The following is a 70850-nucleotide window of genomic DNA, read 5'->3' on the forward strand; positions in this document are numbered from 1 at the left end:
CCCCCATCCTCCTTTAGGCAGGAGGGGGAAGGGAGACACAAGTGTTCTCAGAAACGCCTTGCTAAGGACGGAGGACTGAGTCCAAAGGCAGCACACAGGTCATGTGCTCCTGGCCCTCCTCTGGGCCCGCCTCCTCTAGCCCGCGCACCAGGTCCCTCAGGTTTCCGCGGGGCCCACCACTACCTGCCCTTGACGGAAGCTGGGGCTCGTGCAATGGGCGGAGAGTGAGTGGTCCCTCAAAGGCCGAGAGGCATCTTCAAGGACAGGAAACTGCAGACCTGAATCTTTCAGTCCCATTTTCCTGCAACCTGATTTCCCTGGGAATTAGTCTGTTTCCTTCTTCTGTCTTTACAGTGGGCAGTGGCGGGCTTCCCACTGCAGGCGCCCCCCACCCCCACCCCTGGGACTTCTTCTGGAACGTCGGAGGAAAGTTGGCAGCCAAGTAAAGGCCACATTGAACCCTAAAACCATGAGCCCTGAATCGGGCCCCGCTCACAAACCTTTCCTTCCTGAGCCCCTTCTCTTGCCTTGGATAACCCTGTGGAAAATGGTTTCACATGTTCCAGCGTCAGGAGTCTGTGCTTTGACATTTAAGGAACAGGAAAGAAGCCATCACGGTGGGATTTCAGGCATCAGCTTCATTAGTTATAGGAGTGTATGTAAGTAAAGCTCCCCAAAGGCCCTGAAATCCTACCCCACGGTGGGGGAGGGGGGCTGACGCCGGGGAGAGGCAAGGGTCGGGGGTAGACTGAAGAATTACTTCCCCTCTTCTCCATGCCCACTCCTGGCACACAAGCCCCCTGCTTGCAAATGTTTACCAATAACCACCCTCCTCCTGCCCTCCGTTGCCTACGGTTTGACTGACAAGAGAGCAGAGGCGGCTATCAGATGGTAACTGAGGGCCTGTGGTCTCCCCCAATCAGTGGCAGCATTAAGATTCAGAAACCAGGGACTTCCCTGGCGGTCCAGTGGTTAATACTCTGCGCTTCCACTGCAGGGGACCTGGGTTCGATCCCTGGTCTGGGGAACTAAGATCCTGCATGCCAGGTGGCACGGCCTAAATAAATAAACAAATAAAATAACCGAATTACATATTAAAAAAAAAAGATTCAGAAACCAGACCACAGGTTAGAAAGATCAGGTCTTTACTGCAAAATCATTCAAAAATCACACGCAGCAGTTCCTTCGGTACATTGCAAAGCACTTCTCAGGGCCAGGGCCCCTCACTAGAAACAGTTTATTGCATAAAATGAAATTTTAAAAATAGTGTGGGCACTACCGAGGTTCACATCAGCTTCCCATTGGAGGTGAGGGTGTTAAAAGTCAACTCATCTGAAAGCATCAGCAGCTTTTTGGTATGGGGGAGGGTCAGCTCTAATGCTACTGATCTCAGGGAGGGCGGGGAGCGGGGCGTGCCAGGCCTCGCCAGACCAAAGTGAGCGCCTCCAGGGCCTCCTGCTGCCTCCTAGGGACCTTCTGGAATACCGAATATACTCACAGGCCCGAGGAAACAGGGCTGGGCTCAGGCGGCGCTGCCCACCCCAGGCCCACTCAGCGATCTGGACCAATTACGGCTCTGATCAGGCTGTGTCTGTGGTGGAGCATTAATGCTGGCTATGGGGGGTGGGGATGGGGGTAAGGATCCACCTTCTTTGGTGCACTGGGCACAGGTGTGCACCATCTTCCGTGATGGGGACAGAGCAGCTGTGTGACAGCCCCCTCCCCCATCCGCCTGCCACCTCCTCGATTCTATTGCACAATTTATCCAGCTCCACAGGGCCGGGCAGGTGACTCAGCAGTCAGATCAGCCCAAGGGAGAGGTGGGAGTAGGTTCGTATCTTGACAGTGAAGGCGGATCTCCACCTGAGGCCCCCAATCCAAGCTGAGTGCAGATAGGATGGCCAGAAGACCCCAGGGCTGAGGATCCAGGAGAGGTGGGGGGGAAGCAACAGAGAAATCATGCCCAGATTTCACCCCCCAACCCCAACGGTCTAAATATCACTTTGAAAACAATTCCAGGCTCCACCCCAAGACCCCTTCAAAAGGCAGTCATGCTCCAGTGAAATTTTCCAGTCTCTCGGCAGCGCCCCTCCTGGGCCAGTCCAGCAAAGCTCTGTGAACTCCCATGGCTTTGTAAACTGAGGCTGAGCATCCTTCCACGGGGGTGGCCTCTCCTGCGTGTCCCTGCGCATCTCAGTAGCAGGGCTGACACTCTTCGTGGAAGGACGAGGGTTCTGAGGGTTCCACAGTGGGGACCCAGCCTACCTCGGTCCTGGTGGGGGTCAGTCAGGCGGGGATGCATTCCTGCATCTGCAGCAGTCCCCCGCCCGTCTGGCTGCTTGTCGGTGGTAGGAGTGAGGAGGGTAGGGGGCTGAGGGATAGGCTAGATGACGACCCTTCCCTGGACCAAGGAAGGCTCAAAGTGCTGACAGTGCTGGTTCCGAGTCACTCCCCTCCTCCTGCGGGACCAAGACCCCAGGCTATTGGAGAGCCAGGGGCTCCGACACGGAGGAAGTGAAGGGCTTTTCAGGTGAGGAGGGGGCGGGGAGCGGAGAGGAGAGGGAGAGGAAACACATGGTCCTCAGGACTGAGCCTGCCTGGCCCCCCGGGGGTTTGGCACGTTGTACAGGAGCTGTCGGCAGCGAGCGCTCGGTAAGGAGGAAGGAAAGGAGCCCGCCAGCTGGCAGGCTCTGTCCTAGGGGGCCTGTCCACCCAGCCACCACCCGCCTACAGGCCTGGCCTGAGCGGTTCCTGCACATTTGCTCAGGGTGAGAGTGGCTGGATTTCTTGGGTGACTTGTGGAGGGTCAAGAATAAAAAAATATTTTCTGTTGAAATATGAAGGGAAAAAACCCACCTTAAAAAAACTAGGCCTTTTAATCAGGAATGTGGAATTGAAAATGCTTCCCAAGTCTTATTTCCACAGTGTTTGAACAGCCCTAATGGAGATGGTGCGTCAGTGAGGCGATCCAGGCCAATTAGTGCAAAGCCCCCTCTCCTCCCGCATCCTCGGACAGGGGCATTTGCTGGTGTCCTGGCTTCCAGATGGGTGGGGGGCAGGAGGTGTCATCAAGAGCTCCCAAGGCTCCCTCTCATAGGCTCATGCTCTGGTCACATCTGAGAGTCTTCCTGACAAGGGAGACATCTGTGACACCTTGAAAGTGTGACCCAGGCTGATGGCCAAACCAGCTGGGATGGCTGAGCCCCGGGTCCCGGGTGGGGACAGGAAATGGGGTTAGGTGAGCGTGCTCTGTTGCTGGTACTTGAGCCGGCGGGCACAGCGGGGGCAGCCCTTCTTCATCACGGCCTGACAACTCTGGTGGAAGACGGTCTTGCATTCGCTACACCTGGGAGAAAGCAGCAAGCACTGCTGGGACCGACGGGCCTCCCGGGGCTCGAGGCTGGTCAGTGTTCCTGACGGGGGCCTGCCACCCACGGCACACGGCGCTGCCCCTCCGTTCCGGGACAAAAGGTTCTTGCCACAGTGCTTACTAAGCCCTGCAATGCACACTGATACTCTCTATTCTATTTCCCTTTTATAAATACTGCTGAGACTCACAAAACGATTTCTTGCCTATGTTTCAAACACTCTGCAGTTTAAAAAACTCAGCCCCACGTCTGTTCAGAGGTCAAATGCGGGTCCGGGGACACCTACTGAAAATGAATGAATGCTCCCACCAGTTCCGTTTTCCACTCCCACATGGATTGGAATGGAGGTTTGGTGGATGAATTTTTCCATTTAGAGGCTTCTGATAATGAGCAATAACTGGGGACAAGAACAATTATTACGGGGGCAGAGGCAGTGGCAGGTACCACCCACCAGGTGCCCGCTTTATGCCCGGCCTGTGCCAACACTCCAGGCCAGAAACTCATCCAGTTCCTCCTCCACCTGCTCATAGAGGACGAAACTGAGGTCCTCCCACCGCAACTCAAAGAGGCAGCAGCCACCTCTTCTCCAGAAACATGGATGGCTCGGTGGAGGCAGGGAGTCCTGTGAGGGCTTGTCTTGTCGCCCTCTCTGGGTACCGGGCCTGCCGCCCGGGGACTCCGTGGGGCCGGGTGGGAATGGGGGTGGGGCGGGGTGGCTGGCTGAGGGTCCGCATACCTGACTGTGGTGTCAAACTCAAAGGGGAAGATGATGTCGTGGTGGTGGCAGATCTGGCAGATGAAGCCGCGCTGGGTGCACAGGTCGCAGTGGTACACGTGCTGGGAGGCAAACTCTATCAGGGACTTGAGGAATCCTTCATACAGCCCGTCCGCGATCTGTGGAGGGCAAGCGTGGGCCACCAGGCCTTTTAAGCAGCTGTGCTGAGCCTGAGGCTGCCTGCAAGACGTGATCTGCTGCTGCTCCCGGCACCCTGCCTGAAGAACTCCTACCCCAAGAGGAGTTTCCTTCCACTTGGGCAAGAAAACCTCCTGGAATCAGGCCGAGCACGTGCAGCCCTTGCGCAAGGAGGAATCCACTGTACCCTCCCTTGAGGAAAGGCACGTCCCAAACCCTCACCCCTCCCTCTGCCCTCCCTGCCGGGGAGGAGTCCAGACGCAGGGAAGGGGCCGAGCCCTGTGAGCCTGGGCTTTGCTGCAGTGCCTGCTTGTCCCAGGGGCGCTGGGGGCTCAGCCACTGCCCAGGAAGCGTGGATGGCAGGACACCCGTTCCGAGCTACCAAAGAGCTGAAGACGGCTGTCTTGCCTCAGTAAACTGCAGGCACTCTCCCCGCACCCCATCATCTCCCTTTCTGATTTCTCCAGGAATAAGGTCCCTCTAGAGAGGTCTGGGGGGTGGCATTCTCACCTGCTGGAGGTCCGCGACACTGTACTTGTGAGGAGACTCCAAGAGATAATTCCTGTGGTTGAGTCTTCAAAGAAAACACAAGAGATTCCTTAGAAGGAACCCGGGCAACCTGGGTTTGGTTTCATTCCCTCAGCGCTGCTGACCAGGCATAAACAGCTCCCGCCTGGGCAGAGCAGTCAGCCGCCTGGGCTTGGGACCTGGGCTTCCAGGTGAAAAGCTGTTGGGACCTTGGGTAAGTTACTTAACCTCTCTGAACCTTAGGTTTCCTCACCTGAGAAAGAGCGCTGTTCTGAGGATGAAATAATTTATTTAAAGCATCCGGTACAGTGCCTCGTACATAGTAAACAAGGAATAATTGTTAACTGCAGTTGATAACACTGCACTGCATAATTGAAATTTGCTAAGAGTAGAACTCAAATGTTCTCTGTCTCTGTCTCTCTCTCTCAGACACACACACACACACACACACAAACACCATGTATATATATATATAAAAATATATAAAATATGTGAGGATGATGGATATGCTAATTAACCAGATGGGAGGAATCCTTTCACAATGTAATCATATGTCAAATCATCACAACATACACTTTAAATGTCTTACAATTTTGTCAAGTATACTCAATAAAGCTGCAAAAATTTTAATTTGAAGATATAAAAAAATAAACATCTATTTAAAAACTAATAATGATGAGGATGATGAGGAAAGCTAACGCTTGGTACCGGGAACGGGACTAAGCTTTATATATATTAACTCACTTAATTTTCACAAGACTCCTGTGAGGTTGACACTATTATAACCCCCATTTTGCAAGAGGAAATGGAGGCCCAGAGAGGTTAAATAACTTGCCTGTGGTCACACAGCTAGTAAGTGGCGGAGCTGGAGTCTGAACAAATGCAGGAGTCTGGCTCCAGAGCCTGCATCCTTTCCACTCAGTGAATGCCTGTAGGTGTTAACTGTTGTCATTACTGCCACTATTACATACCAGGGACAGGGCTGGGGACAGAAATGCACAGGACGTGGCCTCTGCCTTCCTGTAGCCCCTGGTCTAGTGGAGGGACAGACATTTAAGCATCTGGTTTCAGTGCCATGGGAGAGGAGCTGAGACACGTCCTGAGTGCAGCAGATCCCATTTCAGAGGGTGGGGGAGGCAGAGGACGAGAGCTCAGCTGCCAGCCCAGCTCTAGTTTCCACCTCACCAATGGCACAGATCCCAAGGGTCACATCCTGAGAGATGGAGAGGAAACACCTGCAGAAATTCCCCTGGTACAAAAACTTGTCTAGCCTTGCTGTGTGTCTGTGTTGGTACTGGGGTTGGGGGGAGAATTCTCCCAGTCTGAGGAAGCGTGGGAACCTGCCCCAGGATGCTCTGGACACCTGGAGGCGGGAAGGTGCCAGGCCCTGCGGCATCTGGAGTGGGTGCTTGCCTTTGCCCACCCCGTGGCCTCAGCTGTGGTCCAGGGGGGACCCCACCCGGGGCCGAGATGGCAAGTTCCACCAGGCAGGCAGGCAGGCCAGGCTGTGCTGCGTGGGGTGAGGATGCGGCCACTCAGCTCAACGTGCTGGTCTCCCCAGTAAACTTCCAGCTTTCTGGGAACAGGACGCTGCCGTTTATCACCAGGAAAATGCAGGCGGTGCGGGGTGCACAGGCTGCTGCTGCGCCGGCAGGAAGGGTGGGGCTGATTTGGATGGAGAGTCCCCTGCCCACAGTCGTGGAAGCCCAGGGGGCCAGCCAGGCCCAGGGCCTTCCCTACGAGCCACCTATCCTGGGTCTGTCATACCCTCAAGTGAGGCCGTACAACTGTTGGGGGAGATGAGGTCAGGGAGGAGACCCTTTGCCAGGGCAGGCCCCTGAGAGAAAGGGGATCCCACATCCAAAACCTGCCTGTTTCTCCTCAGCCCTTCCCGTCCTCTCACCCTTCACTCTGGCTGACTCAGTCCAGGCCTCCTCACCTCCTGGGCCAATTCCTACACCAGCACCCACGCTCCACTGCTGCTAAACTGGTCTTTCCTAAACTCCTGACTGAACGTGACCATCCCTTGCTCAAAACCCCTCAACAGCTCCCCAATGCCAGCAGCATAAAATCCAGACGCCTTTGCTGTGGCACAGGGGACCTTCGAGGTCTGGCCCCTGACCCACCACCTGGCTGCCCTGAGTCCCCCGAAGGCCCTGGCGAGCCGTGCTCCTGTCCCGCCTCCATGCCGTGGGTTCCCTTAGCCAGGAAAGCGGGCCCTCCCTTCTGCTTTCTTCTCTGCTTCTTTTGCTGAACCCCAGTTCACTACACACATGATGCCGTTTGTGTGGTGGCAACTCTGTTCTCCTGTGTGAGGACCAAGAGGGGTCTGGAGCATCTAACAGAACTGATGGTGGCCAGACTAGAGAAGGGGGATCCCAACTTTCTGCTTGACTCTCTTTCATACTATTTGAATACTATCTTTGTAAAGAAGAAAAAGAAAAGCACTTTTTCTTTTTAAAAGAACAAAAGAAATGAACTTCACAAACCCTCAACTGATGCCACCTCCTCCGGGAGGTCCCCTGGCCCTTCCTTCCTTCTTCATGGCACACGCCGCCCTGACCCAGGGCCATTTGTCCACCTGTCCCTGTCCCACCCCAGACACTGATCCCCTCATGTGGCCCTCACCACAACTCTGGGAAGCCACGTCAACACAGGGATCACTGGCCCATTTTACAGACAAGAAAGCTGGAGCTCAGAGAAGTGAAGCAACTTCCCTGAGTCACACAGTGGATCTGGGGCCAGGCGGAGGCTGCGCCTGGACTCTTTCCCCCGCCCCACGCTGCTTCTGAAATGGGACTTCCACAGGCCTGGCCCTGAGCACCGTGTGCAGCGCTGCCGCCCAAGGATGGGAACAGCAGGGCCACAGAGAAAGAGGCAGGACTGTCCCCAGTGCCCAGGCAGGGCAGCCCGGACAGGCCAGTAAGGCTGCTGACCAAACAATCTCAGCACGGCAGGGATGGGTGAATGAGGCCGGCACCCAGGACCCACCCTACGGGCACCTGGTCTTCTCAGTCTGCAGAGAACCCTGGACCGGGGAGGGTGACAGGGTCCCACTTGACCTGGACAGAGGGGCAGGAGGGCAGACTCTGGAGCCCTGGGTCCTGGAATCTCAGGAAGGATGGGAGTGAGTAGGGACCCAGGCACTCAGCTGATTATGGAGACAGAAAGAGCCTTCCCAGAAGCAGCCTTTCAGGTCCCTCACGGTGGCCCCCAAAGGGCTTTCTGTCCTTCTGGGCCCTGTGGAGGAGACCAGGGCTCAGCCGGCTGCTCTGGGAGCCTGGGAGGGGCCAGCCTCTGCTCTCTGCCTAGGAGAGGGGCTCCCCGCAGCAGTCTCTCCCTGCGCCGCCCCGACGGGCACCAGGACTGAGCAGGGAGCCCGTCAGACAGGCGGTCTCTGGGCCAGCGCTGTCGGGAGGGGTGGCTGCAGGGGGAAAGTGGAGGGACTTGTGAGCCGCTCCAAGACCTCAGAAACCCAGCAGCGAAGCCCAACTGGGCAGCCGGCAGCAGCTCATCGCCTGAGCTCTGCCCTCCTAGGGCCCCACAGAAGGTGTCACCCCTCAGCCCCGACTGAGCACTGAAGGTCCCCTTCAGGCCCTGGGTACCAAGAAGCTTCTTGAAGGGCATCTTAAGGGTCCCACACAACCCTGTCCTCTTGCGAGGATTTGGGGACGGATGCTGCCACAGCAGCAAAGCCAAGCCGCATGGGGTGAACGGCTGGCGGCAACCAGAGGAGCCAGGGCGACACAGCCCTTCTCACCTCTCCAGCCTCCTCTCACCACATCCCTACTTCCCTCCTCACCCCCCGAAAGTTCTGCCTTCCACGCATGGGGCCTTCATTCACAGCCTGAGCACACCACTCCTTCTATCTGGAACAGTCTTTCCTGCATCTCCTCGCTTTCCCACTCGTTTGGCAGGTCTCACCTTGGATGTCAGTTCCTCCAGGGAGCCTTCCCCACTCCGCCCTCCTCCAGTCTGGGTTAGATCCCCCGCCCCTCCAGTAGGACTTCCAGGGCGTCCGACTCCCTCCTCCAGCCCTCACTCAGCAGTAAGGTGCTGCCTTACTCACCTGCCATGCAGGACCCAGGTCCACCTTGCTCAGCACTGGGGCCCATGCCCCAAGCCCAGTGATGGACCCTGAGCACGTTCTCAGTAAATATTTGTCAAACGAATGAATAAACAAATACAAGCACAAATAAAAGCCACTCCTAAATGGAAAGGGAAAGCGTTCTCCACCCAGCCCCGGCATTTCTTCCGAGAAGCTGCTTTTGCACTGACCCCGTGTGTATGTGTATTTGTGTGTGTGTGTGTGTGCGTGCGTGCGTGCGTGTGTATTTGTGTGTGTGTGTGCGTGCGTGTGTATGTGCATTTGTGTGTGTGCATGTGTGCGTGCGTATTTGTGTGCGTGCATATGTGCATTTGTGCGTGTGCGTGTGTATGTGCATGTGTGTGCGCGCGTATTTGTGTGTGCGCGTGTGTGCGTGCGTGTGCGCATCCATGCACGCCCAGGGTGCTCACCTCTTGCTCAACTCCTTCAGGGCTCCGCTTCGGCACAGGCCCAGGTAATCCCCCAGGAGCTTCAGCTGCTCCCGGCTCCTACCGATGAGGTGCATCCGCTCCACGTGCTCGTACAGAGACGCGTTCACCAGCTGCAGGTTGATGAGGGGCTGGGCCCGGATCCGCGTCAGGAACTTCAGGGCCTGCCTGCAGACCTGGGGACACCACCAGGCAGCGAGGGTGAGATAGGAGGGCCATCTGGTGAGCACCTGAGGGCCAGGCACTGTGTTACCTACTCACTCGGTCATGCCTCCCAACACCTGCCGAGGGAAGTGGTACCATCTTCATTTTACGGATGAGGAAACTGAGGTTCAGAGAGAGGAAGTGACTTGGCCAAGGTCCACAGCTCGCACAAGTCATGATGTGAACCCAGTTTATCTAACTTCCAAACCCACTCTTCCCCCTTGACACCAGCTGCTGCCCCTCCTGACGGTCCTGGGACGGAGGAGGGGCTGCTCCGGTCAACACGCCTCTCCTCCTGGGCCTCACAGATCCTTCCCACTATTTCCTGTCGTCCCTGCCCCCACCTTCCTGCCGAAAGGAAACAGGCACTACCCCGGGCCGACTCAGGAACCAGGTGACGGGTGTGAGTCAGGCTCCAACCACAGTAAGCTACGGATCAGACACAGCTTAACTAGAGGTTTCCTGAGCTCCCTCCACCCCTGCCAGCAGCACCAACCAGGGCCCCCCAAGGCTCCATGTGGATTTGAGTGATCAATCTGGGCCTCTCCCACGTGATAGGACTTTGAAGGTTCTACCCTCAGCCCTGACCCTGATGCCAAAGCCAACTACTGAGCACCTACTATCTGCCAGACGCTGGGCTAAGGACCTCGACCACATCCTCACAACAACCCAGAAGGGAAGGTGTCATCATCCCCATTTTACACATGAGGAAACTGAGACTCAGAGAAGCTAGAGTGGCTTACCCAAGCCACCGGAAGAAAGCAGAGCCCGCGTCTAAACCGAGGTGTTGTCTCTGCATACTTGGCTGCCTCACGTGCTGAAGAGGAGCCCCTCTCCCCTGCAGTCTCCTCCTTGCCGTGATAAGGATGGAGGAGCTGAGATGTTCTCCACCGTCAACCACCCTGCAGTGCTCAGGAGTCGGGCTTTGGCTCCTGGTTCGCCCCTTCCCAGCTGTATGACCTTATGAAACTTACCTAACCTCTCTGTGACTCAGTTTCCTCATCTGTAAAATGGGGAAAATAAAAGCACCTAGCTCATGGGATAATTTTGAGCTTAGATGAAAAGAAAATCCATGTAAGCGTATCCTCTGTAAAGGGGAGCTGCCATCAGACTCTGTGAGCGCCTGTGGGTCCCGGTGTCTGTCCCCTGGCTCAGGGGGACGTAACAGGGCCCTCAGGAGACCGTTAGGCTGGGGGCTGCCCCACCAGCTTCACCAGCATCTCTCGCCTCCCGCAGCAGCTGACAACTCCATCTTTTCCCATTTCCCAGAGCCCTGAGGAACCAGCCCCCAGCCAATAGGCAGCCCACTGGCAAAAGCCTGGTGAGTCCGTGACTCGGGTCAAACTGCTGCTCCCCAGCCCTTCCCACGACTCAGCCCCAGGCTTCTGGCGAGGCTCAGATGAAATACCACGCAGGAATGTGCACTGAAAACTGCCAAGTTCTGCCGACAGGCATGGGCTTCGAGCTCCCCAGGGACTGTCCCTCCCCCGTGGGTGTGGAGGAGACAGACAAAGAGAGAAGCCCCAGGCCTGGGCTGACATCCTGCCAAGTAGTGCCAGCCGGACCTTGCACAAGTGGGTCAGCCAGAGTGGTAACAGTGGACAAAGGGCCCTTAACCCGCCGATCAGCCACTTTCTAGTGTGAATTTTCATGTCCTTCCCAGGCCCGGGATCTTTGAGAGAGCTGGATTCAGGCATGCCAAGGGAAGTGTTAGAATTCTCCAGTTGGAAAAAGGAAGTGGTACCAAAATTACAGCAGTGAAAAGAAGGTGGCTCAACAGAGGCACCTGGGTGTTGTAAGCAGGGAGGGTGTTTTATGGGCAGAGGGTTCTTCGCATCTGCGGTGATCTTGAGGCTTAGTTTTCTCCATGTAGTTAGTTAAATACTTAACATTGAGGGCAGGGGTGGGGATGAGGTAACCAATAAAAAAGCCAAAGTGAAGCTAATGTCTTTGGAAGGTTCTCACCCCCAGAGGGGTGGGGGTCAGGGTGGTACGGGCTCTGAGAACCATGTTCCCTGGACTCTGATGGGGACATGTGAAGACACCTCCACATAATGAGACAGCACGGCCGGCAGGCCTGGGTCTTGAGAGAAGCACCCAACCTCTTCCCGGTGTTTCTGTGTCTTGTCTTAGCAGAAATCTGTGCCTTTGGAAGAAAGCCAAGTTTGCGCCCCTTGAGGCAGACCCTCAAGCAAATTAGGGGCAGAAGGTGAGGCCTCAGGGCACTAATGTAAGGCACCAGCTAAGTGACTGGTGGGTACTGTCTCTTTTGGTCCTCACACAGCCTGGGGACAGACGCTGTTATTAATCCCCCTTTACAGACGAGGGAAGTGAAGTTAAATAGTCTGCTCATGGTAACACAGCTACGTAAGTGGGTAAGCTCAGCTGAAGAGGAAAATCTGAAAGATCAGAGAATACATCTTATGCGGAAGCATTTGGTGAACATAAAAAAGTACCCAAGATGTAATACTAACTAAACAAAGCACGTTATAAAGCAGTATGAGTCCAGCATAATCCCAAACTTTACAAAAAGTAGATGCAGGAGCTTGTAATCTTGGGGGTGGGGAAGAAAGGCTAAACAACCGAATAAAGATGATTTTGAATGGTGAAAAAAAAAGTAGATGTAAATGTAAAAAACAAAAATGCATGGAAAAATGCTCCCAGGGAAAGTGCAGCCAGCTGGCTAGCCCACCCATCCATCCACCCACCCACCCACCCATCCACCCACCCATCCACCCACCCATCCATCCACCCATCCACCCACCCATCCATCCACCCACTCATCCTTCCATCCACTCATCCACATCTACCCACCGATCTACCCATCCATCCATGCACGCATCTACCCACCTAACCCATCCACCCAACCATCTATATCTAATCTATCCTATCTGTCATTTCCATCTATGTATCTAGTTGTTGGCGCTTTAAACAGTTTTATCTGTAACCATGGGGAGCTGCAGCAAACCATCCTCAGATTCCCACCTGAGGACCAAGGTAGGCACTGACAGAGCTGTGTCCAGGGGCTGGAGACCAGCACCCAGTTACTTTCTTGGTCAACTCCCCCACATCATGGGGCCTGAACTAGTGACCCGGGCTTCCCTAGAGCCAAACTCCCCCAAACATACGAACAGCAGCCACAGAGAGGAGCGACCCCCGCTCTGTCGCTCGGCAGCCCCGCGCGCGGCCGCGGCAGGCTGGGCTGCAGACTCACCGGGCGCTTGGTGAGGTCCCAGTTGTGGATGATCCTGGCCGGGATCACTGAGGCATCGTCTTGATGGCAGATGTCACAGTAGTAGAGGCCAGAGAAGGCACAGAGCTTGGGCCGTACAAATGAGAAGCCGATCTGCCGGGAGCAGCCTGGGGAGAAGAACAGGGAGAGGGTGAGCAGCGGTGGGGACGGAGTCAGCTCCTGAGTGACCCGGAAGCGGCCAAGGCAGAAAGGGCCCGCTATCTAAGGAAAGTATCCATAGAAAGATTAAAAAGGAGAGTACGAAGATGAAAACCACCACCGCTCCTATGCCCACCAGTCAGAACCAACCCTATTAATTAATCTTTACGACAAAACACTGCTAAGGATTATCAGCGGCATTTCACAGCTGAAGAAGCTGATGCACAGAGGTCAGGAAACCTGCCCAGTCACACAACGATTGAGCGGCACAGCTGGAGTCAGATTTGGGTGGGGCTGGTGTAGAGCCCTCATTCTCTGATTCCCAGCTGCCTCTCTTCACTGCTTGCACAACAGTGCCAGCCTCCTCTAGGTCCACTCCTCCATGGCGGCCCAGAAATGGAAGCCACGGAGTCAGGGTCTCGCCAAGCAGGGCGGGAGCTGGGGACATGGGGCTGGCCACAGGGAGTGGGTGGGGAAGCCAGCCAGAGGCAGGGCTGTCTGGACATGGCCTGGGGCCAGCTGGAAGCCACAGCTGCCTGATACCTCGGGACAGTGGTTCAGGGCCAGCTTCAGTCCCTCTGCTGGAGGGCCCTCCACAGGGGGGCGGGGGAAGGTGGGGGGACCAGGAGTGGGGTGTGCCCAGGGCACAACAAAGGCCTGGCTCGAATCCTGACACAGGCCCTGCCTCCTACAGGGCCAGGGAAAGAGTCCCTTCCACCTCCCGGGGACTAGAAGGACTGGTTCTTCTGCATGCTAGCTGTCTCATCCTGACCGAAGTTTTGCAAGGTTCCAATTCCCTACTACTTGCTCTTCTGTGGGGTTATTACAAAGTTTAAATGGAGTTTTGAAAGCGCCCTGTAAACTATGAAATACAAGCCAGATGTCAGAGGTTGATGTCTGCCCGGCCACCGAGCTGCGCTCGCAGGCAGAGAGGAGGCCCGAGCTCCCCAGTTTCAGTTTGGCCGGCAGGCTGGCGGGCGGCAGGCGTGGGGAGAGCCACCCACCAGCATCCACGTCCCCAGCGAGGGAGCCCTCCTCCCAGCCCCGGAGGCCTCGCCTCCTCCCTGAGACTGGCGCCCACGTGCTGAAGGGCAAAGTGTGAGTGCTAGGGTCTGGCAGGTGGGGGGCGAGGGGTGAGCAGCAGCTTGAAGATATTTTCTGCGGGAAGCTCTGCTCTGCTTAGCTACTCCATCCTCCAGGGGCACCAGCTGCAGACCACTCTTCTCTAGATGCCTGAAGCAGGCTTTTGCCTCCCGTCCCACAGGCTCCTCACACTTCACCCGGAGGGCCCAGGGTGATGGATGTGGGTGTCTGGGTTGGGGAGAAGAGCTAGAAATGGAACGTGAGCAGCAGAAGATCACGAAGCCTTGAAAGCAAGGGAGCGGAGAGGCCCTGTGAGGGCCTGGAAAAGAGCACAGGTTCTGGGACCATCAGGTCCTCTGCGGGCTCCACCATCACTCGCTGTGTGAGCGTGGGACAGGTACTTACCAGCCCTGTGACTCAGTTTCCTCAGTTACAAATAGAGACAAACCCCCACAGGGTTGTTGTGAGGATTAAACAAAGTTATCCAAATAAAGCATCTGGCCCAGGGCCCAGCACAGGATTTGACGATGCTAATGACAGAGCAGACGTACTGACGTAGAAGAATACGCATAATATACTCCTAAGCAGAAAAAAGCCAAGTTGCAGAACAATAGTTATAGCTGTGCCGTCTAAAACGGTGGCCACGAGCCACAGGGGCCCATTTACGTTTAAATATATTTACATTAAAGCAAATTGAAAATTCAGTTCCTTCCACACTAGGAAGCCACATTTTAAGTACTCAGTAGGCACATGTGGCTTGTAGCAACCGTACTGGACAGCACAGATCTAGAACATTTTCATCATCACAGAAAGTTCTGTTGGACAGCTCTGAGTAATACGAGCCCATCTTTGTAATTTAAAAAAAAAAACTGTGTCCACTTGCAAAAGCATGCAAAAATGTTTTGGAAGGGTACCACGCCCCTGCTCCAAAAGAATACAATGTGATCATGGAACGGCCTCATTTGCTACAACTTCCCCGGGGCAGGATGGGGGCACTCGTGGGGAGCAGGAAGGGGTGCAGAGCCTAGAGTGGGAACCCCACCGCGGGCAGAGCGAGGCTAGCAGGCTGGGGGCAGCAGGACAGCGAGTCGGCACCTGCACAGAAGCAGCCCTGGGAGTCGAGGCCTTTCTCCGTGGGGATGGCCACCAGGTACTGCAGCAGGAAGCCGTTCTCCCGCGTGGCGAACTTCAGCACCTCCTGACAGTTTTCATCCAGACTCCCACTGAGTGTCACCGCCTCCTCAGCTGTCTCCAGGTAGGACGCCAGGACCTTGCGCACCAGGTCCCTCCACAGGGCGGCCTCCTCAGCGTTCCCGGCCTGCAGCTTCAGGACGGCCTTGGCCGTGATGATTTTGAAGAAGGATGGGCCCCCAAGGCTCGTGTCCGGCAGGATATCTCGGATGGTCTCGACTCCATGGCTGTCACTTAACATCTTCTCGTTGTTTCTCACGCGGAAGCACTTCAGAGACTCCAAGGACAGGGAGAAGATACAGGGCATCCAGGTCCGGTCTGTGTACAGGTACAGAAGGGATTCCTTAATAGCGTCTGGCTCGGGAACCTGGGAAGAAGACCAGTCAAACTGCGGGCCCTGGGGGGTTTCAGGCTCCGAGAGCAGGTCCGAGTGGGAGGGGCGGCCACCCTGGGGGGCCTCTGGAGGGTCCTCGGGCTGGTCTGGGTACTGGATGGTCACCCACTCCTCCTCCTGCTGGGGCCGCCGGCACTTCTGCAGCGCCTCGCGCACACGGTCCAGCCAGTCCTCGGCTTCATCGCGGCATGAGGAGCGCAGGGTCAGCTTCTTGCCCGAGAAGACCAGCTCGAAGCGGCCGTCGCTGTGGGCCGGGCCCACGGACTCACAGCGCAGCAGAGAGCAGTTCTCCACGCAGGTGCGCTCCTCGCCGCTCAGGTAGAGGCGCAACTCCAGCGGGGAGAGCTCGCAGAAGAGTTCCTTCCAGATGCCCATGGCCCCCCGCCGCTCCACCGTGCCCAGCTTCAGAAGCCCCCGGAATGGGTTAGACAGCCCTGGAGGCAGAAAGAGGTGCTTTAGACGACGGGCCTGACCCTTCACCACCCAGGAGAACGTCCGGGGCCTGAGTCCTGTCCTGCGTGCAGACGACGTGACCACCAGGAGAACACAGGCCCACCATGGGCCGGATGGGAACACTTTTTGAGAGCCTCCATTGCATCCTCACCCCAGCTGTTGACCTTGTTCTTGAATTTCACCGAGAGAATAAAAGCGCTCAATCACCTCCACATGCCCCCCACTACCCCTCTCCCTTCCAGCATCTGCACCCACACTCTGACTGCCCCCGTCGCCAGGGATGAGCTGACTACGCTTATGTCTGAGGCCAACCCTCCCATTTGTGCATCTGTGCAGGGGGTCCCACCGCCCCCCACATACTCAAGGACAAGGACGTCCCTCCAGCAATCCTCCCTCCCTCTCCTGCGCTGCCGTTTCCTCCCTTCTCTACTGGATCATTCCCACCAGCCCACAAACACGCTGTTATTTCTCCCAGCTTTAAAAATAACCTCTTGACTCCACTCGCATCTCTAATTACCACCCTGTGTCTCTGTCCCCTTTTCAGAAACCTCCCTGGGGAGGTGTGGGAACTGTCTCTAGTCCCCCTGCTCCCATTCCTGCTTGAAGCTGCTCCAGGCAGCCTTCTGTCCCCTCATTCCACAGAACCTGCCCTTGGGAAGGCTACCAGGCCCTCCTTGTCGCCAAAGTCCAAAGGCCAATCCTTGGTCCCCATCTGGCCTAGCCCATCAGCATCACTGGACACAGCTGAGCCCCCCTTCCCTTGGCTCTTCTCAGCCGTCACTGTCCTCCCTCCTGTGTCCCAGGCTCCCCCTCCTCTTGCTGGCCTCTCAATGCTGGAGGCCCCGGGCTCAGCCCTGGATTCTCTTCTCTACTGACACCAGCTTCCTAGCTGATCTCCCCTGGTCTTGGGGTTTTATGTCAACCACTCCCCAGTTTTTATCTCCAGCCTGGACCTTGCCCTTGAACTTTAGATTCTGATCTTCAACTGCTCTGTGTATGTCTAATAGGCTTCTCAAAGTTGACATGTCCAAAAATGAATTCCTGATTCTCCCACTCCAAACCCGCTTCTCTCCTGAAGTTCCTCATCTCATAAAATGACTAACTTCATCCTTCCAGCTACTTGGGCTACAAATCTTGGAGTTATCCTTGATTTTCCTTCTTTCACACTCCACATCTAATCCATCAGCCCATCCTCTTGGCATATCCAGAATCTTCCTCCACACCGCCTGCACCACTACCTCAGGGCTTCAATCCGCCGTCATCCCTGGCCTGTTATGGCCGTGGCCTCCTAACTGGTCTATGTCCCCTTGTAGCCCTTCAACAAATGAGCCAGTATGACTCCCCCTTTCAAGAGACAAGTCAGATCACGTCTCGCCGCCCCAAACCCTGCAAAGCTGCTGTCTCCCTCAGAGCAAAAGCCGACGTCCTTTCTGTGGCCCACGAGACCCTCCATCACTCTGACCTCATCTCTAACCACCCCCCTCCCCATCTCCTCTATTCCAGCTACTCTGGTCTCTGCTCTTTTCCTGGACACGCCAAGTACGTTCCCATCGCAGGGCCTTTGCACATGTTCTCCCCGCTCGAAACACAAAGATCGTCTCGTGCTTTCCTCCTTCCCTCCCCGATTTACTATTCCCCACAGATTATTATTACCTGCCCACACTGTATGTTTACTTGTTTATTTGCTTATTTCCTGCCTCTCACACTAGAGTATAAGTCTCGTGAAGATAAGGACTTTGCTTTGTTTCCTGCTGTGTCCCCAGCACCTAGAACAGTGCCTGGCACATCACAGATGCTCAGTAAGTATCTGCTGAGTGAGTGAGTGCGTGTCTATGTACCACACACAGCCCAATGCTCCCTGCTCCCTGGGGGTCAACCATCCCCTGAACCAGGGGGTCCAAAGGACACACACGTCTCTCTCCCAGCCTGGACTAGCCTTAGAGATTTCAAACCATTGTGTAGGGTCTTCCCACCCTTCAGGGTACCTGATGATGCAGGCATAAAACACACCTTCTCTGGTACGGTTGCAATCATCACATGCGCTGGAAGAAAAACCTAAAAGGAGGCAGCATGGAGACCAGGGCTCTGCCCAGACTCCCCGAGCCAGGGCCCCAGGAACCTGGCCAGAATTCTCTGCTGGGTCATTGCAAACAGAAAATGAGGAGAGAAAGAAACTGACTCTAGAGCACATGTGTTTGTTTGTTTCTGAGAGTTACAGAAAAATTAGGTTATGGTTATTTAATGCTTTCTGGAATTTCACAGGGTGTGGAGATTAAGGTGGCCTCACTGTAAACTGCACATAGAGGACACTGAACAAACAGCAGATCTAATAAACCCCATCAGAGCTGTTAAATAAACTAAGAGAAAGGCCTTGGGAAGGAGCAGTTGAAACACCTGGGCCTTTAAGAGGCGGGGGTTTGCTCTGGGCTACAGACAGAATCACGATGTCTATATACTCATAAGATTATCTTATGTATCTTATGTATAATCATAAGATTTATAGGAGAGTTTCAGGGAAGATATTTTCCATTTCAATATATGAAACAGTATTTGTGTACTCTGTAGGCAGTCTTGAGCATTACTTTATTAACATTTTATGAGAGGGACTTCCTTGGTGGTCCAGTGGGTAAGACTCTGCACTCCCAATACAGGGGGCCCAGGTTTGATCCCTGGTCGGGGAACTAGATCCTGCACACATGCCGCAACTAAGAGTCTGTGTGCCACAACTAAGTGTCCCCATGCTGCAACTAAGAGTCCACGTGCCGCAACTAAGACCTGGCCCAGCATGCACGCATGCATGCATGCATGCATGCATGAATGAATAAATAAATAAATAGGGCTTCCCTGGTGGTGCAGTCGTTAAGAATCTGCCTGCTAATGCAGGGGACACGGGTTCGAGCCCTGGTCCAAGAAGATCTCACATGCTGCGGAGCAACTAAGCCCGTGTGCCACAACTACTGAGCCTGCGTTCTAGAGCCTGCCAGCCACAACTACTGAAGCCCATGTGCCTAGAGCCCATGCTCCGCAACAAGAGAAGCCACCACAATGAGAAGCCCGCACGCAGCAACGAAGAACCAGTGCAGCCATAAATGAATGAATGAATGAATGAATAAATAAATAAATAAATAAAAGATTTTATGAGAAAATATAGTACTCTTCCTGAAATGCTTTTCTGAATTACTCAGCAAGGGTGCTCCTTATTACATTTTGGGACGAGGTTTTTCTTGGGAGAAGACACTGCCCAGTTGGTAACGGAAAAGGGGACTTTTGAACTGCTTTCTGAAAGGCACTGCCCGCGCGCAGTGCAGCGCCCGGAAGCCTGCAGAGTCGCTTACCCATCTGCCTGCGGTGCACCACCCTGAAGTTCTTATGCTCCGGCATCGGGGCGGCCTTGCTTCTCCTGCTTCCTAGGGAAGGCACACAAGCTTTGTCTAAGGTCTCCATGGAACAGCTTCTTCTTGGTCCTTGCGTGAGGAGACCAGGCCTCGGCTCTGGAGTCCCTCTGGGAGAAGCCACGGAAGCATGGGAAGGACTCTCTGCGGGCTGTTCCCGGGGAGGCCGGTAGAAGTCATCTTCTGAGATCCAGCTCGTGCTTTTCTATTGGGAAAGAAGTAAAGACAGGTTGTTTTTAAAAACATCTTTATTGAGACATGATTCACATACCATAAACTCAATGCATCGAAAGCATGTAATCCAGTTTTCGTGTCTTCACGGAGTTGTGCAACCATCACTACAATCTGAGTGTAGAACATTTTCACTGCTTCATAAGGAAACTTCGTCCTCATCAGCAGTCACTCCCTGTTTCCGCTCAACTCCCCCAGTTCTCGGCAACCAATAACCTACTTTCTGTTTCCAGAGGTTTGGCCATTTTGGACATGCATAAACGAAATTTTATAACATGCGGTCTTTTGAAACTGGCTTCTTTTCCTTAGCGTAATGTTTTCAGGGTTGATCTATGGTGTGGCATGTATCAGTACTTCATTCCTTTTTATTACCAAATAGTATTCCAACATATGGATGTACCACATTTTGCATATCCACTCATCAGCTGACGGACGTTTGGGCTGTTTCCACTTTTTGGCAATTATGAATAATGCTGCAGGGAACCTTGACATACAAGTTTTTCTGTGGACACTCGTCTTCTGTTCCCTTGGTACATACCTAGGAGTGGAACTGATGGGTCATATGATAACTATGTTGAACTTCTGAAGAATTTCCAAACTGTTTTCCTAAGTGGCTGCACCATTTTACATTCCCACCAGCAACATATGAGGGTTCCAATTTCTCCACCACCTCTCCATCATTTGTTATTATCTGTATTTTTGATTATAGCCATCCCATATGGCTGTAATAAGAAATGCAATCTTATGGTTTTGATTTGCATTTCTCTAACATCTAATGACACTGAGCATCTTTCCATGTGCTTATTGGTCATTTGTATATTTTCTTTGGAGAAAAGTCTATTCAAATCCTTTACCCATTTTTAAATTGGTTTACTTGTCCTTTTGTTCTTGTGTTATGGGTTGAACTGTGCTCCACCCCCAAAAAAAGATATGTTGAAATCCTAACCCTCAGTACCTCAGAATGTGACGTTAGGTGACAGAATGTGAAAACAGGGTTGCTGCAAATGCAGTTAGTTAAGATGAGGTCATACTGGGGTAGGGTGGGCCCTTCATCCAGCGTGACTGATGTCCTTATAAGAGGAGAAAAGACGCACAGAGAGAGAACACCATGCGAAGACAGAGACACAGAGGGAGGCCACCATGTGATGACGGAGGGAGGGCCTGGAGTGATGCGTCTACAAGCCAGAGAATGCCCAAGATTGCTGGAGACACTACACGTTAAGAGAAAGGCGTGGAACAGATTGTGCTTCAGAATCTCCAGAAGGAACCAATCCTGCCTCCATTTGGATTTGGACTTCTAGCCTTCAGAATATCAGATACAGTAGTTCCCCTTTATCTGTGGTCTCACTTTCTGCGGTTTCAGTTACCCACAGTCAACTGTGGTCCAAAAATATTAGGTGGAAAATTCCAGAAATAAACAATTCGCAAGTTTCACATTGCGTGCATTCCGGGTAGTGTGATGAAGTCTTGCACCGTCCTTCTCCATCCCGCCTGGGCCGTGAATCATCCCTTTGTCCAGTGTATCTCACCCATTTGTCACTTACTTAGTAGCCCTCTTGGTTATCAGATCTCCTGTCATGGTATCACAGTGCTCGTGTTCACGGAACCCTTATTTTACTTAATAATGACCCCAAAGCACGAGACTAGTGATGCTGGCAATTCGGATCTGCCAGACAAGCCGTAAAGTGCTTTCTTTAAGTGAAAAGGTGAAAGTTCTCAACTTAATAAGGAAAGAAAGAAATTATATTCTGAGGTTGCTAAGATCTACGGTAAGAATGAATCTTCTGTGAGAAGAAGGAAAAGGAAATTTGTGCCAGCTTTGCTGTTGCACCGCAAACTGCAAGAGTTATGGCCACAGCATGTGATAAGTGCTTAAAGGCATTAAATCTGTACAATAAGATATTTTTTTTGGGGGGGGGCAGGCCACATTCACATAACTTTTATTACAGTATACTGTTATACTTGTTCTATTTTATTATTTGTTATTGTTGTTAATCTTTTACTGTGCCTAATTTATAAATTAAACTTTATCATTGGTATGTATGTATAGGAAAAAATACACTATATATAGGGCTAGGTACTATCTATGGTTTCAGGCATTTACTGGGGGTCTTGCAACGTATCCACTCAGATAAAGGGGAGCTACTGTAATACATTTCTGTAGTTTCAAGCCATCCATTTTATGGTCTTTTGTTATAGAAGCCCTAGGAAACAAACACAAGTTACAATGTTTTTTTTTTATATTCTGGACACTAGGCCCTTGCCAGATACATGATTTGCAAATAACTTCTCCAATTCTGTGAGCTGTCTTTTTACTTTCTTGATGTTGTCCTTTAAGGCACAAAATTTTTAAATTTTGATGAAGTCCAATTTATCTATTTTTCCCTTTGTCTCTGTGCTTTTGGTATCGCACTTAAGAAGCCATTGCCTAAGCCAAGGTTACAAAGACTTACTCCTATGTTTTCTGCAAAGAGGTTTACAGCTTTAGCTCTTACATTTAGGTCTACAATCAATTTTGAGTTAATTGGTTTTTAAAAAGAATTAATGAATTTTTGGCTGCGTTGGGTCTTCATTGCTGTGCACGGGCGTTCTCTAGTTGCGGCGAGCGGGGGCTACTCTTTGTTGTGGTGCGTGGGCTTCTCTTGCTGCAGAGCACAGGCTCTAGGCGCGTGGGCTTCAGTAGTTGTGGCACGCAGGCTCAGCAGTTGTGGCTCGCGGGCTCTAGAGCGCAGGCTCAGTAGTTGTGGCGCACAGGCTTAGTTGCTCCGCGGCATGTGGAATCTTCCTGGACCAGGGCTCAAATCCATGTCCCCCGCATTGGCAGGCGGATTCTTAACCATTGCGCCACCAGGGAAGTCCTGAGTTAATTTTTGTGTAGGGCGTGAGGAAGGGATCCACCTTTATTCTTTTGCATGTGGATATCCAGTTGTCCCAGCACCATTTGTTGAAGGGATGTAGGGTTTTTCAGCACTGCTTGTAGGGTTTGAGATGAGGGAGGCGTGGGTGAGCAGGACCCAGAGACCTCACTAGCTCCCTCTGCCTCTGCTCCCCACTTCTGAACAGGCCCCTGCGGCTCCAGGCAGCCAGGCCCTAGCCCTTCCCTTCTGTTGCTGTCTCTCCGAGCCTGAAGTTGCTCACTGGCTGAGGAAAGTGGGTGGCTCTGGGGTCAGGAGGCTTGTAGGAATGGACTCTGCCTCCTTTTCTTCACTATTTCAAGTGCTCCCTGCCTTTCCGTGCCTAAGTGTGGAAGAGCAGAGGTGAGGAAGCTGGCTGGGCGCCTAAGTGGCTGTCTACACAGAGGAAATGAGTCACCTGAGGGGTGGGACAGCCCAGCTGTTTTGTTAAGTGCCACCGACCTCATCCTGATGTTGCTATTTCCACCCCCTAAATTAAGACTGCCCTCCCTGCTCCCGCAGACAGGGAATGGGGGAGCAGGGCTTGGAGCTACCCAGAATGCCCAGAAGGATTTGTTTGGACAGTTTAATCCATTAAGATGCTGCCAAATTTTCTGAGTCAGGAGCTTGGAGGTGGGCGGGGGGCGGGGGGGGGGGCTCACAGAGCTGGGCCTCCAGAGCTTCCTCCCCAAACCCTCAGATTGGCAGGTGCTTCCTTCTGCCAGTGACAGGACAACGTGTCAATCAGGGTGACTGCTAGGGACTATTTACAGCTCTGAACAAAGCCTGTCTAAGTCATCATGACCCAGGGGAACTCCCCAGGGGAAATGGGCTGGAGGAGCAATCACATGGCTGTCCAGGCCACCTCCTGGAGCCTGGCACACACACCTGGGAAACCCTGCAACGCTGCAGCCCCGGATAATGGCCCTAATGGGAGAGACCACTCTCCCTTGAGGCTCAGCTCAGGGGTCATCCATCGCCTTCTCCTGGAAGCTGTCCTTACTCACTCACCCCCAGCTGGGTTTGGGATCCCTTCTGGGCTCCCATGGCATTCTGTGTTCACCCCCATCCTAGCACCTACAAAGCTGTTTGGAATGGTCATCCTTCTTTGTGCCGGGCACAGAGCTATAAAAGATGAGGGGATACACCTTGACTATCCAACTATCTTTAACATAAAGTAACACGGATGGGGTGAGGAAACAAGGCAGGAGACAGATGTGGATTTTGAGATGGTGTAGGCTCACTGGTGAGGGCCTCTCTCTCCTTGTAGATGTTCACATCTGGTCCAGTGGCCCCAGGCCGGCCACCAGGAAGTGATACTCTAGGGAAAACCTTTTGTTCTCTTAAGCAATAGAGAAAAACAGCAGGAAAACTGGGTCCTTGGAGCTTCTGCACGTGGGCCTGGACTGAGCTCTGCGGCTGTGCCCCCCTCCAGGACCCCCAGTTATTACACGGAGCGGGGGAGAGGGCAGCACACCACTGTTTCCCCTCCCCCACTAAACCTTCCTGCCTCCTGCTCATTCAGGGCCCCATATCTGGCCCGTTCGCTGCCCCTTTAACAGTGGGGGGAAATCACCAATGACCAAGGATCTAAGCCAGAGCAGCACCTGCCACCAGGACCCAAGACAGAAGAATGACCCTTGGAGTTACTACAGGGACCGGGACACTGTGTACAACAGCTAAATCCCAGAGAGGGGACTGGCAGAGGAGTGGGACGTCAGGTCTCCGGACCACTTTCAAAAAATCCCTTTAAAAAAAAAAAATCCCTTTTGTTCAGTCTGTCCTCATTATGTCAGGCCAAGGGACTGCCTGTTCCCCCTCCTGGGGGAGGGGACCACATGCCAGAGGCCAGTGGTCCATGAGGGCAGTGATTAGGGCCAAGTCTTAGAATTCAGACTGTCCTCTGGGAGTTAAACTGAGAAACCAACTCACGACCTTCCGGATGCCACAGAGTCACCCTAGTTTCCCCACTCCTGTCCTTCCCAGCACTTATCACCAGTGTAATTATGATGCAGATAGTTATTTGTCTAACATAGTGTCTGTCCCCAAGGAGCTGAGCCTTTGTCCTGTTCCATCGCTGTACCAAGTGTAGTGCTTGGCCCATAGTTGGGGCTTTTAATTAAATTCATTAAAAACAAATTTTTAAAGAAAGACTGAATGGCTCTCGGGATTATAAAACTTGATAGTGACTCCCTCCCCCCCATAAAGTGTCAGATAAATAGCAGTGACTAAATGACAGAAGCATAGAAAGATGAGAATCGCAGGGGCAGCACAGTGACTATCTCCTGAGAAGGGAATGGACGGACCCACAGCTCCCCTCTAGAGACAGACTCTGGGAGGGGCGAGCATCCGAGGTTCTCACGCTGAACTCGGCACCCGGTGCTTCGATTCCACGGTCCCCAAGCAACCCTGCAGCAACCAGACTCCCCTGATGCCGGCCAGGAGGCGGAGGGTGACCTGGTCAGACCAACCTGCCCGCCCCAGGCACCTGGTGGAGCACTTCTCAGTGTAAACTTACAAGCTGGCATCTCGGGAGTCTCTGAACAATTTGAGAACTATTCACTGATACCTATGCTTTCCCAGGTACAGTGCTCAGAACTGACAATATAGAAGTGGACGTGGGACTTCCCTGGTGGCGCAGTGGTTAAGACTCCACGCTCCCAATGTAGGGGCCCCGGGTTCGATCCCTGGTCGGGGAACTAGATCCCACACGCATGCCGCAACTAAGAGTTTGCATGCCACAACTAAGGATCTGGCAAGCCACAACTAAGGAGCCCGCCTGCCGCAACTAAGACCCGGTGCAACCAAATAAGTACATAAAATAAATATTTAAAAAAACAAGTGAACAGACGTGGTCTTTCGTATCATGGAGCTAATATCCTGGACAGAAATACAGGAAATAAACATGTAAACAATGAAAGCGATAACAGAATCTAACCTAGTGATGAGTGTCATAAAATGAAGCAGGTAAATGGGAAAGACAGTCATCGGGGATGGTGCTTTTGAAACAGGGTGGTCAGGGAAGGCTGAAACGACAGTGAGGAAAAGCAGTGAGTTGGGAAAGGGTCCAGGCAGAGGGAACAGCAAATGTAGAAGCTGGGGCTGGAAGGAGCGGGCTCTGGAAGCAGGTGCACGGAGGCAGTGCGGGGGTGGAGGCGGTGGGGACCATCAAAGCTTGGTGAGCAGAGGAGGAGCTTTGCTGACGAGGTAAGCTGTTCTGTCCATCAGCTCTAGGACCCTGGCAAGATAGGATGTCGGAGCCAGCAAAGCAGAAGCCAGACCCTCGACAGGGGTGAACTCACCACAGTCAAGGCCACGCTGGGGAGCCCTGTTGCGGGCCACAGCCACTGTCCACAAGGGACATCCCTTTCCTCTAGCTCGAGTGGGGGCTTCAGAGCCTTTCTCTTCAACCTTCGGTGTGTGCTGCTGGTTTTATAGTCACAACCTTCAGGGTCTTGTGACATTCTGGGCCTAAAGCCACCTTCAAGACAGCAAAAACTGGGGAACTCCCTGGTGGTCCAGTGGTTAGGACTTGGCGCTTTCACTACGGTGGCCCGGGTTCAATCCCTGGTTGGGGAACTAAGATCCCCTAAGCTGCAAGGCCCGGCCCCCCCCCAAAAAAAGAGAGCAAAAACTGAGAGTTTGACCCACACTTACACAGTTCCATGATTTACACAGTCATACTCGATAAATGGAACTAAGTCAATCAGATATCCATTTGGAAAACACCTACCTCACACCATATACAAAAACTAATCCCAGATGAACCATAAACCTAATTGTAAAAGGTAAAATATGAAAGCTTCTAGAAGAAAATACAGGGATTTCCACAGCCTTCATAGCCTTGGGGTAGACACAGATTTGAAAAATAGACACAAAACACATTGATCCAAAACAAAAAGACTGATAAATTGAAGTTCATTAAAATTAAGAACTTCTGGGACTTCCCTGGTGGTCCAGTGGGTAAGACTTTGAGCTCCCAATGCAGGGGGCCTGGGTTTGATCCCTGGTTGGGGAACTAGATCCTGCATGCATGCCACAACTAAAAAGTCCACATGCTGCAACTAAAAACCCCACATGCCACAATGAAGACCCCGCGTGCTGCAATTAAGACCCGGCGCAGCCAAAGTAAATAAATAAATAAATAAATTTTAAAAATTAAGAACTTCTGTTCAACAAAAGATATCATTAAGATATTTAAAAGGCCGGCCATAGACTGTAAGAAGATATTTGCTATAAACATATATTTCTCTCCAGTAAAAGACACATCCACAGTATATAAAGAGCCCCTACAAATCAATAAGGAAAACACATACAACTCAATTTAAGAATGAGACAATTGTAGTGAGGTGGATGGACCTAGAGTCTGACATACAGAGTGAAGTAAGTCAGAAAGAGAAAAAGAAATACCATATGCTAACACGTATATATGGAATCTTAAAAAAAAAGTGGTTCTGAAGAATCTAGGGGCAGGACAGGAACAAAGATGCAGACGTAGAGAATGGATTTGAGGATACGGGGAGGGGGAAGGGTAAGCTGGGACGAAGTGAGAGAGTGTCATGGACTTATAAATACTACCAAATGTAAAATAGATAGCTAGTGGGAAGCAGCCGCATAGCACAGGGAGATCAGCTCGGTGCTTTGTGACCACCTAGAGGGGTGGGATAGGGAGGGTGGGAGGGAGATGCAAGAGGGAGGAGATATGGGGATATATGTATATATATAGCTGATTCACTTTGTTATAAAGCAGAAACTAACACACCACTGTAAAGCAATTATACTCCAATAAAGATGTTAAAAAAAAAAAAGAATGAGACAATGACTTTAAAGGATGCTTCCACAAAGCAAATGAAAAGGTATCAATATCATTAGTCATCAGCGAAATGCAAATTAAAACCACGGTGAGATATCACTACACACCTACTAGAGTGGCCAAAATGTAGAAGATTGATAATACCATTGACTATGATAAATAGCAATGAAAATGCTCATATATTGCTACTGTGAGTATAAGTTAACACAAGCACTTTAGAAAACCGTTTGGCAGTATCTATTAGAGCTAAACATATGCCTACCCAGTGACCTAGCAATTCCACTCTTAGATGTACACCCAGAAATGAGTACACAGGTTCACTGAAAGGCAAGTACAAGAATGCTCACAGCTGCTTTCTTCATAATAGCCCAAACCTGAAAACAACCCAAACGTCTGTTAATGGGAGAATGGATAACGATGTTGTGATATATTCTTACAGTGGAAGACTACAGAATGATGGAAAAGAGCAAACTACAGCTACAGGCTACAGGTACAGATGAATCTCACAGACATAGTGTTCAGTGAAACAAGTAGAAGAGTACATACTGTATGATTCCATCTACAGGAAGTTCAACGACAGGACAAACTTTATGGACTAGAAGTGAGAACGGTGGTTTCCTCTGGAGCAGGGCAGCGAGTGGCAGAAGGCATGAGGGAACCTTCTGGTGGCTGGAAATGTTCTGACTCTTGATCTGGATGGTGGTTACAGAGTGTGTATGATATATAATTATTCACTGAGGTGTACACTGAGGCTCTGGGTACTTTAAATACACCATTCCTCAAAAAATTTTTAAAGGAGAAAAGTAGGACAATTCAATGGGGAAATAATAGCCTTTTCAACAAATGGTGCTCATACAGCTGTATAACCACATGCAAAAAAATGAAGTTAGATCGTAGATTTAAATGTAAGAGATGAAACTGTAGAATTTTTAGAACACATGGGAGTAAATCTTCACGACCTTGGATTAGGAAATGAGTACTTAGGTATGACACCAAAAGCACAAGTGACGAAAGAAAAGACAGACAACAGCAAAATTTAAAACTTTTATGCTTCAAATGATATAATCAAGAAAGTGAAAAGACAACCCACAGAATGGGAGAAAAATCTGCAAATCATTTATCTAATAAGGGTCTAGTGTCCAGAATATATAAAGAACTATAACTCCATTTATTAAATAACCCAATTTAAGAATGGGCAGGGACTTCCCTGGTGGCGCAGTGGATAAGACTCCACGCTCCCAGTGCAGGGGGCCCGGGTTTGATCCCTGGTGGGGGAACTAGATCCCACATGCACGCCGCAGCTAAGAGTTCGCATGCCACAACTAAGACCCAGCGCAACCAAATAAATAAATATAAAAAAAAAAAAGTCTGTGACAACTGTAATCTGTTAAAAAAAAAAAAGAATGGGCAGATGTTTTGAATGGACATTTCTCCAAAGAAAACACACAAGTGGCAATAAGCATTTAGATAAAAAGATGCTCAGTATCATTAGTCATCAGGGAAATGCAAATCAAAACCATAATGAGATACCACTTGTCACCCACTAGGATGGCTATAATAAAAGCAAAACCAAGAAAAACAGACAGTAAGAATTGCTGGTGAGGATGTAGAGGAATGCACTGCTGGTTGAAATATAAAACAAGGCAGCTGCTCTTGGCAGTTCCTCAAAAGGTTATATATAGCTACCATATGAGCCCAAAATTCTGCTTCAAGGTATGCATTCAAAAAGGTTAAAAACATATGTCCAAGCAAAAAATTATACATGAATGTTCACAGTAGCATTATTCATAATAGCCAAAAGGTAGGAAAAACGCCAATGTTCATGAACTTATTAATGGATAAATAAAATGTGATACATCCATCTAATGAAATCTACAATGGGATACTGCTCAGCAGTGAGAAGGAATGAAGCACTGATACAGGCCACAACATGGATGAAACATTTTGCAAACTGAAAGAAGCCAATCACAAGTGTCACATATTACATGATTCCATTTATGTAAAATGTCCAGAACAGGCAAATCTATAGACAAAGGAGATGAGTGGTTACCAGGGGTTGAGCGGGGTGAGGTAGGAGGGGAAAGGGACAGGAGTGATCGCTAATGGGTAGGGGGTTTCTTTTATGGGAGACGAAAATGTTTTAAAATTAGACTGTGGTGATGGTTGTACAAATCTGTAAATATACTAAAACAAATTGAATTATACACTTTAATTAGGTGAATTGTATGGTATGTGAATTATATCCCAATAAAGCTGTTAAAAAAAGAGAGTGGACATGCCTCTTCTATAGTCTATTTCATGGCGCTGGCCCATCCTGAGTTATAGGATCTGAAAGCTACAGGCCAAAGGAGAGATGTGTGTGGATGGAACTGAAAGAGCAAGGTTATATCCCCAACACAAGCCCCAGACAGCGGCTAGGATGAGCTCTGGGTTTTATGTGTCTGGGTCCACGTGCACTCCAATTCCTACTTCTGCTTTTCATGACCCAAGAACAAATGTGAAATGGCACAAGAGCTTGGGTTCACAGCTTGACGACTGCTTCCCGGGGCCCACAGTTCCAGCCTCTACCCTCGGGGCTCTCTCCAGGACAGTCCCAGAGCTGGCTTCCTCAGGTCATCAACACACTGGATTGGCTTATTCTAGAACAGCGCTGTCCCACAGAAATACAATGCAAGCCACACAGGTCACCTTAAACGTTCTAGTGGCCACATTTTAAAAAGTTTAAAAAAACAGGTGAAATTAATTTTAATAATATATTTTATTTAAAATACATATTTTAAATGTTTTCATTTTAACATGATCAATAATCAAATTACGAATGACACATTTTACATTCTTTTTTTTCCCACTAAGTCCTCAGAATCCAGTGTGTATCTTACTCAGCTTATCTCAGTTCGGACGAGCCACGTTTTAAGTGCTCCAGAGCCACACGTGGCTAGTGGCTGCCCAAGTGGACAGTGCAGCCCGACATCTGCTTCGTGTTGCAAAATGAGTATTTTCAAAGCCTGGTGCTTTACGAAAATGTTAATTTAATTTAATAATAACAAGTACTGAGGAGGAAACCAAAGCTCAGTGAGGTGAAGGGCCTCGCCTAAGGCATAAGGGCATAACCCCTGAGTGGCAGGGGTTAAGGGAAGAGAGTCTGAGGTTGGGTGAGAATCCCCTGCTCCACAGGGTCCATGTGCAGATGACAGGAGACACCCATGGGAAGAGATGGGCGCACAGCCCGGCTCACATCCACCACTCACACCCCAAGGAACATGAGCTCCATCACCACAATGCTGTTAATACCAAACCATGCAGGGCGAGAGGCTCAGGGGGAAAAGGCAGAGACCACTCGGGGTCACTAGCTGGAGAAACCCCGCACCGCCTCTGAGACATTCACCAGCCCCCCCCTCCCCAAAACCCAGCTTGTACCACTCACCGGACTGGTGGGCGAGGGGACCACAAGGCTCAGTCGAGGTCCATCCTCCTCCGGAGGCTTCCGCTGGCCACTTCCTTGGCCGACTGCTCTGGTTGCCTCCCTCACCGGACTAGGAGGCTGCTGGCCTGAAGTGCTCCCCCAAGGGACAGCTTGGGCACTGCCCGGCTGTGGCCAGCCCAGGGCGCCAGGTGCCTGGGAAAGCGGCTCCTGCTTGCGGTCCCCATCTCGAGTCCCCGGGGATGCTTGGGCGGGGCGGGGCTCTGCAGGTACCTCAAAGCGCAGGGGTGTGCTGGTGTCCAGGCCGCGGAGGGCGAGCAAGGCCTGCAGCGTGGGAACCTCCGCTTCGTGGCTCAGTCTGTCGGTTGGCACAGAGTTCACCTGGGCTTTGCTGAATTCCGACAACACCCTGGAAGTTTTTAAACAAAGAAACCTGTGTGACGGGCTTGTCAGCTAGAATGCCCAAGGCTAAGTGGAAAACTGCTGTTTTGTGATTGAACAAAAAACAAAACAGAACAACCCCCAACCCCTTAATCATCGCTGCGCTCCCAGCTCACACACACAGACGCTCCCACCAAAGTTGCTGCCCGGCTGGGACTTGGGCAGGTTGGGTAGGCAGGTGAGTTGTGCGGCCCAGGATCTCAGCTGACAGAGCCCACAAAGCAGAGGACAGGACTAGGGGCGAATGGGAACTGACCGCCTTTCAGCCTCTGAACAGGCTAACGGTGGGCCTGAAGAGCCGGCTCAGCCAGACAGCTGTGTGGCCGGTCCCTGCCCCAAGGCGACCTCAGCAGTGCCTCGGTGAACAGCACGTCTCAGAGCTGGGCTCCAAGACTCCGCTCCCTGGGACACGGGCTTGGGCGAAGTGAGGACCCGCTTTGCTCCTGGAACAGTACCTGGGCAGCAGGGTCGGGGTGAGGGGCTAGGTGTGGATCCACAGAAGCCTCAAGTCCCCAGAAGCTGCTGCTGGAGCACAGTGCATACAAGCTGTGCAGTGTGTGTGTCCGTGTACACGGGGATGTGTTCCTGATGGGACTGGCACGTTCTGCCCCTCAGTGGTGTGTCTGGGGCCGGGGGAGCCAATGTCACTGCCTTTGTGTACACACACACACACACACACACACACACACACACGCACAAACACAGTTCTGGGACTTCTGGAATGTGCACTGGCTAGTGGCTGCTTCTCCCTCCCTCTCCTGAGGCTTCCGAGAATCCAAGTTCTGTTTCTGAAGTAAACCTACTTGCTGTCTCCACCTCTGCTTATGAATCCAGTGAGGACATCATGGGCAAATACAGGTTCTGGTGGCAAGAAAGCTGTCTGGAGCCCAAGAGATCTCACCATCGCACGTATCTGCCCTAATGGCTTAGACTGGGTGCAGAAGACACATCAAACTCTCCTTAATGCGGTGACGGAAAAGAGGATTTTAGAACTCAAGTTTTCATCTGATTGTCTTCTAGGTGAGCTCTGCTCTTATTTACACCATCATAACCCCAAACAACATAGACATTTTGGACAAGAAAAGGTGACCAACCCATGCATTTCTGGGCAACTGATTTTCAACAGAGGTACTGAGACATTTCAGTGGGGAAAGAATAGTCTTTCAACAAATGGTGCTGGGCTAAGTGAATAGTTCCATGCAAAAGAATAAAGTTGGACTCATCTCACAGCATATAAAAAAATTAACCCCAAATGGATCAAAGACCTAAAGGTAAGAGCTAAAACTATAAAACTCTTAGAAGGAAAGAGGTGTAAAGCTTCATATCTTTGGATCAGGCAATGGTTTCTTAGATATGACATCTAATGCATAAGTGGCTAATAAAAAATATAATAAAAATATTTGCATATAAAATGTGCAAATATTATTATATATCTGATAAGAGTCTAGTACCCAGAATATACAGAGCTCTTACAACTCAACAATAAATAACCCAATTTAAAAACAGGCAAAGGACGGGACTTGCCTGCTGGTCCAGTGGTTAAGAATCCGCCTTAAAATGCAGGGGACGCGGGTTTGATCCCTGGTCAGGGAACTAAGATCCCACATGGCACAGGGCAACTAAGCCCACGTGCTGCAAGTAGAGAGAAACCCGTGGGCCGCAACAAAGAGCCCATGTGCTACAACTAAGACCCGATGCAGCCAAAAATAAATAAATAGTACAGATGAACTGGTGTGCAGGGCAGAAATAGAGACAGAGATGTAGAGAACAAACGTATGGACACCAAGGGGGGAAAGTGGTGGTGGTGGTGGTGGTGGGGTGGTGGGGTGGTGGGATGATTTGGAAGATTGGGATTGACATGTATACACTGATATGTATAAAATGGATAACTAATAAGAACCTGCTGTATAAAAAAATAAATAAAATTCAAACAAAAATAAATATTTTTAAAAAGAAAAAAAGCACAATGCTTTCAAAAAATAAATAAATTAAAAATAGGCAAAGGAAAAAAAATAGGCAAAGGATTTGAATAGACATTACTCCAAAGAAGATATATAAATGGCCAATGAAGACATGAAAAAGTGCTCAGAATCATTAGACAATAGTGAAATACAAATCAAAACCACAGGATGGCTATAATAAAAGAGACAGAGAGGGCTTCCCTGGTGGCGCACTGGTTGAGAGTCCGCCTGCTGATGCAAGGGACACGGGTTCGTGCCCCGGTCCGGGAAGATCCCACATGCCGTGGAGCAGCTGGGCCTGTGAGCCATGGCTGCTAAGCGTACACGTCCGGAGCCTGTGCTCCGCAACGGGAGAGGCCACAACAGTGAGAGGCCTGCGTGGAGAAATTGGAACACATGTATACTATCAGTGGAAATGTGAAATGGTGCAGCCCCTGTGGAAAACATTTGGTAGCTGCTCAGAAAGTTAAATAAAGAGTTATCATGGGACTCAGTAATTCTACTCTTAGGTACTTACCCAAAAGAATTCAAAACATATGTCCACACAAAATACTTGTAAATGAATGCTCACAGCAACATTATTCATAATAGCCAAAAAGTGGGAAAAAAATGTCCATTAATTGATGAATAAATAAATTGTAATATATCCATACAATGGAATATTATTTGCCCATGATATGTGCTATATAACGTGGTTGAACCTTGAAAACATTGTACTAAGTGAAAGAAGGCAGTCACAAAAGGCCACATATTGTATGACTCGATTGATATTAAATGTCCAGAAAAGGTAAATTCATAGCTAATGGGTAAGGGACTTCCTTACGGGTAAAGAAAATGCTCTTGAAGTAGACAGCAGTAGATGTTGAATTCACAACCTTGTGAATATACTGAAAACCACTGAACAGTACCCTTTACAATGATGAATGTTGTGATATGTGAATCACATCTTGATAAACAAACAGATGACCTCTCAGAGAAAGCTGTAAATGTGTCTGTGGAATAGTTACAGAGGGGACGCAGGTGGGGACTCGCTCTTGCTCTAAAAGCCACACTCCAAAAACAGACCCACAAAAAATCCAAGAGTGCAATTTGCAGTGAGGAGGCAATGATGAGCTCTGGAAAGAAAGGGGTAGTTTCCACAGGCAGAGGAGGAGGGGCATTTGCTAACCACTTATATGTGTCCAAACCACGAGGCCCCCTTCTGAAATGAACTAGGGTGTCAGACTTTTTACAAGGTCCTCTGTGAGGTCCCGGCTCCTCATGGGCTCCCAGGAGGTGGTGTGGTGAGTGATTAAAAGCAGGGGCTCCCGAGTCCACCTGGCCTTGCTTAACACACGGCTGTGGGCCCCACAATGTGAACATTATGTTCATGGACTTAATTCCCTTATCTGGAAAATGGATGTGGTATCAGCACCCATCTTTTATGACTGTGACAAAGATTAAATGACATAAAACAGGTAAAGTGCTTAGCACAGTGTCTGGCACAAAGTGATCAATAAATGTTAACCTCATTATCGTTGATAAGACTGCTTAGCCTCTGTATACACAAACATAAACGTGTAAGGAAAGGAACAGATTTACTGAAATACTCACTAGCATTACCAAAACAGTTACCAATTAGAAGTGAATCCTAACCTATAAGAAAGATTTTAATGACAAGCGTAGACTGGGTGTTAGAATAAGTGAGTGACTTAATGCTTAGAGAAATGTCACCAAACAGCAGGAAGCTTGTGTGATCAATTAGAGCTTCTGTCAAATCAAAACCAAGATCAAGGGGAATTCCTTGGCAGTCCAGTGGTTAGGACTCTGCACTTCCATTGAAGGGGGCACGGGTTCAATCCCTGGTCAGGGAACTAAGATCCTTCAAGCTGCAGGGCACGGCCAAAAAACCCCCCCAAAACAAAAAACCCAGGTCAAGGTGAAATGAAGCTCACAGAGCTGCATCAGAATTGGTGAAGGATCCAGTGAGAATAAGAGAGACACGTACATCAAGTGGAAAAAAGGGCTAGAGATGAGATTTTGAAGGAAAGGCAAAAGAAAGAACATTTTTAAAAATTTTGAGGAAAATGAAACATAGAAATGAAACTGGGGGAAAAAAAAAAGGAAAAGAAATGAAACTGAAACCACTACAGTCCTTCCACTTTGGTCTGGTTCAGGGCCGTGTTTCCCAAAACCTTTCTATTCGAAAATTGTTTTTTTTTTTTTGGCTGCACCGCCCGGCATGTGAGATCTTAGTTCCCCAACCAGGGACTGAACCCAGGCCCCCCCTGCATTGGAAGCACAGAGTCTTAACCACTGGACTGCCAGGGAAGTCCTCTATTCGAAAATTTTTAAACTTTGTGCTTTCATTTAGAGAACATCTGGAAAAAAGGTATATGTATTATAAATACTTATGTATGAAGTAAATTAAAAGCATGGCCTGGAGAATCTGAATGGCCACCTTATAAAGTACCCCTGAGAAGTGATCCTGAGCCTGCGGTTTTCCTGAACATGCGGACTATTGTGTTGGTGATACACAGTATTATTTGGCAGTCAAGAGCCACTAATAAAAGCAAAGAGGGCTTCCCTGGTGGTGCAGTGGTTGAGAGTCCGCCTGCCGATGCAGGGGACACAGGTTCATGCCCCGGTCCGGGAAGATCCCACATGCTGCAGAGCGGCTGGGCCCGTGAGCCATGGCCGCTGAGCCTGCGCGTCTGGAGCCTGTGCTCTGCAACGGGAGAGGCCACAACAGTGATAGGCCCGCGTACCGCAAAAAAAAAAAAAAAAAAAAAGCAAAGAGGTAGGCTGCACATGCTAAGAATCATTTCCCCCAAGGGAAGGCCTCATGACAATGACCTCTGACAAATATTACTAACCAAGGTTTTGCAGCAGTGTATGTGAGGGCAAGCAGTAGGAGAACGGATGTCACAGGTACACCAGTAAAATGACACCACCACCCAGTGAGCATGCATGCTGTGTCAGACACTGCTCTAAGCATTTGACAGACCTAAATTCATTTCATCTCCCCAGCATTCCTTTGAAGCATTCTTATCCCCATTTTACAGATGAGGACATCAAGGTCAGAAAGGTTGAGTAACTTGCCCGAGATGGCAAAGCTGGTTGATGGAGGGCTCAGGCAGTCCGGCTCCTGAGTCCACACTTTTTACCACTAGACTGTACCTATGCGTGATATAATTATAATTATAATTCAGGATATAATTATAATTCAGACCCAATGAACACAAAAGCAGCTGTGTGGGACAGTCGATCCTCTCTTCACAAGGCAAACTGTAATTTGGCTTCTGCAAAACATTAATAAGTTTCATTTGGAATGTTATGGGTTTTGCACTTCATGTTTAATTTGCGGATTTTTTCTTTTTTTTTTTGGCCACACAGAGAGGCTTGTGGGATCTTAGTTCTCCGACCAGGGATTGAACCTGGGCCCTGGCAGTGAAAGCGCAGAGTCCTAACCACTGGACCACCAGGGAATTCCCAGTTTGTAGATGTTTTGACTTTATAGCTGTAAGAGTTTTAAGCACAACGTGTTTATGCCTAATTTTAAGTTATATACATTTAAGCAAACTCTTACGTGTTGGTGAGCATCTTTACCATTAAAACATATACTCTACGAAATGCTGGTCTCTGTGAATGCTCCAAGACAAACTTCCAGCCCAGCTCTAAGAATGATGGCGCTGGCTGCGTGCTTGTGTGTGTGTGTACGAGTGTGTGTGTGTGTGTGTGTGTGTGTGGTGTCTGCCGCTTCCTCACATCACTGTCCAGTGTTGGTCTGTACATCCTGACCCTCTTCCCTTGAGTTCCCCTGGAATACCCAGGACAACACTTCCCATGCAGGGTGGATGGTCACTGATTCAGGGACCTTAAGCTGGAATTTTCCAATCACAAGACTCATGAAAGATAAAGGCGAGGCACATGACAAAGAGAAGGCTGGCTGGGCTGCGGGAGGAGGGAGAGACAACCAAGGGCTAAGACAGGTGACTGAGCCTCAGTCACACCACGGGCCCAGCCATCTCTGGGGCGGGGGCTGCTCCTTCCCAGCACGTTATATCCAATCCTTCCGTTGGACATGTGAAAATTCTATCTGATGTGCTCAATGTCCGGAGGCCATTTCTGGGACCTACCAGACATTCTTATGTGTGCATCTCACTCATGGGTATCTCACTTGATTCTCAAACAGCCCTATGAGGGAATTTCCATTTTAAAGATGAAGAAACAATAAAATAGGTACCTAATAAGGACCTACTGTATAGCACAGGGAACTCTACTCAATATTCTGTAATGACCTATATGGGAAAAGAATCTAAAAATGAGTGGATATAAGAATATGTATAACTGAATCACTTTGCTGTACAGCAGAAACTGAAACAACATTGTAAATCAACTCTACTCCAATAAAAATTAAAAAAAAAAAAAAAAGAAAAAGATGAAGAAACAGAACCTCAAAAAGAGTTAGCCGTGTACGAGACATTACTGGGCTTGTAGGTGGTGGAACGGGGCTTGAAACTAGATCTGCTCCAGGGCCAGTCCACGACACCCAATCCTGGTGTGATTCCCACACCGGGTGGGAGCCCTGGGAAGACCTGAACCAAGGTGGGGGGAAGGGTGGGGAACAGCAGGAGTGGAAAGGTCCTGAACACAGCTGATGTAACACAGGTCCTACTAGAGGAAATGCTTCAGAGACAGCTACCATGTTTCACCTATGAGATGAGTAAATTTCCAAAAGCTTGAGGATACCTTCTGTTGACAAGCCTGAGAGGACACAAGCACAACCCTGATGGAGTGCAAATAGGCAACATCTGTGAAAATTACAAATTAATTTATTCCTTGGCTCAGCAAGTTTGCTTCTGGGAATTTACTGAACAGAGATAGCTTGCGTAGGCCTAAAGGACCACATACACAGGTTATTGATAGAAACACTGAACTCCAATGTCCATTAAACTCAGGGCTGATTCAATAAACTAAGGTACATTCATACAATGGAAAAATCTGTAACAGGAAAAAAAAAAAAAGAAGCTCTGATATGAAAAGATCTCCCAAACAAGGTATAGAATAATTTATACTAGCTTTCGTGGAAAGAAAGGAATAAGAAATAAGAAAGATAATAACCTATAAGGGAAAAGAATCTGAAAAACAATATATTCTATACATATATAACAATGTTATATATATTATATATATATATAACATATTTATATATATGTATAAATAACTGAATTACTGTGCTGTACACCTGAAACTAACACAACATTGTAAATCAACTATACTTCAATTTAAAAAAAAAAGAAAGGGCTTCCCTGGTGGCGCAGTGGTTGAGAGTCCGCCTGCCGACGCAGGGGACGTGGGTTCGTGCCCCGGTCCGGGAAGACCCCACATGCCGCGGAGCAGCTGGGCCCGTGAGCCATGGCCGCTGAGCCTGCGTGTCTGGAGCCTGTGCTCCGCGATGGGAGAGGCCACAACAGTGAGAGGCCCGCGTACCGCAAAAAAAAAAAAAAAAAAAGAAAAATTTAAAATTTGTACATTCATATTTGTTATAGATGCATTTAGAAATTGGAAAAATATGCAAGAAATTAATAATTATGGTTACATAAATACAGTGGGAAAGACTTTTCACTGTATATATTTTAGATTTTTTTAAACTATAAAAATATATTATTTATTCAAAAATTAATGTTAAAAAGCCTGAAGGAAGGAAGGCTCTGGCCAGGCTCCCTTCTCCAGTCCAGTTCGTCATTGCATGTCCTCCTCCTCCACACACTTGCTCGTCCCCATTTGTCTGCCACCCCCGTCCTGGCATCACTCAGGTTTTGTGTCCCCCAGAAGGTCTTCTGTGAGGTCCCAGAAGATCACCCTTATGCACTGTGCTTCACTGTACTTTTTTGGAAGTTGTACATAGAGCTCTGAACTATAAGTTTCCTTCTCTCTAGATGAAGACAATAATATTTCACACTAAATCTCAGAGATTAAATAACTTGTTACAGGTCACCAGGACAGAGATGGGGCTGGAACCAACTCTGAGCCCCATCTAAATGCATTCTCCCCACTGGCCCCAGTCTGCCTGAAGGTACAGCTCCCAGCAATTCCAGTCTCTGGGGGAGAGTCCCTGCCCCCTTCGTCTGTCTTTACGCCCTAACAGAGTCCCGTGCTCAGTGACAGGCAATCACATGCCCCAGGAAGGGAGGGAGGGCAAGAGGAAGAGAAGAAGGAAGGAGAAAGAGAGGGAAGGGGTGGGGGAGGGGTACTCACTCTTGCAGAGACAGGTCCGAATCGTCAGCATTTGCCGTCCCCAGGTCTGAGTCGCAGGACATGGGCTCCTCGGAACGGTCTGGACTCTTGGAGCCATTCTCTTGGAGCAGGCAGCTGTCAGAGTTGAGGCTGCAAGAGAGCTGGGATGAACTGGCCGTGTCCAGACTGAGGGAGGAGGCCGTGAGCCCCCTGTTCCGTCGGATCTTATGGCCCGAGTGCTGGACCTCGATGTCCTCCGAGCCTGAGGAATGGGAGATGGAATCCAGAGACTCCTTCCGCTGTAGTTCCGCTCCAGAGGTAGTGAGGGGGTCGAGCTCCGAGAGCGGGCAGAGCCCGGAGAGGGCCAGCGGGGTGAGCGTCCACTCGTTTAGGATGGCAGACTTGTAGGAGAGCTCGAAGGACAGGGACGTCAGGCCCTGCAGGAAGCTCAGGAGGAACTCGCCCTCCTCGGCGTCACGGAGCAGGGCCGTGGGCTGGTAGTACTCGCACAGGTGGGCCTGCTCCTGCAGCAGCAGCTTCAGGTAGCATTCCATCAGGCCGTCATTGAGGGCCAGCCGCAGCCAGGCCCGGCAGCGGCCCACGTCCGTGCTCACGAAGATCAGGTGCTCCAGTTCCGAGATGATGTGTCTGGGAAGGCGGAGAACACACGTGTTTTCAAGAAACAACTCCAAATCATGGACATGTCATTTTATCCACTGGTTAGCAAGAGCCAGTAACAACGACCACAAATATACATAGGCATGAAAAGCTCCTGGATAACAGTGTTCAAAGGGGAATTTAGAAAGGTTCCGCTCTAAACCCCCAACTTTTTTACATTTAGTGTCATGAAGGATTGTTGCCATTTTCATGACAACTACCCGTCCGGCCCCTGACATCATCTGCTCATCCAGGACATGTCTGCTAAGCCCCTAAATTTTAGGTTGAGGTCCTTGGAGCTGCGAAGACACAGGGTAAAGTCATGGTCCCTACCCTCGGTCCAGGAAACCGCCTTTCAAGGGCATATTGAGGTGAGCCCTGTTGTTAGCAGAGCTGGGGTGAGGGCTGGGTAATCACCTCTGGGTTGAAGTAAGAAAAACACCACAGAAGAGGGTAGTATCTGAGCTGGGCCTTGAGAGACTACAAGAGGCAAAGATGGATGGAGAAACTTTGAGGCACAAGGGACTGACGGAGAAAAAAGCATAAAGGGTAGGAAAGCAACAGACTGTAACAGGAGTGGGGAGGGCTCCAGTTACAGCACAGGGACGAAGAGTGGGTGATTGGGTTGCAAAGCCAGGTAATGCAGGGCCTTGAGTATCTAACGGGGGAGGCAAAGCGGGGCGATGCTCCCCACACCTGGCTGTACACCCGAATCACCTGGGGAACGAGGTTAGGATACAGGTTCCGGGGCCCCAGCCAAGTGAAGCAGACCCCAGGCTGGCGTTTGGGAGCCTGTGGGCTACGGGTTTTTGCTCAGGAAAGTGACGTGCTCGCAGCTACGCAGACTTCAGGGTGGGGTGTTCCTACCCAACCCGACCCCACGTGTACCAGACTCAGCTCCTGAAGGCCTCGGTCTGATGTAAATGCCCTTCCTCTGACTACCGCCATCCCCTGTGCACGTCTCCTCCACGGGAGTGCGGACCGTACTCTGCAGAACCCAGTGATGGAGCTCCAGTCAGCTTAAGCTCAGTAAATGTTGGCTGACTGACCAAAGGAAAGACAGAATGAGATAAGGGGGACAATTAGAAAGGCACTGCCACCCAGGAGTCAGGTAAGAGCCTGAGATAGGGCAGCGGCAGTAGCACGGGAAGGAAGATTAGAGACTGACAAAGGCACCTTCGGGCAGGAGGTGGCATTTAATAGCCCCGAGAGGCACAGTGTCAGCTGCCTGCTCCGAAGCCCAGGCGGTTCAGGGCAGGGCCAGCAAGACAAGTGTCTCAGAGCACACATTCAGAGGCTCTAGCTGGATGCCACTCTTCTTCAGAAAAAAGAAGCAAACCCTACCTTGTTACAAGTATGATACGTAGCACACAGATGTGCAAACATCCTAAGGCAGGGTCAGCAAACTTCTGGAAAGGGCCAGACAGTAAAGATTTCAGGCTCTGCAGGCCGCACAACCTCTGTTGCAACTACCGAATTTGCCAGAGGGTGGTACAAAGAAGGCTCCTGCTCTTGCTTAGGGCGCCCAGCCCAGGGGCTCGACGCTGCCCCAGGCCATGGCCTGAGGGGCTCACTGAGCCCTGGTCTAACATCCCCCCACCCCCACCCCGCTTGGTCCACCATCTCCTCTCCGGGACACAGGGCTCTCTGTGTCTCTCCCGCACGGCTGGAGGGAAGAGCCCAGCATCCCACACTCTGAAGCTCTTCCCCGACGTGAACCGCCTCCAGCCCCCCGCCCCGCTGCCCCCAGCAGCTCTCACTTGTGGGTGACAGCTTTCAGGAGGGGCCAGAAGACGGGCTGAGGCAGAGGCTTCTGGTGGGCACTTTTCTTCCTTTTCCCTCCGGCCTCGGCTCGGATGTGCTTGGTGTGCAGGCCGTGGATGAAGACGGCTTCCAGGGCGCTGCACATGCTGTTCGCATCTCCGTCTTCACTTGTGACTGCTGTGTCCAAGGACACGTACTGCTTCTGCAGTGCCTTCACGGAGCCCACTAGCTTCTTCTTGATGACCTGGGTGGCGCCAGACATAACACAGGCCTTTAGAGGCTCCTGTGGCGACCCCTGCAATGTGACTCTTCCTGTGGCCAAACACATGGGTCCACATGCATGCACAAATCTACATATCTGTGTAGCACAACGAGTGCAGGCCAACAGTAGAAAATAAAGAGAAAGCAGAGAGAAGTAAAGGAAAATCGCCCCAAGATGTGTTAGTTTTTGCAAAGATACGTGTGTTTTTTAAATTTCTTTGTTTTCTATTTTTTATTTACTTATTTATTGGCCGCACGGAGAGGCTTGCGGGATCTTAGTTCCCCGACCAGGGACTGAACCCGGCCCACGGCAGTGACAGCGCTGGGTCCTAACCACTGGACTGCCAGGGAAATCCCTGTTTGTTTTTTAAACCAAACTTCAGTGAGCTGATAGCCATATACACCTTGTGTTTAAATACTGGCTCCATCAGAGTTACAGCTATGGGAGCTTGGGTAATCCATTTAGGGCAGGGGTGAGGCTTTCCACCTTAATCACATGACCAACATTCCACTGAGAGTCAACAGGTTAAGAGTCAAAAAGTGCTGCTTTAGAACAATAAAAACACCCAGAAACAGGAGCACGGTTTACACGAAGAAAGATCCTAAACCTGGCAGTCAGAGCCTGGGTTTAGTCTCAGCTCTGTCAGTCACCAGTTGGGTCACCTCAGATATTTCACTTAACCTCTCTAAGCCTCAACTTTCTCATCTGTTAAATGGAAATAATACTTGGTGATTTACAGCTGGGGGTATTACTCTTTGAAAGTAGGACTAGTTTTTTGTTTGTTTGTTTTTGTTTTTTTGCGGTACACGGGCCTCTCACTGTTGTGGCCTCTCCCGTTGCAGAGCACAGGCTCCGGATGCGCAGGCTCAGCGGCCATGGCTCACGGGCCCAGCCGCTCCGCGGCATGTGCGATCCTCCTGGACCAGAGCACGAACCTGTGTCCCCTGCATCGGCAGGCGGACTCTCAACCACTGCACCACCAGGGAAGCCCAGGACTAGTTTTTTATTCATCCTCGTGCCCTCAACAATGGGCATGGTTCTGGGCACATGTACTCAGTAAATGTTTGCTAAATGAATAAATTATAAAATATACCTAAAGTCCTTTGAAAATACATAGTTAAGATCGTTCTATCATAATATAAGTACATATGTCAAAATTACCTAAGGGTTTGGAAAAGGACTGGAAGGGATTGCAGAAAAACTGGTTTGAATTATTAGGTGATAGGATTATGGACAAATATTTCACTGTTTCACTTTTATTTTAGCCAACACAATTAATGTTAATGTTCTTTGAAAAGTTAAATGTTCCTTTTTTAGAACAGCTTTAATGGGACATAATTTACATATCATAAAATTCACTCATTGAAATACACAGCTCAGTGGTTTTTAGTACATTCACAGAATTGTGCAACCATTTCCGCTATCTAATTTTGGAACATTTTTATGACCCCCAGAAGAAACCCTGTACCTATCAGCAGTCACTCACTATTCCCTCTCCCCTAACCCCTGGCAACCACTGATCTACTTTCTGTCTCTATGGATTTGCCTATTCTGGACATTTCTTATACATGGAATCATATGATATGCAGCCTTTTGTGTCTGACTTCACTTAGCGCGTTTTCAAGTTTGTCTGTGTTGTAGCATATATCAGTCCTTCATTCCTTTTTATTGCCAAATAATATTCCATTGCATGGATATATCACATTATATTTATCCATTCATCAATTAATAGATATTTGGGTTGTTTCCACTTTTTGGCTACAACACTGCTATGAACATTCATGTTCATAGTTTTTTGTGTAAATGTATGTTTTCAATTCTCTTGGGTGTATACCTAGGAGTGGAATTGCTGAGTCACATGCAACTCTATGTTTCACTTTTTGAGGAACTATCAAACTGTTTTCCACAATGGCTGTACCATTTTACACTCCCACCAGGAAGGTATGAGAGTTCCACCTTCTCCACAACCCCACCAATACTTATTATTGTCTGCCATTTCGATTACAGTCATCCTAGTGGATATGAAGAAGTATCTCATTATGTTTTTTTTTTTTTTTCTGGCCACGCCGCACGGCATGTGGGATCTTAGTTCCCCAACCAGGGGCTGAACCCATACCTCCCCACACTGGAAGCACGGAGTCTTAACCACTGAACCACTGGGTAAGTCCCTCATTATGATTATTTTTTCTTATTATTTTACTTTAAAAAAAAATTTGTATTCGAGTATAGTTGCCGTACAATGTTGTGTTAGTTTCAGGTGCACAGCAAAGTGAATCAGTTATACATAGACATATATCCACCTTTTTTTTTTTAGATTCTTTTCCTATACAGGCCATTACAGAGTACTGAGTGGAGTCCCTGTGCTATACAGCAGGTTCTTATTGGTTATCTATTTTATAATAGTAGTGTGTATACGTCAGTCCCAATCTCCCAATTTATCCCTCCCACACCGTGTCCCCGGTAACCATGAGTTTGTTTTCTACGTCCGTGGTGACTCTACTTCTGTCTTCCTCATTATGGTTTTGATTTGCCGTTGTCTAATGTCTAATGATGTGGAGCGTCTTTTTATGTACTTATTGGTCATTTGTATATCTTCTTTGGAGAAATCCTTGGTCCTCAGGTAACCTACATGCAATCTCCATTGTTTTTTGTAAATCTCCATTTTATCACCAATAAGATGATCTAGAAAGGGCAGGCTCTCCTCGGAGCCTGCTTCTACTATCACTTTTTCTCAACTCCAGGCCTCTCTTTCTGAACAGTGCAAATGCATTTCAAAGTGAGAAAAAACAATGAAATGGCTGTCCCAGGCACCCCTTCCCCCACCCTTGATTCTCCCTTGTTGCCTACCGGGATGGCAGCCCGGGGGTCCAGTCCATTCTCCACCGCTGAGAGCATTTCCACTCAAGCAGCAGCTCCCCAGAAGAATCACATGACACCTACAGGGACAGACACCGCCGGATGAACAATCACTGTGCCCAAACGATCTCCTCCCCACGCCCCACCCCCATCTTACTCAACCTGCAACTGCAAGGACTTTCAATACAAAAGTAAAAACTGAGAGTGGATTTTAAGGATGGAAACAAGGAAGGAAAAAAGATTTCGTGGGGTGTGCCATGGGCGGGTCTATCCCAAAGGGTGGGTAGAAAGGGCTCTTGACGCCACTCCAAATGCTGGCACAAAAAAGCAGGGAATAAAAGGCTAATTTAGGGACCTCCCTGGTGGCGCAGTGGTTAAGAATCCGCCTGCCAATGCAGGGTACATGGGTTCAAGCCCTGGTCTGGGAAGATCCCACATGCCGCGAAGCAACTAAGCCCGTGTGCCACAACTACTGAGCCTGCACTCTAGAGCCTGTGAGCCACAACTACTGAGCCTGTGTGCCACAACTACTGAAGCCCGCACGCCTAGAGCCCGTGCTCCGCAACAAGAGAAGCCACAGCAATGAGAAGCCCGCACACCGCAACGAGGAGTAGCCCCTGCCTGCTGCAAATAGAGAAAGCCCGCGTGCAGCAATGAAGACCAAACACAGACAAAAATAAATAAATAAATAAATTTATTTAAAAAAAAAAAGGCTAACTTAGATACAGATCTGAGGCTGCAAGGGGGGATGCTGCAGCTGAAGGTGCCAAGAACCCACAGGGGCCGGGAAGCAGGGGCTCACAATTCACATTCAGGGCCTGGGCTCTGCAACTGTCCCGACTCCCGTCCCATCCCAGGGTCGGCCAGCTCAGTGGGGAAACGTACAACTGAAACGCCTTCAAAAGGAAGGGCTCTCTCGCCACACAGCTGCTTCTCCTTTGGGCTGCAAAGGTCTAGCTTGAGCAGCACAGGGACATGTCTGAAGGGGAACAACACGGGTTCTGATCTCAATTTGCCACTAACCAGCTAGGCACACTGGGGCATGTATCAGACCTCTTAAGGGGAGACTATGAGTATGGAAAACGCTGAGCGCAGGGCCTGATAGTTACCGAGGATAAAGGGTATCTCTAACCCCAGTGGATGCGGCCGCCCAAATCTACAGGCGAAGAATGCCACTACCTAACTAAGCGTGTGCTAGCAGCTGAAGTCAGTACGCAGAGAAATCTCTCGGGGCAGCTGGCTCTCTCGCGGGGTGGCTGAGGCCAAGGGTGGGGTGGGGGCGAGGACTGCGGCCTGAGCATGAAGGGGCTGCTGCCTGGCCTGCCCCACCCCGGGAACTTGCACAGGGCAGGACTGGACAGGCACACTCACATCTAAACAAATCTCTAGTGGCCACACAGCTAAGCATGAGGGGACACCACCACCACCAACAAAAAATAATAAAGAGAGAGAAAATCAGGTTACTGCTTTCTCTGCTCTCAAGAACCCATGGCCCAAAGAAGTTAGTAAAACCAAGACCTGTTAAATGGGTTTTGTGCCCTTTACATGTGTTACCCCATTCATTCCTGATAACCATCCTAGGAGTGTCTTATCATCTCAGTCTGACAGATAAGAAGTAGAAGCTGGGCTTCCCTGGTGGCGCAGTGGTTGAGAGTCTGCCTGCCAATGCAGGGGACACGGGTTCGGGCCCTGGTCTGGGAAGATCCCACATGCCGCGGAGCAACTAAGCCCATGAGCCACAATTACTGAGCCTGCACGTCTGGAGCCTGTGCTCTGCAACAAGAGAGGCCGCGACAGTGAGAGGCCCACACACCGCGATGAAGAGTGGCCCCCACTAGCCGCAACTAGAGAAAGCCCTCGCACAGAAACGAAGACCCAACACATCCAAAATTAAATAAATAAATAAATTTTTAAAAAAAGAAATAGAAGCTTGGGAAATTCCCAAGATCCCAGGGCTGGTAAGTGGCCAACTCTACCAGCCGCCGCCAGGACAACAGCAACCCAAGCCCAAGAGAAACCCCCAGATTCCAGGAGGAGTGCGACCACCTCCCTTCTGGAAGAGGCGGGTGTGGGCTGGGGCTAAGGGGGCGACTGGCCAGGGGGCAGGGGAGGCCTGGGAGGAGGGCTCTTCAGCCGGGGGCCCCGGTGAGAGGCCACAGTGGAACACTGAGGTCAGTCTGGCAGGAGAGGTTTACAGAGGGACACGAGCATGATGCTTGGAGATGAGAGAGGCAGAGTGGCCCTAAATGGTAGGAGCTGCTCTGATTCAATCCCTGGCCTGTGGAGTGGGCAGTGGGTAAACAGGACCCAGAGCCAACCTCTCCAAGTAAGGACATGCAGAGGGAGGGAGGTGTGTGGAGGGCGGCCCCAGCAGAGCCAACTCTGGTCAGGGTGTGAGAGACCCCAGAACACGGGCCCCCGGCCTCAGGCCTTGTCTGACTTACCTCACCCTCACCTCACCCCCCTCCCACCTACCAGGGATTCTTCAGGGCTCTCCTCCACACTCCAGCCACCAGCGCCCCAGACAAGGGGACATGTGCTGCAGACAGTCCCTCTGGACAATGTTCCTTCCAGGCCACCCTTGTGCAGCCCAGGAGGCCAAATCCAGGTTCTCTGGCTCCAAGACCCTGGGTTCCAATCGCCTTCAGCAATTCCAGCAGCCGAAGGCCTCCCCTCCGGCCTGCCCTTCTAGAGCCTCAAGCTGCGAAACTGCCCTTCCCTCAGCCAGCCACGGGCCAGGCCAGGAAGGGCTCAGGCCTCAACAATCTGAAGAACAGCCCGGATCCGTTAAAGCCTCATTGACTAATTAACTGAAAATAGTATTCATGGGACGGAGGGAGGCCTGTTAGTAAGTGGGTCCTCCAGCCCAGTAAGGGTCTGCTAAAAACCCAAAGCAAACTGATGCTGAGAGGTCAGAGCAGGGGAAGACATGTAATCACCCCCTAAAACCAAGAGTCAGAAAAGCCACAAAATGACTGACGACGGTGCAGAGGAGTCCAGAAGGAGAATGGCCACTTGACAATTCACAAAACAGGACTGAGGCTTTGGGGTTCGGGCCACAATCCAGGGCACAACTTTCTTTGCAAGAAGCCAAAGCACCCCACCTATGAGGGTCTGCTCCATCATGCCTCAGGGCGCAGGAGACACGAGAACTTGCTGACGGAACCATAAGGGGGCTTTGGGTCTCCTGACTGCTGGGTCAGCACTCCGTCATTCTCCAGACCCCCAGTCCACCTTCCTATGGGACTGGTTTCACTTCCTGTCCCCAAAACAGTCTTCATTGACACCAAAAGCCAAAGCAAAGAGAGGCGTGGCTGCAAGGAGACCTAGGCTAAAAAGAGTTAAGGAGAGAACGTGGGCAACATTACCAAAGAGCTCTTCAAACATTACTGGTGGAGTTTAGCAGAAAAGGTGACTTCTGTCTGCCTTTTAGGCAACTCCTAACCACAAGAAGTCTACCTCTCCCCGTAAGTATTGATTCATCCTGACATGGCTCTCCTAGCTTCTCTAATCTCATTTAATTCTTAAAACAATCCTGGGGACTTCCCTGGTGGTGCAGTGGTTAAGAATCTGCCTGCCAATGCAGGGGACACGGGTTCGAGCCCTGGTCTGGGAATATCCCACATGCCACGGAGCAACTAAGCCCGTGTGCCACAACTACTGAGCCTGCGCTCTAGAGCCCGAGAGCCACAACTACTGAAGCCCATGTGCCTAGAGCCCATGGTTTGCAACAAGAGAAGCCACCACAACAAGAAGCCCATGCACCACAACAAAGAGTAGCCCCTGCTCTCTGCAACTAAAGAAAGCCTGCGCACAGCAATGAAGACCCAACGCAGCCAAAAATAAATAAATAAATAAATTAAAAAAAACAAAAAACAATCCTGTGAGAGAAGGATGATTATCCCCGTTTTACAGAGGAGAAGACTAAGGCTCAGCAGAAAAGAGCCCCAAGTAAGGGACAAAACTGTCTGGTTTCCTAATTCTAAGTCTTGTGTCAGACTTCACCAGACCAAACTGTCTCAGGTCTCTGGTTCCAAGAGTTTCAGGCAAACTGATTACTTATAGACTAGGTAATAATTAACTTAGTACTCAGAAAGCTCCATTTTTATCAAATAAGGCTAAAATCAACAAGAAACAATCTTACCCATCAGGTCTGTAGTCCCAACCAGCTGAGGCCACATCCTTTCCATGGTACACAGGTTTCACAGCTGTCCTTTCTTAAATGTTCCAACACACAGGAAGGAATTGTTCTGGTTGCTTTTCTTTATTATACTGCCTGGGCTTCTGCAAACATCCAATTTCACTTCTTTCAGAGACCAAGGAAGAAAGAAAAAAAATGGCTTATATGAGACTTACATTAAAAGAAGAAATGGATGGCTTGGCTTCCCCGCTTCTGAAACACTCCATCCATAGGTAAACAGCAACCTCTCCTCCTTAGAGACTTCTCAGCCATTCTCAACAGCCTCCTCTCTACAGCCTGAATCCAATCCTGTACCGGGCTGTTCAGAACAAACAGCCTGACGTTTAAGCCATCCAGCTGCTGTACCAGTTGATGAGTCATGATTTTCAGTTGGAAAAGAATGACAAAGTTATCAGTTGGAAAAGAATGACAAAGTTATCTTCTGATTCAGAAAGGCAGCTGATCTTTCAGATATGTTAGTGCTGAGTAAACTGCACCTCCTCCCACCTGTAAAAGGCTGGATTTCTGGACAAGTGTCCTGGAGGGCGGGGGATGCAGAGAGTGTGCTGGGGAACTGCATCTTTGAAGCAATTGGATACCAGCTGGAGGGCAAGAAACGTCTAGCCTGTGATTCCCAAACCAAAGGCTAGTGAGTGAGCCCAGAAATGTGAATCAGTGGACAGGGGGTAACTTTCTTTCCCCCCTCCTTCCTTCCATTCAATAATACCCATCTCCCCCATATTTCTGTCCCATCCTTAGGATTCCAGCAAGGATCAAACTCTGAATGACTAAAAACAGGAACTTTGCTCAACTCATTCACCATTACATTTCTAGTGCCTAGAACAACACAGAGCACGCAGTGGTGCTCAAAAAATACCTGCTGAATGAACAGAAGAATAAAACAAAAATAAGGCTCAGGGGCAGGTTATCTCCATTTCACAGACCGAGGAAAGCTGAGGTATAGAATTCTCAGCCACGATGCAACTCCTTTCATTAAATCACCCTGCCAGCAGGCTGAGACCACTCTGATATATTGCACCTTAATAGGGGGTGGGGTGGGGGGACACTGAACGGAGAGCTTCAACTTTCAAAGGAACAAGACTATAAACGGCAAAAGCAAAGACAGCGGGTCCTGTCTGGGGCCCTTTAAAATTGCTGCCAGACGGCCAACCCTCTGAAGCCAGGTCACTAGAATTCGGAGAGAATGTGTGCCCGAAAAGCCCAGGAGATGATAAATGCTGAGCTTGGGGCCTGGGTGCCTCAAGAATGTCCCTCCGCCTCAGCTACTCAGATATCTCAACTCCCCACGTTCATGGGTAACCAAATGGCCAAAACTCAAAGATTCAGCACCTGCAAAAAGAGGAAGTGATTCAACAGCCTCTGTACTCGCCTTCGCCTTCTGGGAACCCTCTCACCTACACTCTTCACAACGTGTAACATCATCTCTGGCGTCCACTGTGTTCCCTGTGTTAAGCGTTGGGACACGTCTGCTGTCAGCTCCAGCTGGGAGGAACACTGGGTGAGGAGGGTCCTTTACAAGTGCCAGGACAACACACATGGATGTGGTTCTGTGACCATAGTCACACAGTGGTACTCCCTGAGTTTCTCCTGGGCCAGAAAACCAGCCAAAAGGAAGTGATGGCTTCCATTGGCCCAGGCTGTGAGTGAGCTAGGTGAGTGGCCATTCCTCACCTTCCAGGTATGTGGGCGACACCCACCATTCCAGCAGTAGCACAAGTCATTTAATATGAACGCTAGACCCATAATCGCTGGGAGCACGTACAGGGGACAAGACACCCGGGAAAAAAAATCCCTGACCCTGACCCGAGGGCGAATCTCTACTTCTCCACACTTAGTTACCACCTGAGGCCCTGCATGCACCCATCAAGGTGCTCAGTCTCTAACTGCTGGGCTCCCAGGAAGCACCTAAATTTGGCTGTTGAGGGGCAGCCGGTGGGGTTGGCAGGGGACTCTGCACTAAATTCTCAGATTGAATGGGGACGAGGGTCAAGAGAAAAATGGGTGTAGAGCTGAGGTGGGGACAGCAGAGGTGAAAGGGCAGGAGATCTCATTTTTAATAAGATTGGCTGAGGGTGGTAGTAACTGGGGCACCAAGAGTTGGGGGTGGTTTAGCAAAGACTTAGGGATGGGGGTGTCCTCTGATGGCTGGAGATGGAAAGGAAGTGTATGGTGGGCTAGGAAGTTAGGGTTTGAGTCTGTGAGGACAAGATACGTGTAAGACTTGGGATAGGGCTGAGATCAGAGTTATCAAAAAGAAAAGGGTGTGCTCAACAGGGCATCTACTTTAGTGGTGGGTCTTAAATGAGAGTGGGACAGAGGTGGGGAGCTGACCAGCGGGGTGTGGGAGATTCGGATAAGAAAGCTGATCCCGAAAAGGGCAAACCGGAATGGTGGGTCCCGAGGAGGCCTGTGTGCAGCATTAGCACGACCAAAGGGGTTGACAGGTGAAGACGAGCTGTGTTAGAGGGAGGCGGAGGGATGTGGCCAAGGTCGGGGTTGGAAGGGGGCTACAGGGCGGCTGCATTTCCGCAAGACCGGCGGTGAGAGGGTGGGGGTAAGGGCTGGGGTCAGGTCACGAGCGGCAAATAGAGGGGAGAGGCCAGCAGCGGCAGTGCGGGCCGAAGGCTAGTTGGAGTGGGGCGCGGGGCTTGGGCTGGGAAGGGTGAGGACTCTGAAGCAGGACAGTCTCAAGGTAACCAGGGGTTTGGGATCACGGAGAGGGCTGCTGTTCCCTGTTCGCCTGTTCCCGTCCCGGCCTCGCCGCCCCTCTGCTGCCCGCCTCGCCCCCGACCCCTAACTCACCAAACGGAGTGGGGAGGGGGGCGGGGGCACTCCCGGTCGCTGCAGCCCCTAAGACTCCAACCGGACGCTGCGGCCTCCGGACTACTGACAACAGGAAGCGGTTCCCGCGGCGCCTGACGCCGTCCATCACGTCGGCTGGGCGTCCGGCCCCGCCCTGGCCCTCGGAGCCAATCGCGGGGCGCGGAGGAACCGCGGGGCGGGGCCAGCGCGCTTGGACGCCCCAGGGTTCCCAGGCCGGGAGCAGAGACGTGATCTGGGAGACTCGCGATTCTCGCATTCCTGTTGGGCGCAGAGAGGCAACGCCACAGACACCGGGCGGAGTGCGTTCTCACTGCCTGCCTCTCGCAGGGTCTGCGTCAGACGAGATCCTGGCTTCTGGGTTCCTGACTTTATCTGGCCGCAGCACTATCTGCGTAGAATTGGGGCCGACACATGGCCTCCTTCAGCGAAGGTTGCCCACTTGTAAAATGGGACCAACGCCTACCCCGTTTTTGCCTCCCCCAGGGCATCAGAGTAGCCCGGTGGGCAGAGCCCAGGCGCAACTTAGAACTTCCCTCCTGCTCTCGGGAAAAACGTAGATGTTTTGAGCACAGCTTATACCAAGTGAGCTCCTTGAGGTCCTCTGGGCATTGTCCTGTAACGCGCGCCATCATCCCCGCGCCGCACATGCTCAAGCAATTCTCATACAGCCTTGTTTGCTTTACATCGTATAAGTGCTATTTCTCTTTCAAATGGAATCAGAGCAAAAGGTCAAAAGTAGCAGGGGTGTCCTGCCATACTTCAGACATTTAACACATGCAGGCTTTGATCGACTGAGAGCCTAGGGTCTGAGCGTGGGCAAGGGGCGGAGAGGTACCACTACATGCAGGTCCAGGGGACCCTGGAGTGGCTTACAGGGCTGGGAGAGGAGGGGACAGGCCAGTTCTTAGGAGCAAGCTCCACTGATCTCTGCTGGATTCCTGTGCTCCATCCGCCTCTCCAGGGAAGGTGTTCCTCATATCTCTGGGAAGACTGAGGTCCCAGTGTAAGCAGTTGTGTGTGTGTGTGTGTGTGTGTGTGTGTGTGTGTGTGTGTGTGTGTGTTCCCAGGAGGAAAAGAACCCGATATAGCTTTTTGACATAAGAGAAGCCATTTTCAGCCTAAGCCATTTTGTGATCTAAGCCTGACCACAATGCTTGCCTTTGAACAGGTCTCAGTAATTAATGATCTTAAAGGAAAAAAGGAATGGAGGAAAGCCATCAAGAAACAATAATTCCGCGATAAAACAGGAGTCCTAGTTCCTCCTTAAGGGATAGACTTAATCTGATACATATCTTTGAGTTGTACTACAGGAACTAAGGACCCCCACCCAGGTGGAGGGTGGTAACTATATGCTAAGACCGCAGACTGGTGGAAAATTAAGGAATGATGATGTTGACCTTTTCTGACCCTGGTGACTTCAATCAACTAAAGCTTGGACTCTGTCAACCTTTGCCCCTATTCTATGTTGAATTCCCCTCTGCTCAAGCCCCTTCATGAATGTGCATACACCACCCAAGCCCCTTCATGAAGTATGCATGTGCCCTTAGTTTAAAACTGCCCCAATTTTGCTGTTTGGGGAGATGCTACTTAGGGAAAGATCCTCCATGTTCTCTTGCTGCAAGTAATAAATCCTTCCTTCTGGTCTTTGGCTTGGTTGTGATATTGAATTGGTCGACTGGACCTGTGCCAGGGTCCTGGCCAGCTGAGACCCCTGGTCTCTGCCAAGGAGGTTTTTTCTGCTTGGATTCGCACAGCCAATAATGAAACCGATGCTGAGACTGGAACAGACAAGCTTTATTCAATGGCTAAAGAATGGAGAAGAGGGGCTTCCCTGGTGGCACAGTGGTTAAGAATCTGCCTGCCAATGCAGGGACCCGGGTTCAAGCCCTGGTCCGGGAAGTTCCTACATGCCGCAGAGCAATGAAGCCAGTGCGCCACAACTACTGAGCGCTTGAGAGCCCACAAGCCACAACTACAGAAGCCCGTGTGCCTAGAGCCCATGCTCCGCAACAAGAAAAGCCACTGCAATGAGAAGCCGCGCACCGCAACGAACAGTGGCTTCCGCTCGCCACAACTAGAGAAAGCCCACGTGCAGCAACGAAGACCCAACGCAGCCAAAAATAAATAAATGAATAAAAAAAGAGAAAGAATGGAGAAGAGGAACTTTTCTCAAATCAACTTCTCAACCCAACTCAGGTGGAGACATCATATATATAGGAGAGGTAAAAGAGAGTGAATTGGAAAGAGAGAATGACTATTCGTGAGTTATCCAACAACAGGGGTGTGGTTTGGACGCGGAATTGATGCAATACTCCTTTTCAGTCCTTGTCCGGGCTCTTCCAGTTGTCATGGCAATTGTCAACTGTCATGGCGCTAGTGGGTGTGTCATTCAGCATGGTAATTCATTACAGTGAGGCTTAAGGTCTACTGGAAGTCAAATCTTCCACCATCTTGGGCCTAGTTGGTTCTAACCACTTCTTGTTTTTCTCTTTGCAGCTTCCTCCTGAAACTTAAATAAGAGACTTAGTTTCCATTCGAGGGAGGGGTAGGTGGATGATTCTGGAGAAACAGCCTTGGTAATAACAGTTGTGTCTTTTAGGAACTTCCCTGGTGGTCCAGTGGTAAAGAATCCGCCTTCCAATGCAGGGGGCACGGGTTCAATCCCTGGTCAGGGAACTAAGATCCCACACGCTGAGGGGCATCTAAGCCCGCATGCCTCAACTAGAGAGCCTGCGTGCTGCAAACTACAGAGCCCCACGTGCCCTGGAGCCTGAGCACCACAACTAGAGAAGAGAAAACCCACACGCCACAACTAGAGAGAAGACCGGCACCACAGCGAAGGGCTCGCGCACCACAGCAAAAAACCCCGCGTGCCACAACGAAGATCCCGCGTGCTGCAACTAAGACCCAACGCGGCCAAAAATAAACAAATAATAAATCTTTTAAAAAAAGTTATATCTTTTGGCTTGACAGCCAACAAGAGGTGAACCCAGCTTTCAGGTGACACCAATGACAGTTTCCAGTTATAAAAGCGTCTGCTGGGGCTGTGGTCGGCCCCTCTGTAATTCTCCAGCAGTGAGAACCACCGCATCTTCAGTTTTAGGCTAGATGCATCTGACTGCTGAGCGCCTTCACTGGAGTTAACGGTTGAGCGGAAAGATTAGAAATAAGGACATAGAGGCAAAGTGTTCTCTCAGGGCCGAACTCATTGTAAACAAGGTGGAAAGTAAGAGATTTACTAGGGAAATCCGGTTACCTTGGCAGAAGGACAGTGTTTCTGGTCATGATTGGCACAGCAAGAGCCTCACTGGCTTGGCACAAGCATGCCCTCCCCACAAATGGAACGTGCAACGTCCCTCGGTTATTCTTTTTTTTTTTTAATTTATTTTATTTATTTTTGGCTGCATTGGGTCTTCGTTGCTGTGTGCGAGCTTTCTCTAGTTGTGGTGAGCGAGGGCTACTGTTCGTTGCGGTGCGCGGGCTTCTCATGGCGGTGGCTTCTCTTGTTGCGGAGCACCGGCTCTAGGCGCGTGGGCTTCAGTAGTTGTGGCACGTGGGCTTCCGTAGTTGTGGCTCGCGGGCTCTAGAGTGCAGGCTCAGTAGTTGTGGCGCACGGGCTGAGTTGCTCCGCGGCATGTGGGATCTTCATGGACCAGGGCTCGAACCTGTGTCCCCTGCATTGGCAGGGGGATTCTTAACCACTGCACCACCAGGAAAGTCCTCCCTCAGTTATTCTGATAGGGGCAGAGTAAAGTAGGTGATTAAATAGTTAATCCCACTAGGGGATTGTAAGCAAAAAAAAAAAAAGTATGGGAAACCCCTGTAAGTTAACGATTACTCAAGAAAGCAGGTTTGCTTAACCACAAAGTCAAGCAGGCTTGCTTAGCAACAAAACCATGCAACAGAAGCAAGAGACATGCCCCCAAACTATAAAACAATGGTGGCATGAGACCCACATCCTGCCCAGTGAGCTCAGTAAGTTAATGACCCCTAGGACATGCTCTCTGTACACATAAAAAACAATAATTTATGGAAAGGTGATATTTCAAAGTGAAAGACCCTCATTGTACTGAGACCTGGAATAATTTTTCCATAGTCCCATGACAGAGAAAACCCCTCCGCCCGACATAGAGGAGGACTAATGATGGCAGCATGACGTCTACTCAAGAATGAGGAAGACGGTGGTCTTTCCCCCCGCCTCACTTTTCCTTTGATTATACAACTGTAGCCCACTGAGTTCTCAGGGCGGGGCACCCTCTCACCCACCCGCTTGTAAGCCTCACAAGCGTCCTCTTCTAATAAATCACTTCTTATCTAACACTTTGCCTCACTGAATTCTTTCTGTGCTGAGACAAAGAACCAGAGCTCTTTGGAGCCCCCTGAAACGCCACCTAGCGGTTTCAATTGGGATGAATGTTTGCACAGCTGCCATCTGCAAAAGCTGTGGGAGTCCCCTGGATTAATGCTGTCTGACTTTTCAGCAGCACCCCCATCTCCCGGTCTTCTCTTATTTCCCAGGCTTCTCAGCCTCTGTGAAAAATCTGTGGGCTTGTCTTCCTCCTTCATCTTGCTCTACAAAACTTTGTGAAGCTGAATAAAGCCTTGGATCCTGGCAGGCGGCTGGGGGTGGGACGGCTGGAGAATGAAGGGGCATTCCACGAAAGGTTTTACACATGGACCAAGAGTCCACCAGGTAGACTCCAGCTAGAAAAAGAATCTCACATTACCACACAATTTGAACAATAATAAAAGTACTTGCAAACTGCTAGACAAGAGAGCTTGAAATGCATCCTGGAGGAGGTGACTTTTGATGGATTTAAATTTTAGGGACTTCCCTAGTAGCGTAGTGGTTAAGAATCCGCCTGCCAATGCAGGGGACACGGGTTCAAGCCCTGGTCTGGGAAGATTCCACATGCTGCCGAACAGAGCCTCCTCTGCTCCCTGTGATTCAGTGGGCACTGAAGTACTGGTTTAAGACCCCGCCCAGCATATGCACATGACCATGACTGGCCAATCAGGGTCTCCTCCTCCTGGACACATGGTCCAAAGGTGTGGAGTGGGAATGACTAATGACCATCTTTGCTGTCAGGGTGCAGGAGTCCTCTGGAGGCTGAATCCATGAGAGAGGAAAGCAGAGTCAAGGGACAGATGGGGAGAGGATGATGTTGTTTGAGTCCTGGAAGCAGCCAGCTCTAAGCCCGTAGGCTTCCTGGTTATGTGAGCTGATATACTGTATGCCATTTGTGGTTTAAGCATCTTTTAGTTGGATTGCTTTCACTTGGAACGTAAAGAGCAGTGACTAATATATTATCTTTGTGAACTTAGGTGAGTTATTTACTCCCCCCCCCCACCCCAAGTCTCAGTTTCCTTATCTGTTAATTGGGGAGAATAATATCTACCTCACAGGTCGCTGTAAGATGAGATAACATACACCCTCAATATGTGATAGCTGTTAGTGATACAATAATTCTATTTGTGGAGACACAGGATTTATTGGCTCTGCAAACAGGGCTTGGTGGACACGTGTGTTACGAGGCCCCCTGCTGTAACTCGTCTTCCCAGGACTTACGGCCACATCTTGGAAACCCACTGCTCCACGTGTTGCCTCTTGAGCAGAGCAACGTCTAATCTCCTGTCCCCTTTTGGTCTATGCTTATTTCTTCTCTAAAAGCATCATGTGGTGTTGCATATTCCCCCTACCCCCGTTGCGGGAAAGAGAGTGGGGCCCGAGTGGATGGTCACGTTCCAGGTCTCAGGCGAGTCCCTGGGATGGCTGCCGAGTGTGGGTTCTTGGCTTCTCGCAGGAAAGAATTCAAGAGTGAGCTATAGTAAAGTGAAAGAAGGTTTATTCAGGGAGATACACACTCCACAGACAGAGTGTGAGCCATCTCGGAAGGTGAGAGGCCCCAAGGTATAGGGCTGTCAGTTTTCATAGGGGTGGGTAATTTCATAGGCTAATGAGTGGGAGGAGTATTCCAGCTATTTTGGGGAAGGGGTGGGGGTGTCCAGGATTTGGGCTACGCCCACTTTTTGACCATTTAAGATCAGCCTTGGAACTGTCATGGTGCCTGTGGGTGTGTCATTTAGCGTGCTGATATGTTACGAGTGTGTACTGAGGTTCAAGGTCTAGTGGAAGTCGACTCGTCCGCCATCTTGGACCTAATTGGTTCTAACGTTTATGTCGCATGCTCTGGCTATGTCATTCTTTTTTTTTTTTTTCCTTTTTTTTTGCGGTACATGGGCCTCTCACTGTTGTGGCCTCTCCCGTTGCAGAGCACAGGCTCCGGACGCGCAGGCTCAGCGGCCATGGCTCCGCGGCATGTGGGATCTTCCCGGACCAGGGCGCGAACCCGTGTCCCCTGCATCGGCAGGCGGACTCGCAGCCACTGCGCACCAGGGAAGCCCCTATGTCATTCTTTAGAGGTTGTGCCCTGCCCACTTCCTCCTGTTTCACTTGGAAGGTATGCATTCTGCAGAACACTTTTTTCTGTTACACAACTAGGAATATCCTTACCAACAGGTCCCATGGCTGCTGTTTATTGATGCAGAATAAAATCACAGTCATCTGCATACATTTCTCAAGAGAAAAAAAAATGCCGTCAACCAGTGCTTGACAGTAGGTTGTTTTTCCCTTTTTTTAAAAAAATTAGGGCTTCCCTGGTGGCACAGTGGTTGAGAATCTGCCTGCCAGTGCAGGGGACACCGGTTCGAGCCCTGGTCTGGGAGGATCCCACATGCCGCAGAGCAACTGGGCCTGTGAGCCACAAGTACTGAGCCTGGGCGTCTGGAGCCTGTGCTCCGCAACAAGAGAGGCCGCGACAGTGAAAGGCCCACATACCGCGATGAAGAGTGGCCCCCGCTCTCTGCAACTAGAGAAAGCCCTCGCGCAGAAATGAAGACCCAACATAGCCAAAAATAAATTAATTAATTTTAAAAAAAGAATAATGAATTTAAAAAATAAAATAAAAAATAATTTATTTATTTGTGGCTGCATTAGGTCTTCGTTGCTGCACGTGGGCTTTCTTTAGTTGTGTCGAGCAGGGGCTACTCTTTGTTGCGGTGCGCAGGCTTCTCATTGCGGTGGCTTCTCTTGCTGTGGAGCACGGGCTCTAGGTGTGCGGGCTTCAGTAGCTGTGGCTCGCGGGCTCTAGAGTGCAGGCTCAGTAGTTGTGGCGCACGGGTGTAGTTGCTCTGCGGCATGTGGGGTCTTCCCGGACCAGGGATGGAACCAGTGTCCCCTGCATTGGAAGGCAGATTCTTAACCACTGCGCCACCGGGAAAGCCCTGTTTTTCCTTTAACATCCCCTTGCTACTTCACATTGTTGTCTGTGAGCTCACAAGAGCAGAGAGATGGTGGCAGGAGCTAAAAGTTCACACTGTGAAAAAAAATTAAATGTGAAATCATAATATCTATTAACTTATTTTGTTTTAGGCTGATTGCAAAGTCATCTCCTGGGAATCACTGTCCTGGTACAGTGACCCTACATGGAGATTTCTGTTTATTTGTTTATTTATTTATGGCTGCACCGGGTCTTAGTTGCGGCATGCAGGATCTTTAGTTGCGGCATGTGGGCTTCTTTAGTTGCAGCATGAGAACTGTTAGTTGTAGCATGCATGCAGGATCTAGTTCCCCGACCAGGGATCGAACCCGGGCTTCCTGCATTGGGAACACGCAGTCTTACCCACTGGACCACCAGGGAAGTCCCCCTATGTGGGGATTTCTAATTCCCAGTTTTTTTTAAATTTAATTACTTAATACCAATTTTTTTTTAAATTTAATTACTTAATACAAATACATGATATAAAATTCAAAAGGTACAAAACGGAATATGGTGCTGTAGTCTCCCAGTTTTCTTCCCTGAGAGCAACTACCGTTATGAGTTTGTGTGCCCTTCCGGAGATATTCTGTACCAGCATCATCCAATAGAACCATAGTGATGAAACAGTCTATCTGCATATTGTCCAATATGGTAGCCGTTAGCCACATGTGACTACTGAGCACTTGAAATGTGGCTAGTGTGGCTTAGGAGCTGACTTTTAAAATTTATTTAATTTGCATTAATTTAAATTGGGATTTACATAGCTACATGCAGTAGTGGCTACTGTATTGGACTGTGCAGTTCTCTACTGTACATCTAACACAAAGTGTATAGAAGCATCTTGCTTTGTTCACTTAACAACACGTACATCTTGGAGATAGATTGTTCCAGTCTGCCTTATTTTTAAAACCTGCTCTCGTAATCCAGTAAGGCAATCCCTTAGCCAGCCTAGAGAAGTCATCACTTTTAATAAAAAGCTCTAAAATCTTTTACATGCGTCATAACCAACACATCTCTCAAGAATGCTGCGTTCCCCACCCCTCCACTTATACCGGCCTGGGCCTGAGTAGTTTGACATTGAATAGTCCCTTTTAGGGACTGGAAGCTATGACTTACCATGAGTCACTGCCCTAAAATACGCTTTCCACCCTCATGCCCTGTGCCTGGAATTCAGTGGTGATGGTGGCATTCTTTAGGGTTAATCATGGCTCCCTTTAAGTGGTTCTCCTTTAGGGCGAAAAGTCTGCAGGGCAAGGCAACAATGAACGGAGAGCATCTGGGGCCAGTTTTGCTTCTGCCCCGATGACAGGGACAAAGACATGATGAGAGGGGCCAAGGGGCTTTGTGGAGCCGTGCGGGCTCTGATGGTGAATCTCACTGTTCTTAAAGTTGTCTTTAAGTCCACATGGATCCCTAACTAGGATTGTGGTTTTATTTAAAATTTATTTTTATTTTTTATTTTTATTTTTGGTCGCACCACACAGCACATGGGATCTTCGTTCTCCGACCAGGGTTCGAACCTGGGCCCTAGGTAGTGAAAGTGCCTAGTCCTAACAACTGGACCGCCAGGGAACTCCCTAGGATTGTGCTTTTAGACAGCCTTCCTCTTAGGATATTTCAGGCAATGAGTCTCTTTCCAGTGTCAAATGGAGTCTAGAGAAAGACATTTCATAACCTGTTTTGATGTTTACCCTGTACAAACCTTTTCTTCTGTGAGGTCCCTACGTGAGGCTGATGTGGGTAAAAAACTCAGCTCCAAATGGCATAGTTCCTTTGCAGCTTATGGGGCCAATACATAGCATCTTGTGCTGACCTCTAGGAGGTCGGTCTGTATTTCACAAGGAATCATATGGGGAGAATGAAGAAATGGTCTAAAATTCACTGAAGAATGTTCCTGAGTCATCACTGGGGGCAGGGCCTGCTACTAGACATTGGGGAGAGGAAGGAGATATGATTCTTGCCTTGTCAGCATTCCTGACCTAATAGAGAACAGTGTCTGGGTCTGCGCACTGATGGACACTGTCTTTCACAATGTTCCATTTAGAGGTGACACCTGAAAGCGTGGAAGGTGTGCATTCTGCGGAACACTTACTTCTGTTACAGAACCAGGAACAGCCGTGCCAACAGGTCCTGTGGCTGCTGTTTATTGATGCGGAATAAAATCCCCGTCATCTGCACACATCCCCAGCCAAGACTCAGCCACATCCTGGGACAGATAGAATTATGAGTCCCGATTCCTCATCCCTCCCTGCATCCAGACTCTTTGCCATGTCTCACTGTGGGCAGAGTGTACTGTCCAGTCCCCTGGCTTGGGTCTTGGCCATGTGACGTGCTTTGGCCCATGGAATGGGCAGAAATGAGAGCGTGCCAGTTCCGTGCCCAGCTGGAGGAAGCCTGATGCTGCTTGCCCCCGTGTGCTTCTCTTGGGTAGCTGCTGCCTCTTCAGCCCGGGCCCCTGAATGAACACACATGGAAAAGAGCTACCTTGGCTGATCTGCAGACCAGCAATGCGAAGCAGAGCAGACCCAGCCAGCAGAGCATTAAACCATAGCTGTACCAGCCAAACGGCAGACTGATGGGAATCGTTATTCCAACCCACTGAATTTCTGGATGGGTTTATTACATAGCATTATTGTGGCAGTAATTAACCAGTACATGTACCCACTCTTTTATTAGGTTATAAGTTCAGCTGCTGCAATAGAGACCCTAAACAACAGTGGGTTAACTAAGAAGGACATTTATTGATCTCTCGTGTAAGAATCTGGTTAAGTAGTCCAGGGTTAGTTTGGTGGCTCGTGTGTCAGGGAGCCAGGCTCCACCATTCTCCGTGTGGCCCTCTTCCACCCGAAGCCTTCATATTGTTCACAGATCGAAGTCTTACCGAAATATTCCACAGGGTGGCGCCAAACCCTCGTTCCAACATCACCGTCCAGCACCTAAGGCCTCACCTTGAACCATGATTCCGCTTCTCTTTCAGGCCTGGGGACTTGTCCTCTTCTTGAATGGGCGTGCTCCCCGCCACGTCCCCAAACTGGTGCTCCGCTACCATCCTCCAGGTGTCAATGCATCTCACTCTCACCAGGACCCCAGGGGCCAGAACTGGCCAGGGCCTGGTGCTCCCCAGGAGTGAGAGGCCCTCACCTCCATGGGGAGCGGGGGGAGCCGTCCAGTGTCCAAGACAAGAGTCCAGTCTCCCTCCCAGTCATCCTCGCACCTGGCCTCTCCCAGCCTCAAATCCCTGCTCACCTCCGACCCCGAAGAAGCCAGAGAACCTCGGCAGCCCCTACTTCCCTGCCCCTCTTCCTTCCACACCTCAGCAGTTCAGTGAGCGTAACAAGGCTTGTTAAAATGGGTCCCTCTGCTTCTGAGGTTGACTCAGGATGGGTCGGCACGTGGGTTTGGAGGGTGACAGGCTCTCTGCTGGACCAAACTCTAGCCAGGCTCCTCTGAGCCTTCCTCTAGATCCAACCTTGGCCTATACAGACGTCAACAAACACTAACAGAGTTTCTAACAGCTCGAGACCACATGTCTAGGATGACCCTAGCCCTCCTTAAAGTGGCTGCCTGAAAAAAGCTCAAGGCTGCCTAAAGGATTTGCTGTTTGTCCTAGCCAACACCTAAAGATAGGGCCCTTGTCTCCCAGCTTCTGGGACAGGGTAGGAGCCTAACTTTGAGAAGCGTCAGTTAGCCAGCACAGATGGGTTTCACGTGACCACCCCCCCCTTCCCCTTCTCACTTCTCTGACTAGACAGACCCTCCCCCCTCCTCATCCCCTCATCCTCCCTTTAAAAGCCCTGTACCAGTCGCAGTTGAGTTCAGTTCGTGATGGTCTCTTTCCCTCTACCACTGCAATTGTACATGATTGATTGAACTCTGATTTTACCACTTTAAGTAGCACGTGGCTTTGTTTATTTTTGATAAGGGGGGGCGTGTGTGTGTCCAGGACTAGACTTTTATTTTTATTTACTTATTTAGGATCAGCGTTTTATTTTTAAATTTTTATTTATTTATTTTCTTTACTTTTTGGCTGCGTCAGGTCTTAGTTGCAGCATGCGGGATCCTTTTGTTGCAGCGCGCGGGATCCTTCTGTTGCAGCGTGCAGGATCTTCGTTGTAGGGCTCGGGCTTCTCTCTAGTTGTGGCGAGTAGGTTCTCTCTCTCTAGTTGTGGCACGGGTTCCAGAACGCGTGGGCTCTGTAGTTTGTGACGCGCGGGCTCTCTCGTTGAGGCGTGCAAACTCAGTAGTTGTGACGCGCGGGCTTAGTTGCCCTATGGCATGTGGGATCCTAGTTCCCCGAACAGGGATTGAACCCACATCCTCTGCATTGGAAGGCAGATTATTTATTTATTTATTTATATTATTATTTATTTTTGTCTGCACTGTGTCTTCATTGCTGCACGCAGGCTTTCTCTAGTTGCGGTGAGCTGGAGCTACTCTTTGTTGTGATGCGTGGGCTTCTCATTGCGGTGGCTTTTCTTGTTGTGGAGCACGGGCTCTACGCAAGTGAGCTTCAGTAGTTGCGGCATGTGGGCTCAATAGTTGTGGCTCGCGGGCTCTAGAGCACAGGCTCAGTAGTTGTGGCACACAGCCTTAGCTGCTCCGCGGCAGGTGGGATCTTCCCGGACCAGGGCTCGAACTCATGTCTCCTGCAATGGCAGGTGGATTCTTAACTACTGCGCCACCAGGGAAGTCTGGAAGGCAGATTCTTTACCACTGGACCATCAGGGAAGTCCCAGGATCAGCGTTTTAAAGAAGCATCCCAGAGATGTTTGAGTGCAGAGGTCCAGAGACCATATTTTGAGAAATGATATTTCCCTATGGACACCTTTCCTCTGGCAGCCCTTTTGAATGGCAGCTATGTTCTCTCCAGTGCTGCACTGCCTGCAGTCTACCCAGCTTTCATCCCAGTGAGAACATTCCAGAGACCAACTAAGGATCAACTCCAGGTGTTTCTCCAGTCACCTCTGGGGCTGACTGCATGTCACCAGCAACCAGTACCTCACCTGCTGCCCAACTACAGTGACAGCTTCCAGATTTGTGACTCAGTTAGCTCTCCACCATGTTATTCTATGTAGACACCACCCGCCTTTTACAAAGCCTTGGACACCCATAAGCCTATAAAAATAAAAGAAAAAAAGGAGTAGGGCTCCAGGACTTCTCCAAGTACAGGTGGTGCCTCCTCACCATACCTGTATATGGACGCATGTTGGTTAGTGATGGCTTGCAGGGAGAGCCAGTCTTCGGGACTGTCCCCTGTGCACTGACGGGTATCCTCTTTCTCCCTTTCAGAACTGCTGAGCCCAAATCTTCTTTCAATCATCAACTGTGCGAAAAAGATTGTGTCCGGAACAGGGGGGATGAAGAACTGGTGAGGAGGCCATGGTGGGACGAAGTTAGTGGGCAGAGCCTTAAGAAAGATGTAGTGACAGAGAAAGGGACAGTAGGCCAGGACCTGACCTTTTCTACAGCCTAGAAAAATGTGAGATGTGGCAGGGCTTGGAACTCCGACTTAGAAGACCTGGGATCTGGCTCTTCCTCTGACACCGTATTAAACAAAACTCTTTTGGTTGCAGGAACAGAGCAACTTGAGCTAGCTGGGGGAGATTTATTCTGAGAGGACAAGGTGTCTTGCTGAGCCCACACGAGGGGTGCAGCTGGGCCTCAGGAAGAGGGTGGAAGCAGGGCTGGAAACTTTCCTTTGCAGGTTTCTGCTTCTCTTTGTGTATTCGCTTCACTACTCCCTCTGCAGACCAGCTTTCTCTGCTCTACAGTCCACCAGACAGACTATGTCCGCCCTGAATCTATGGGCTAATGTCCTAAGCAACCATAGAGACTAGCTAGGCTCAGTCCCAGTCCAAGTGCCTGGCAGGGAGGATCTGATGGGTTCAGCTTGGACCCTGTGTCCCAGCTCCATTCATTCAGCTACAGGCATGGAAGAAATTAAGCAACATAAACATGGCTGCCACGGGCCCTCTCTACATAATTGGCAGCAACATTTTCTATAAAAAGTGTTGCTGGCCTTCCCTGGTGGCTCATTGGTTAAGAATCCGCCTGCTAATGCAGGGGACACGGGTTCGAACCCTGGTCCGGGAAGATCCCACATGCCGTGGAGCAACAAAGCCCATGTGCCACAACTACTGAGCGCACACGCCTGGAGCCCGTGCTCCGCAACAAGAGAAGCCACCGCAATAAGAAGCCCGCGCACCGCAACAAAGAGTAGTCCCCGCTCACCGCAACTAGAGAAAGCCCGTGTGCAGCAACGAAGACCCAACGCAACCAAAAATAAATAAAATTGATTCTTAATAAAAAAAAAGAACCAATCTTCTTTCTCTCCACAGGGTAAAATAGAGGTTGCACTGTGCAGGCCGGCCACTGTCCTACTGGATGACAGGATGCCACCTAGCATGAGACAGGGAGCAGGCCTGTGGTGGAGTCATTCCAGAACACCTCTCCTCACTTGGGAATTCTTCATTTCTTCTTCCTCTTGCCTCCACCTCATGTTATTTTCTTCCTTTCCCATTTACAAATAAAACTGACCAGAGCCCCAGGAGTAAATGGTTTTCTAGGACTTACTCCTTGTTCCTATCCAGGCCCAGGCCCCTGGTTCCTGACTGTCATTTGCAAACCAAGAAGACCACGATGAAGAATTTTTCTATATTTTTGGAATTATTAAAGCATTCCTTGTGCAAAAATGTGTTAATTTAGTCATGATTAATCCCAAGTGTATTTGAGTACCTAATAGAGTATGAGTGTGCTAGGTACTAGAAAAAGGATGATAAATCTGTAAATATTGTTCATGAGGTGTTCATAATCTATCTGGAGAAGATTATGGATCTTCTCCATACACAGATAATGGATACAATGAATAAATGGATACATACAATGAATGCAATGGATAATGATATGGATAATAAATCTATAGTTATTGGTTTGAAACAGTATCAAGATCTAAGTAATTCCTCCAAAGTCAACAATTCTTGAAGTAAAAGAGCTCAGAAGTAGGTAATGGGTGGGGCTAAGGGTCTGATATATTGAGGTGGAGAAAGTCATGGTGGGGATGGAGAAATGTGCTGGGTGATTTGGGAGTACTTTAGGAAAATGGGCTGGAAACCAGCTTTTTAAGAATTTCGTACTAGACTGTTGATGGCTTTAATGTTATACCTTGATTTGCATATTTAAGACTCGTGCAAACACTCAAGTCGAAGGATTGCATCTTTGGTGGTCATTTCTCACACAGAGTCGGAAAATCTAAATTTTTAAAGTTCAGTGGATAGTTAGCGCTAACTACTTAGTACTCTAGTCTCCTCTGGAACTTTGAAGATGAAGCCAGCTGCTGTAAAGATGTCCGCACCATTCGATCCTGTAAACTCACACTTTGGACTCTACGCTAAAAATACACTTGAATAGAAACGCTAAACTTCAAAACTTCTGGGTGCGCGGGTTGCGGAAGGGGAACTAGAGGCAGAGGCAAGCCCGGAGTGGGAGGGGCGAGGGAGAGGTCCGAGCACCGCCCCCGTCCTACTCCCACCGAGCTGGCTCCGCCCCTCAGGCTCCATTTTTTAAAAAGCGCGGGCGCGCGTGCGCAGGCGCACTCCGCTTGCGCCCCGAGCCGCGCACGCGCGGTAACGGTAGAATGGTGGAGTTGGTACGTTTTGCGGTTCCCGTCGCGGGTGACAAAACCTTGCTGGTGTGGGAGCTGAGCTCTGGACCCACGGCCGAGGCCTTGCAAGTGAGCCGAGCCGGGGCGGAGGGAGGGGTGGAGGAAGCCGCCCCGCGCCCCAGTAACTGGGCGCCCCGGGGTACTGCTTCAGCACCTCATCTGCCTGTGGTCTCCGCTGAGAGGAATCTTAGTTCTAGAGCCGACCTGAGCAGTCAGCTCGCCCCCAGAGATTTTTGAGAGATAGTTCCCAACAGACGGCATTGCCTCCTAATGCTTCTCGAAGCTTAGGATTTCAGAGGGAAACTTGTTCATAAAATGAGAAGTGTTTGGAGTTGCCGGCTCACCACAGTTGCCTGTGGCGAAGGGCTGGGGGAATATAAGGGAATGGGCGGTTTGTTTTCCTGGGCGTGAAGTTTCCTGCACTTACTTAGCATGGGACCACCCTACAGCATTCTGTGTTCACAGTCTTCTCGCAGTTTGGCCTTCTGTATTCGGTCCGAGTCTTCCCAGACGCAGCAGTGGCCGGTCCTGGGTTCTATGGCATCATCAAGTTTTATTAAGCAAGGGATGCCCACAGAGCCCAAAAGGCATGCGACCAGAAGCAGCTTTTCCGGACATCTCCAGTGAAGGTGGGTCGAAATGTGGAATTCCTCGCTCTACTGGGATGAAGTGCTGAATTTAAAAGTAATAGGCCATCGGGAATTCCCTGGCGGTCCAGTGTTAGGACTCTGCACTTTCACTGCTGAGGGCCTGGGTTCAACCCCTGGTCGGGGAGCTAAGATCCCAGCGGGGGGGGCGGGCGGGGGGGGAAAAGGCCAGCGTTTGTACAGCACTGTGGTGTACAGAATGCTCTCAGATGCACTGCTCCAGTGATCCCCCAGTTCCCCAGATCTTTCTTTCTTTTTTTTAGATGAAGAAACTCGAACTCAGGATGGTTAAGTGACTTACGTAAGGTTCATGACAGTAAAGGTGGAAACTAGAGGCCAAACCCAAACTTAACTGATGTTAAACCCTATGTCATTTTATGCTGCCCCTTAATTTAAGAAATCTTCACAAGAGTCTTCCTTATATTTACTTTTATGTGAATTTCAAATGTGAGAGGTTGACAAACTTTTTCATGAATTTATTTATTTATTTATTTATTTTTGGCTGCGTTGGGTCTTGTTGCTGCGCGCTGGCTTTCTCTAGTTGGGGCGAGCGGGGATTCCTCTTCCTTGTGGTGTGTGGGCTTCTCATCGCGATGGCTTCTCTTGTTGCGGAGCACGGGTTTTAGGCACGCAGGCTTTAGTAGTTGTGGCTTACGGACTTAGTTGCTCTGCGGCATGTGGGATCTTCCCGCACGAGGGATCGAACCCGTGTCCCCTGCCTTGGCAGGTGGACTCTTAACCACCGTGCCACCAGCGAAGTCCGGAGCTTGAGGAACTTTTGTCAGATGTAACATAAAGGAGGCTTCATCATCACTCTCAAACTGCCTATTCAGAACTCCCTTCACATTCCAGAAAATGGTTAAAATATTCTCTCATGCATTGTAGAAACCTTATTCCATATTAACATGCCATCCAATCTTACTTGCCCAGAATTAACATTTCATTATGTGCCTCCATTCAGCCACCATTCCTTTTTCAAGGACCTTTTCAATTCCTCTGAATAAGTGAGTGAGGCTTAGATTTCCAGACCTTTCCCTTTATAATTGTGTGTCTTCTCTGATTGGCTTCTCGCTCTGGCTACTTCCTACTGACCTTGCTGCCTATTCTCACCCATATTTCTTCACTCACTGAGTTCACCTTTATTGAATCTGAGAACTCTCCTCAGATGTGACTCCAGGTACACTACTTCCCACTTCTGTACCCTGTTTAACATCCTCTTCAATCCTGGCTGTACTCCCTGGGATTGAAATGATTTTGTGCCAGGCATTCTTTTGTTTGTAGACCCTGCGACCATTTCACATAACCACTCAGATATTACAGATGGTCCTGGAAAGATTATGAAACGGTTACTTGGTGTCAGTTGTGAGTAATGAGTTCTTTTCTTATATTGGACATTAAGACCATTCCATAAGCTTAGGTTCTGAGGTTTTCACAGCATAAAGCTTGGCACTGATAGAATGTTCTACAAGTCACTATACAGTTGAGAGGAAAGGGCATTCGTATTAGATTTCCTTATTTAATGCAGAGCCTTAGTTTACTGCTCACACGCCCGAAATTGTTACCCACTTTAATTATGCGTTCTTTTAAAATTTTATTTATTTATTTATTTGGTTGCACCGGGTCTTAGTTGCAGCAGGCAGGCTCCTTAGTTGTGGCTCGCAGGCTCCTTAACTGTGGTGTGTGAACTCTGAGTTGCAGCATGCATGTGAGAGACATAGTTCACTGACCAGGGATCGAACCAAGGCCCCCTGCATTGGGAGCATGGAGTCTTAACCACTGCACCAGCAGGGAAGTTCCAATTATGTGTTCTTTTATTCATTGGCAGGTATACATACTTCTTATCTTTTTTCCCCTGTATTTTTTATAAATACAGAAAAGATAATAACATCTTAAAATGAAGGAAAGGCCTAATGTATCTGAGTTTTTCTCAGTAGCACGAAGGGATATGTTTGCCAGCAAGAACTGTAGCAAGGTTATCTCAGATGTCAACTGTCTCTACTACCCAGGGGCTCAGAGCCCTTCGAAGCTTCCTAATTGTCCAGGACAGCTCCATTATGACTCAACGTACAGGGCCTAGCCTCCCATGTGACACTCAACATTTAAAAATTAGTCTTCATTTCTCCTTCCCAGCAGGCAGCTTCAGTTGGAGGAAATAATTTCATTTTCTTATGTACTTATTCATTCACTCAGTCAACAGACCATCACTCCCCTATTATATGCCAAGACCTATGCTTGTTTCTGGTAACAAGGAAAGAATAATATACGGTTCCTTCAAGCACTTAAGGAGCTCGTAAACTAGTGACGGGGAAGATGCACAAACAAATCAAAGAATTAACAATGCTTTGACATTATTTGTATTATTTGAATTTTTATGACTGTATTTATATACTACACGCTGTTCAAAATGGAAATAGACATTTAAGAAAGAACTAGTGATGTAAAAACTCCACAGTAATATGTAAGTTATTGAGAGAGTTAAGACTGGAAATATTTGCACTCTCAAAGAAGCTTGTTAATGCAGATGAACCTCTAATTCTTTTGGTTGCTTTATTTACATTTAGAGAGGTATACGTATTCCCTCTTCTAACAGGGGTTAGTAACTTGGGGAGGGGGTGCTACAGATTAAGGTCCTAATTCAGTGGCAGGTCCATCTTATCTCCTCTTCAGCCCATATTCTCAAGCAGGAGCTACAGGATGAGACGACTGAAACAGTTCACTTCCTTTGCTTACCCCCAGCCCCATAATAGGCTTCTGCTGGGCTTCCTTGGTTGCTTTCATCATCACTTTCACCACCAGCGGTCAGGGAACCTTCCGGTTAATCAGGGGCCCTGGAAATGATGCAGAAAAGTACTGACTTAAAAATAATAAATAACATTTATTTAGGGCTCACTGTGAACTCATTGCTTAAAATGTGCTACTTAATCTTCACAGCCCCTCTATGAAATTGGTATTGATAAATCTCAGGTATATCCAAAATAAGCCTCTATGTAGGGTTGTGATATTTTTAGGTCTTTTATGTCTTTAGGTTCGTCTCGGCACCAGATAAGGCGGCTCAACATAATACGCCTGCCCTAAACAGCTCCAGATGCCAAGAATTGGGAAATTACTACTTTGGTTTCAATGGGTGGTCAAAAAGGATCATCAAGGTAAACTCTGTAGACTTTCTTTGACTAACCAGACTCCTTTCAACACTGAACTCCTAGACTTTAGAGGGAAGAATAGAACGGG

At 49.8% G+C, this 70850-nt stretch overlaps 2 protein-coding genes across 7 annotated transcripts in view; one reads left to right on the forward strand and one right to left on the reverse strand.

Annotated features, from left to right (window-relative positions):
- Positions 1-1128: 1128 nt before the first annotated feature.
- Positions 1129-52106, reverse strand: PLEKHM1 (pleckstrin homology and RUN domain containing M1). Of its 6 annotated transcripts, none has more exons than XM_060133165.1 (13): positions 51976-52106; positions 49117-49278; positions 44964-45052; positions 41851-42098; positions 39455-40081; positions 30816-31221; positions 19397-19658; positions 15119-16042; positions 12764-12909; positions 9328-9521; positions 4792-4855; positions 4105-4262; positions 1129-3346 (listed from the first exon to the last, which is right to left on the reverse strand). In XM_060133165.1, exons 3-13 carry the CDS (start codon positions 45009-45011, stop codon positions 3235-3237), a joined length of 3189 nt encoding a protein of 1062 aa, XP_059989148.1. In that variant the 5' UTR covers positions 45012-45052; positions 49117-49278; positions 51976-52106; the 3' UTR covers positions 1129-3234. The 6 variants fall into 6 exon arrangements, with proteins under 6 accessions (XP_059989148.1, XP_059989147.1, XP_059989149.1 ...); XM_060133164.1 differs by having other exon boundaries at positions 1129-3765; XM_060133166.1 differs by lacking the exon at positions 44964-45052 and having other exon boundaries at positions 1129-3765.
- A 14820-nt stretch (positions 52107-66926) lies between these two features.
- Positions 66927-70850, forward strand: part of LOC132511956 (RAD52 motif-containing protein 1-like) — an 8731-nt gene continuing 4807 nt past the window's right edge. Inside the window, 4 exon segments of the mRNA XM_060135789.1 lie at positions 66927-67044; positions 67425-67604; positions 70648-70664; positions 70666-70768. Of these exon segments, the coding sequence (XP_059991772.1) occupies positions 66949-67044; positions 67425-67604; positions 70648-70664; positions 70666-70768 (396 nt within the window). The 5' untranslated portion in view covers positions 66927-66948.

The sequence above is a fragment of the Lagenorhynchus albirostris genome, chromosome 20, assembly GCF_949774975.1.
Source record: "Lagenorhynchus albirostris chromosome 20, mLagAlb1.1, whole genome shotgun sequence".
In the NCBI taxonomy this organism is placed as follows: Eukaryota; Metazoa; Chordata; class Mammalia; order Artiodactyla; family Delphinidae; genus Lagenorhynchus; species Lagenorhynchus albirostris.

Excerpts from the sequence above, each read along its gene's own strand:
- PLEKHM1 (XM_060133164.1), bottom strand. The coding sequence starts at position 45,011 with ATGCTCTCAGCGGTGGAGAATGGACTGGACCCCCGGGCTGCCATCCCG. Across the intron at positions 42,099-44,963 it reads ACCCCCGGGCTGCCATCCCG|GTCATCAAGAAGAAGCTAGT; the intron begins GTAGGCAACAAG and ends GGCGCCACCCAG. Across the intron at positions 19,659-30,815 it reads TCCCCTCGCCCACCAGTCCG|AAAAGCACGAGCTGGATCTC; the intron begins GTGAGTGGTACA and ends CTTTCCCAATAG.